This window comes from Aythya ferina (genome assembly GCF_964211825.1).
Source record: "Aythya ferina genome assembly, chromosome: 3".
NCBI lineage: Eukaryota > Metazoa > Chordata > Aves > Anseriformes > Anatidae > Aythya > Aythya ferina.
In genome coordinates, this window is record NC_140298.1 from 108,167,525 (window position 1) to 108,228,472 (window position 60,948).

The 60,948-nt window shown below is 35.6% G+C and overlaps 1 protein-coding gene across 1 annotated transcript; it reads right to left on the reverse strand.

Annotated features, from left to right (window-relative positions):
* Positions 1-31,183: 31,183 nt before the first annotated feature.
* RAD51AP2 (RAD51 associated protein 2) lies at positions 31,184-39,097 on the reverse strand (the record flags this gene model as incomplete). The annotated part of the gene is made up of 6 exons (XM_084512180.1): positions 31,184-31,483; positions 34,045-34,131; positions 35,998-36,138; positions 36,220-37,214; positions 37,632-37,690; positions 38,438-39,097. 6 exons carry the CDS (start codon positions 39,095-39,097, stop codon positions 31,365-31,367), a joined length of 2,061 nt encoding a protein of 686 aa, XP_084368306.1. The 3' UTR covers positions 31,184-31,364.
* Between the last annotated feature and the right edge of the window lie 21,851 nt (positions 39,098-60,948).

A 60,948-nucleotide genomic window follows, 5' to 3' on the forward strand; every position in this document is an offset into this window, starting at 1 on the left:
TAATCTAGAAAATATACCATGTGTTGGTGTTAGATTATGTAAAGGGAAGTCTTTAACCTCTAGTATCCACAATATCCTCCTATTTCGTTTTATGCCAAATCTTTAGCTTTTGCTAGAATACAGAAGTGATTCAGTCCATCTTAATGAAATGATGAATGTCCCACTGTGCTACACTCATGTGTTTCACCATGTTCAGTCTCATCAGACAACACTGCCCTGACAATATACAAAGTTAGTTTGCCTTGTTGCATAGCACAGGCTCTTACACAGGCCAATCTCCACCAATAAATGAGAAAGGTCAGGGTCATTGGCATGGCAATCATCTGTACTGTTAAATTGTTAGGCTGCTCCTTGACCTTTTTGGCCCAGGTTGCTTATTCCTCCTGAACAGTTCCCGGGCACTGCTCGGAAGATAATAGTGGCCAGGTAGCATTTCCAGGCACCCTTATTCCAGGCACGCATATGAGATATTCCATGAAGCAGAGTGGCCTCACACTTAATTTCCCAGTACAGATGTAGCCACACAACACCTGCCTCTGTCTTTCTCCTCCACCACTAACTAGCTAGTTATTTCTCTTTCTTTTATAAACCTTCCTTTTAAAGCCTCTTCTTAAAGTTGTCAGAATGTACCTTACCTGTTTAAAACATCCTTGAGAGCTGGACTTATGACACTGCAGTGACATTTTTTTTAAAACAAGATAACGAATTTGAACCCGAATATAAAGAAATTTGAGTTCAACTTCTATCTTCACTACTGATATTGCTTGAAACATTGAGAAAATTATTTAGATTCTGGGTAAACCTTGTGTTGAAAAAAGTAAATCTGAAAGTAGATTATATTATTCATACATATCTATTTAATAAAATAAATCATATTGTCATGCATTGTCAGCATTAATAATATAGATGGGCTTCTGTATTCTGGTATTAAGCATTCCCTATTTTTATTTTATTTTATTTTTTTTTTATGATTTTGTGTGTGTGTGTGAGTAATTGTTTACTGGGCATTAGGAAAAAAAAAAAAAAAAAAAAAAAAAAACACCTTCTTCCACTTTTGTAACAGTTTAAATTGGAGTATGAGAATCTCATAAAACAAATAGGGTAAAGATTACCACATAAGAGAAGCAACAGGATCTAAGCTTTATTAGGCTTTTAAATCCTTCAAAAATATATATATATAAATATATTGGCAGTGAGAGAAGATCTAAGACATAGCAAATGGTCCTAGTTGTGATTTACAGATAACCTCTACTCCTCTATTAAAAAAATGCATATATTATTCCAAGTCTGAATTTCTCCAACTTAAACTTCAGTGATGAAGGAGGGTATTTTTGTTTGGTTGTTTGTTTGTTTGTTTTTTTTTCTTGTTTGGTTGGTTGGTTGTTTTTTTTTAATCCTAATTTTTTGTATATTCCACACAATACATTTACAATATTTAAGTAACTAAATCAAAACATAGTTGTACAGTTTCTGAGATGTATATTCAGACTAAATAGATATCCAGCTGTGTGGATTTTGATACTAACAAGGCCATTGACACAAACAAGACCTACACCTTCAACCCAGAGTTGAGATAAAGTTTTGTGACAAAATAAAACAATTTGTTTTTATTTTTAAAACACTGCTTACACCCTTAGGGGCAGACTATATACTATATAGACTATATATATCACTCAGTTGTCCATTTTATTTCTGATTTCTCATACAAGAGTTTTGTTCACACATACAAACAGAAGTACAAGACAAGCAGGTTTTGTGTTATCCTTGTATTTTCAGAGTGATGCAAAACTGTAGAATGGTGGTTAATCCACTCCAAAATGTATTATTTTGTCAATGTGCTGCAAAGATACCCTGCAATATTGACTCAGACTACCTTCACATTAATCAAGCAAGTTTGAGCCAGACTAGTAATATAATAATAATAAATACAATAAAAAGGCATATTTGGACTCAGCTCAGGCACATAGCAGGAACATGACAGTAATTACTCACCAGCACTTTCACCTGCAACTATATGCACAAGAATTTGTGTTTTTATTAGGTGGAGCAGGCCTTCCAGGAAAGAGGTGAAGTACTTTGACAGCCAGTGCACTGGGCAAGCACTGCACATCCAATGGATGAACCAAAGACTTCATTTTCTGCTGTCTGTCAATCTCAAGACTTCCACAAACACAGACATTGCTTTTAAGGAGAAAACACTGAATTATTTAAATGGGAGAAAATGTCTGCCACCTATGGACATTAGTTGCATATCAATAACAATTTAATTTTAATATGTTTACAGTGGATGACTGGCAGTTACCTTACCATCAGTTCTACTGTCTATTAATTCTCTGTGAGGCTTCTTCTGCAATTACAGATTTGCTGGGTGAACTGATCAGAAACTGAAAGCTCAACAGTTATGGTGAGATTCATGAGGAATTCTCATGTGTTAATAATATCAGGAAATAATCCAGAAGAACAGGTTCTTACAGTAAATGTGACTTTGTGTGTGTGTGTGCATGTACTAATTTACTAGAAATAAAAATTTGAGTATATTAATGTTGGAAGTTGATTAGGACCTAAGTAGAGATAAAAATCTCAGTATTGGTTGAATCTCTGAAAAGCAAAATGATAGACAGAAAATAAATTTTGGTAACCAGATAGAAGTTTTCTGCAGTTTCTTTCTCTGAAATTTGAAAATCTTTGAAATACTAAGTAAAGAGCTTCTTATTATGATCTACTGCAATAACATTTTGCAAAAATTCATGGATAAATAATGACTGTTTCAAATATATATATATATATAAGGAATGCACTATTATCTCTTGCATTTCTAATTCTAATAAGTGAAATAAAATAAAATAAAATAAAATAAAATAAAATAAAATAAAATAAAATAAAATAAAATAAAATAGACAATGTTTTTATCTTCTTATAATAGATTCCAGAACGTTTTAAGATTGGAAGGCTCTTTAAAGGTCATCTAGTTCCACTCCTCCTGCCATGGGCACGGACACCCCTTTCAGTTTAAAGCCACTGGCCCCTTGCCCTATCACTACACCTACTGAAAAAGTCCCTCCCCAGCTTTCTTATTTTCTTATTTTTTTCCTTTAGGCACTGGAAGGCCACTGGAAGGTCTGGTAGAGCTTTTTCTTCCCCAAGGTGACAACAGCAACTTCCTCAACCTTTCTTCATAGGAGAGGTGCTCCAGCACCCTGCTCACTTTTGTGGCCCACCTCTAGACTCACTTCAACAGATCCATGTCCTCTTCTTTTACAGGCCTCAGAGCTGAACCTGGGGCTTCAGGTGAGATCTCATAAGAGCAGAGGAGGAGAATCACCTCCCTCGACCTGCTGGCCATACTTGATGCAGCCCAGGACATCATTGGCTTTTTGGGCTGCAAGCATACATTGCTGGCTTATGTTGTGCTTCTTATCAACCAACACCCCCAGGTCCTTCTCCTTAAAGCTGCTCTCAATCCATGCTCTGCCCAGTCTGTATTTGTGCTTGGGATTACCCTCACCCACTTGCAGGACCCTGCACTCAGCCTCGTTGAACTTCATGAGGATTGCACAGGCCCACTCTGCATGGGTCCACCTTTGTCAAGCTTCCCCTATATAGCATTGACCACACCACTCATCTTGGTGTCATCAGCAAACTCGCTGAGAGTGCGCTCAGTCATACTGTCCATGAGGAAAATGATGTTAAATAGAACCGGTCCCAACACCAACCCCTGAGGAACACCACTCCTCACTGATCTCCACTCGGACATAGAGCCATTGACCACAATACTCTCAGTGTGACCATCCAGACAGCACCACTGAGTGGTCCATCCATTCGCATCTCCCCAGTTTAGAGGCAAAGATGTTGTGCAGAGCAGTGCCAAATGCTTTGTACAAGTCCAAGTGTCCTTCAGTAAATAAAGAAAATTCATCAGTTGATGACTTTTAACATTCTTAGTGCTTTCCCTGCCTTTAAACTGAAGGACTTCTTGCAAATGTGTATTTGATGAGGCACAAACAGCATGTCCTTTTTTGGCTTTACATCGTAGTTGAGGAATAATTTTTTTTAATTCTAAATTTATTTTTTAATGTTAAATGATCAATACATCATCTCTGGGTGAAGTTTAATGTAAATGCGTAAACGTAAATGTACAGCGAATGAGGACTGAGGTACTAGGGCATGAAACCACTGCTTACTGCAAAACTCTGAGCTTCCTCTATTGGAGTGAAGTACTCCAAAAGTGTCACTGTGGAGTAACGCCACAGAAGTTAACAATGCATATAAAACAACATTTTTAAAGTCTGACTGATTTGACATCTTTTCATGTTAATTTAGGAGGAGAGAGTTCAAGAATTGTAAGCAGTAGTGGAACTTAAGATAGAAATCCCTCATGAAGAAAACATTACTTGTAATTAAAATACATCTTTTCAAATTTTATCTCAATTTACTTTTTCTCTGATTAAAAAATAATAGGAAAAAAAAAAGGGGGGGGGGGACTTTTAAGAATTAGTAAATACTTTAAATACTTTATATTTTAACAAAACCAAGTTCTTAGTGTTGGTTCCCTGTACATAGCTTGTCTGAATGCATCAGCACCATTTATTTATCTAAATCAATCTTTCTCCACTCACTCTTACCAGACAGCAAACTCCCAAGAACAGGGATCATGGTTTCAGATCCTCAGTCGCTTTTGCAAAAACAGAATAATAATGTCTGCCCATGTAGTTCTATTACTGTTTCCTCTTTGTAGAGGTTCACCAAGGTTTTCTTTCCCACTGTCACTGCTCATACACTAGCAATAGTTTCTTGATGTCTAGAAGGTGATTTCTGGGTTTAAGTGGAGTAACAGAAAAGTCAGACTCATTAAATCCTATAAACTTTAAGTGAGTCATTTCTTACACACCAAGACAGTTCCTTCCAGTGTTATAAGATAAATTCTAAATGCCATGTGTAACAGTTTATTTTTGTGTGAACTATTATATTTCAGGAGATGGAAAGGATCAAATTAAAGTCTGCTCTAATTTAAATGATTTCACCAAAAGCTCAGCAAAGTTCGTTTGGCTTTTGATCTTCAAACACTGAAGGAGATTGGTGTGATTACATGGACCCACATCATGGAAAAAATGCATCTCAAAGTGCGTAAGTAAATTATGTGGTTATTCTTGCATTTTAAATTTAAAACTGAATTGCAAAGCAATTTTTAAAAGCTTTCTTTTTTTATTTTTTTTTCAGAAAATAGTGCTTTATTGAAACTGAAGCTTTCTAGTAGTGTGTAGTCTTTTTTCCAATCCTCTCATTAGGACAATTTTCACAAAGAAAAAATGTAATTACAGCTCACAACATAAAAATTGATCCATCATTGATATTTTTATGTTTAGAATACTTTTTGGAGATGTAAGAAAATTCACCTGAAGTTCTACTGATATTACAACTATAAAAAATAAAAATATTTTTTTTTTTTAAAAAAAAGCTTTTTCTCTCTCTCTCTTTTTCAGAGTTGGAACCATGATGGAATCACAGTTCAGAACGGGACTTAGGACTTTTATTTTTATTTTTCAAATTCCAAGTTTACAAGACTATTTTCCACTGAGAACAAAAAAATATGATAATGTTTATGGCACTTTGAAAACACACATATCAATATGGCAAATATATATATTACAGGAAGATAAATTTCACGTTTCTTTCATCCATGCAGTAAGTGTTTATATAGACGATAGTAAGCTAAATGGGAACATATTACTCTTGTTGACTCCACAGGTACTTTCCCTTTGTAATGAAGGCTTAAAATGTATGATGGTGACAAAACTTTTAGTCTTGGAGCTCATATTCTACTTATATTCAGAGTAAAAAGGAGAACGTTGTTTATTTTCTGCATTAGACAGACACATGCTGAAAAGATATTTTCTTTAGCTTTGTGGAAGAGATTTCTAAAAGTCCAACAAGGATATTGGAATAGGACTGTAGTTTCAGAATTTCAGTACCTATCAGATTGTTATAAATGCTTGCAAAATCTCTTCACACGACTATTATTATTTTATTTTTATGTTTTGGAAAATAAATTGATTATCTAGATAAACAACTGAATAACTATTTGACCAACTTTTTATGCAATTGTGCTGTTGCACAATACAAGACATGTATAGATATCAGCTGACATGATTTTATTTTGGCTTAAGTTTTCATCCTAACAACATAAGTATATATGTTTTCTGTGAATTTTATTTTGGCCACTGAGGTATCGCAATGGACGTACATTTGTCTTGTATGTATTACTAGACCATACAAAAAATATATTCCCCAGTACTAATGCCTCCATCCAGAGCATTGTTAGATTTTGTTTTTATAGATGTTACTTCTGGGTCCAAATTGTTCTTAAGATCTCTGTTGCTGGTGAAAATAAAATCTCAGTGTATGACTGATACATGCCCATTTGTTCTCTGTGACAGTTACTATCAGTTGTCTTTGCAGCATTTCTCCTACAAAACACTGGTCTTGGAGCAGAAACCAGGAGAGAAAACAGACAAATAACTTCTGATACCTAAACGCATATTAACCTTCTTGCCACTTTTGCCTGACTTTCTGACATGAGACATGTCTTTTTTTTATATTCTAGAATAGAAGGATCCTTTTTGAGAAGGATCAAAAAATTCTTGGAAACAGATGTTTAACAGAAGTACTGTGTTTTGTTTTTTTTTGTGTGTGTGTGTCTGTCCTTTAAGGAGCTCATTAAATGCCCACCTCATCATATTACACTGCATGTTAGTGTGTTGTGTCCTTTCTTTCAGATAAATTGATATTTTTACCATTTATACTTAATTACATAGAAACAAGTTGTTCTTGCTTCTCAGAGAAGAGATGGGCATAAACTAGAACACAGGATACTTCATCTAAACATCAGGAAGCACTTTTCAGCTGTACCACTGGCACAGATTGCTCAGAGAGGCTGTGAATTCTCCCTCTTTGGAGATCTTCAAAAGCCACATGGATGTGGTTCTGGGTAACTTGCTCTAGGTAACTTGAACAGTGGGTTTGGACCAGATGACCTCCAGAAGTCCCTTCCAATCTCAACCATTCTGTGATTCTGTGATTCAAAATTTAAAATAAAAAGTAAAATAAATAAATCTACCTACCTAGATTATTTACTGCTTTGCACCATCTTCACAAATTATCTGATCAAAAGAACAGGATATGATAGATGTGTCTTTCACCTTTTTGACAAAGTAATATTCATTTATTCCTTTGCAATTTTCCTCCTGTCCCAAGAGTACAGTACAAAAAAAATGAAGGATAGAAACATGAATCACAGATAACGTAATCTGAAAAAGACAGCCGTGCATACTTAGGAATTTTCCTTTTGTTTCAAGCCTTTGAACTTTATTCACAAGTACAAGAAGATGGAATTACCTCTTCCCTTCATTTCCAAGGACAAAGGCAAGGACTTCCTTTAGAAAGAGGTTTATAGTGATAATCCCCACCTAGTATGTATGCTTTTTAATGAAATTAAATTTTGAATCCTGTCCAGCCAGAAAATTCTGTGCTGTGCATTCCCTAACTGGACATTTTTTCTTTTTTTTTTTCCCCTCCTCCGTTTTTGTTTTTTTCCTGCTGAGGTACCAGAGCTTGTCTAGGAAGACAGGACTGCCATATCACCATTTCTTTGGTGATTATTTGGATGTTTTTCCATCTCAGTTTTAATTTACTATTCCAGAACATTACTTTAGAAACAAAAGCAAGCTTTTGTGCTTGAAACCACAGCATTCAAAAGTAAAAAGGTGTTCAGTTCTCAAAGGGAAAAATAATTAATTATCTAGACAAGAGTGATCTTTTGAAGTAATTCATTTAATATCCATGATATCTTGTTTAGTACCAATTTCAAGATACGTATAGATTTTAAATGTATCATACAAAATCAGAGGGCTCAATTTTTTATAACTTATTGAAGGATCATAAGGTGAAGAGACAAATTTTACAATTAGAAAGTGACTCACTTTCCATTTCAGCATTCAGACATTTACCACCCTTAAAAATAATCCTTTGACCTATTTGCTATAATCCTTCTCTCTAACATCTTCAACTTCATTTAGCATCCTATTGCATCTCCTGCCTTTCTGTACAGAACTTCTCTTGATCTTTTCTCTCTGACTCTCCAGCTAATGCCAGTAGCCCTGCAGCTTTTATTTTCTTCTTACCTCTTTTGCCCCTGACTTCTTCCATGCTCTGCTCTGTTCCTGGAATAATGTTCAGTAGCAGCAACACAAGCTCTCCAGCCATTATAACAAGGTTTCTTCTATGACAAATCTTGCCAAAGCCTAGTTTGTAAACATCACCTTATTGCTCACAAAGTTTACAATAAAACCCTGCAAATCTCCTCCCTTAGAGCTCGTCTAGTATCTGATATAGGCCATGAATCTATGTGTGTCCCATTGTGTTATATAGTGCCCTGCCATTGCCTAAGAAATTCAGCTAACTATAACACGTATCAGTATTCATTTCAGTTGGCTGTAGGTACTTGAAGTGTTTCAGTTAGGAGTTAGAGTCCTCAAGTCAACAGGAATGGTGGACATCTCTGGAAGCAACCAATCCAACTACTGTTTAAATTATTTTCTAGAAATACGCTTCTGATTTAATGTCTAAGTAGAATGGATCTGGATTTATGAGACTGCTTGATATCCTAACTGGCAAGTTTTTGCTGAAATAATTCAAAGATTAGAGTTCATATATTTTGGTTCTAGAACTGCCTTACTGTTTCTGAATGGGATGAGTAAGCCCTCTGAGTCAGTTCTAGTGTCCCAATAGAAACTGACTAGCCAAGTAGCACAATTATGAAAAATAAATAAATAAATAAATAAAAATTAACAACTAATTGTTATAACAAATAACCTGTAAGAACATAACAATCATTGATTTTTTATATAAACAATAGAGCTATATGATTTCTCTGTTTTCCTTAATGGCATTACAAGGCAAACTTGAAGGACTGCTAGTTCCAGAGACAGAAGTAGTTTTTATGCCTACATTAATCAATGGTGGAATAATATACATGTATCTCTATTTTGCATTTAAAAATATACATACTTGTTTAAAATACCGTATCAAACTTCATCAGCTGCAGCCTATCCCAAACACAGAAAACAACAATAAAAACATACAAAACATCTCCCTTTTTATTACTTATAGTTCCTCTTCTGCAGATATCCTCTGTAACAGTACTCTAAGTACTGTTTATCATTATGATGTTGCTTAGAGCATATCTTACACATACAACACTTACAGTCTCATAAAATATGTGTTTGGTTAGCTAAGAAAACAAAATCCAGAGAAAAACTTAGTTTGTCTTTTCTATAATATCATTGCACCCGGAGCACACAGGCAAGGTATAGGAGGTTTAGGCTCAGTTGCCATATCATTTTGAAGGAATTCAAAGTCCTACCTCCTGGAAATATAACATTCTCATACAGCTCAGGCTGTACTCATTTCTAAACTCAAGAATATGAGACCACAAAGCTCAGACCAAAAAGAGCTTGCATAAGCAGCAAGATCTCAGCACTCATAAAACAAAGTAGGGTTTGGTTCTGAGCCCAAATTAGGATACATTTCTCAAGTGAGCTCCTATTTTCCCAGCTGAAGCTAGGTTGTGTGGGTTTTTGTTGTTGTTGTTGTTGTTGTTTTTGTTTGTTTGTTTGTTTTGTTTTTCCTGCTCTGTTAAAGTGCAATTAGTTTAATTTAAAACCACAGTGGTTTCAGCAGAGAAGCCACAACAATAGTTGCCCTTCCCACCAGAGTTATTGCTGCAAATATGACTTTGTTCTAGTGGCGGAAAGACAAACAGGCTTCAGCTGCAGAAAAGAGAAAATGAGAAGCACAGCTACAGGGAGGTCTCTCCCAAGAGGCAAGAGGACTTATCTCTGTTGCCACTGCCCAGATGATACAGGTATCTGGCAGCATGCTTTTCTTCCTCTGCTCAAGCTCAAGTTAAAAAAAATAAAAATAAAATATATATTAAAAAATAGTATAAACCAGCTATTTGGCACCATAATAAAAACAGAAACACAGCACTGATTCCAACTGGAACTCATTATGATTTCAACACCCTACCTATAAAGGGACACCATTTAACAAGCTTAGGATGCTATCTGACAAGTCATGTCACAGCGCTTGAACCCAGGGAAATGTACAGCATGATTGTCCCTTGGGACCACAGGTAGCAGCAAGAAGGTTATGTTGTATGCTCAGAAAGCATATATATAGTTTATACACATGTCAATAGAAAGATAAATTGTCCCGAGGCAACAAAACTCTGTGTTGGTTCTGTCCCAGGTGTTATCTATTGTAAAGACACTTACAAATTCCAGCAGAGGATGATGACAAGATTGAATTCAGACCAGAGAGTTTAACGGATAAAATTGCAGTTTGAAATCACAGCTTCCCTAATGTGGAAGAACTGAGCACACTTGAGAGCAATTAATCCTTCAAAGCCTACTTTAATTTAATGTCACAATGAATGCATACCTTGATATTTACAATGCCAAGATTTAAACAGATCCCAGGTGGCAAGATAGCATTTCTAGTCATCATAAAATGAAGTTTAATGATTCTAAATACTTTCAAGAAGTTGGCTAGGTCAGCTAACAAATTGAATCTACCTGTGATACATATCACTGTAAGATCTTACTGTATTTTTATGAGCCTTCTATAAAGAAAACAATAAAAGAAAAAAAAAAGTTTTCCCCTTGCTATTAAGGAGGAGAGTTACTGACAGCTTTTTCTCCTTTTTCACAAGTCCATTAATCTTCTGATGTAATTTCCTGTATGAAAAAAAAAAATCTATGTTTTTGTTTGTTTGTTTTGCTTGGGTGGGTGGGGGGAAACTACTACCTTAATCATGTGCTTGTGTATATAAAGTATTATGGTCCAGCTCACAGAGCAGAGCCAACTGAAATAACACTGATGATATAAGTTAAAGACACCCTGTAGAGTGAAAATACTGAAGAAAATCAATACTCATGTACAGCAGATTCCCTGACTTACTGTTTTCCCTGTGTCTTAGAGAAACTGCCTCAAAACTAGCACCCATTGAAATATTTTTTGAAACTTGACCTTTGCATAGGGACAAAGTCCCTAGGTGTTGCGGTGGCTTTGGGTCCATTTGCTATATATTTGGGAAGGCAGAGTCTCTTTTTTCTTCTGTCCAATTTATGCCTCTACTAAATTCCTGCCTCTAACTACTAAAATCTTTCTCTGGTGACTTCCACCTGGTTGGAATTTGACATGTGCTAACAGCTTCCTTTTTAACCAGACAATGAGATGTGCAGCTTTCTGGAGAACTGAACAAAAACATCCTGTACATGCAGCCTGGCAAGAGAGATGCTCTAACTCCTTTCTGGATCAAGCAGCCTGCCTACAGAGAGGTGCACCTATCCCACCCTGAGCATTTCTTTCAGATTCACCTAGAGAAATACTTCAAACAAAAGCAAAGGAGCTGCAGCCACTGTTTATACAAAAGCTCAGTGGATTTAGTAGTGATCCTAGTTAACCTTTAGGTGACCTGCAAGATAGGTATAGAGGGACGCTTTGTTAGGGAGTGTACTAGACAAGAGGTAATGGTGTTAAACTAAAGGGTAAATTTAGTTTAGATATAAAGAATAAATTCTCCGCTGTGAGAGTGGTGAGTCACTGGAACAGGTTGCTCAGAGAAGCTGAGGCTGCCCCATCCCTGGAAATGTTTAAGGACAGGTTGGATTGGGCTTTGAGCAACCTGGTCTGGTGGGAGGTGTCCTCATCCATGGCAGGGGGGCTGGAGCTGGTCCTTAAGGGACCCTTCCAACTCAAGTCATTCTATGATTCTATGATTTACAATGGGCTTACAATATATTTTTTAAAGGGCCTTATGGATCACTGATTAAACATAGACAAACTGGAGATTATTGCCTGTGGTATTTGCAGTAGTCTTGAAATCTAATGCCAAGCATCTCCAGTCTAACAGTTAAATAACAATATGTGTACCTCTAAATTTATAGAGGATGCCAAATCACTTGTGATCTTCAGCATTAGCACAGTATTATTTTCTACTAATAAAGTAGCACTTTCCATACATGGAGCTGAAAGCAACATCTCCAAAATGCCCACCTCAGTCAGATTATTAATTACAAAATCAATCTGAAGTTTTACAGGTTAGGTATACAGGATCTATGAATTTGCAGAAACAACCACTTATCAAAATGGGAGTAGTTACCTTTTCAATGTTCAATTTTCAGTTCACATGTGGGCAGAAAAATTTTTGTATGCTTGTCATCAGATAGAGGCAATCAGAATTGCCTTACATTTCCATAAAGGTATTTGCATTTGTTCTTGGCTTAGATTTGAAGTCAGAATCAAACTTCATATAAATGTCCTAGCTCCTGGAAAGACTGGAAATATTCAGTTAAACAGTCTGCACTAAACTTAATTTTGCTACTGCACGTTTGTCTCTCTCATTAATTTGGGACATAATCAAAAACTGTAAGAATGGAAATCATTTTAGGGGAGGAAAGCAGTCTAACTCACGTGTGATCTTACAACTTAAAGTATGAGAGATCCTAGGAAATCTGCAGTGAAATAACAAGTAACAAGGAGGCTTAGATGTTTTGATAGATATGAAGATATTATTTGTCTGGCCTGAAGAGTAAACTTTCTGACTAATTTAGAGGTAACTAACAAAATTTAAATTCCTTAATCTTCAGAATTAAGATTACATATCTGAAGAATCATTCTGAATGTTGGTAGTTCCTAGCTTCATCTAGAGCCTTCCAGCTTACTAATAATCACTGAAAGCCTCAAAAACATGTAAGGGTACAAAGATTTTGCTTGGAAGAGAGTAAGAGTTATCACTTGTAGCTCACATGTCAGGAATGGTAGATCAAGGCATTGCTCTGAATTTTAATTTATTCTCCTTTCAGATTTGTTTTTTATCCGAATTATGTTATATAAGATCATTTTATCTGATTTCTATCACATATAGGCAACCCAGACACTCCAATGCAACCTACATCTAATTTTCTTTGCCATAGTATTACCTGGAACCTTCTTGGACGCTGGTTCCATCTCTGTATGTCAGTTTCTGGGAATTTAATACCTGTGCTAAACACAACACACTTAATAGTGGCACTGTTAGGTGCTAGGTCTATATCAGAAGTGCATTAATTCAGCCTCTTTTTTGATGCCAGGAATAATGTAATTATAAGTCTGCAAATCCCATAAAAAAATAAAACTCTTACATTTCATACATCATAAATTTAATTAATGTTTTCCAAATGCATTTAGGATGATTTAAATACTAACCACTTTACCATCTCAAAGTATGTAAAGGTTGCTCTTGGAGTTCTCAGATCAATTAAAATTAACTATGTTTGGTGCTGCTTTGGCCCAGAAGCTTTGAGACATTATGTTCATTAAAAAAAGGAAGTCTTTGTTTTACTGAAATTGTTGTATCTTACTAATTTAATTTGCCTATCGGCTTTTCACCAAGCTTTTAACTTTCCAGAGCAAACAAATACATCAGTGAGATTAACTCCGTTTTGGCAACTTAAAATGGACAGATTAAAAACCAGGCTCATATGGAAATAATTTGAAACGCTAATTCTAGAGAATGTATCACTACAGTGTCCTCTAGGCAAAAGATTTTGTGTTATGTCAGTATGGACGTTACTAAATCTTTGGATTTTAGTTCACAGAAGGTACTCCTTCTCACTGCAGTTATAAGCCCTGAGACAATTGTGAGTTTACTATATGTTTCATTTTTAAATTTCCCCAGCAGCAACAATGTGGCATGGATAAAATATTTTTATTGATTTTTTTTTTTTTTTGATTCCTGCCTCATATTCATGTAAGATTGACCTCAAGGACATCACTTGGGCCTCTGTAAACACTCATCTGATGGACTCCTCAGAGCTGAGATAAATAGCTTTGAAGAATTTTGTTAGGATTGTCTTCTTTAAGATTTAGGAGAAATAAAAAAATCCTCTGTCTTAGAGCAGAAGCTCATTCTTCTGGTACCTTTGCATAAAATAATTCTTGAACTTTCCAGAAATCTGTGAGAAAGAGAACCAAATTGCTGCAAATTCTCCATAAGATAATGCACGGAAACAAAAAACTGTTGGATATGCTGCATATTTCTGTGCTCTGGAGAAAAATGTTCCCCATTAATGAGTCTTTCAGTGTGATTTGTAGAGTGGGATCTTCGTTTTGAATGACCCTTTGTGGCAAGGGTTTGGTAGCAGGGGGGTACTCTGTGAGCAGAGCCCAGCATCTGCCCTGTGTCACATCAGAGCCAGCTCCAGCTGGCTCCAACAAGACCGGCTGCTGGCCAGAGCCGCCAGGAAGCAACACTGGTTGGACCTTTGGGAGAGCAGATTGAAGAAAATGGAAAAACAACAACAACAAAATTGCCATGTAACTGCAGCTGAGAGAGAGGAGTGAGAAAATGTGAGAGAAGCAGCCCTGCAGACCTCCAGATCGGTGAAGCAGGAGGTGTCACAGGCATGCAGCAGCAGTTCCCCTGGTGGAGCAGGCTGTCCCCCTGCAGCCCATGAGTCCCACATGGAGCAGATCTCCATGCTGCAGCCCGTGGAGGAGACTCGGTGGAGCAGGTGGATGTGGCCTGGAGGAGGCTGCAGCCTATGGAGTGCCCCCGCAGGAGCAGGCCCTGGGCCAGAGCTGCAGCCCATGGAGAGGAGCCCATGCAGGAGCAGGGAGTCTAGGGGGAGCTGCTGCCTGTGGGGGACCCGTGCTGGAGCAGTTTGCTCCTGGGGGATGGACCCCGTGGTATGGAGCCATGTGGGAGCAGTTCTTGAAGAGCTGCTGCCTGTGGGCAGCCCTCACAGGATCAGTTCAGTATGGACAGCATCCCATGGGAGCGACCCCACATGGAGCAGGGGCAGAGAGTGACTGTGAAGGAGTGGTGGAAATGAAGTGTTAGGGACTGACTGAAGACCCCATTCCCTGTTCCCCTATGCTGCTAGGGGGGTGGGTGGGCATAAAGTGTTTTTAGTTTGCTTTTAGTTTTCACTGCTCTAGACTGTTAGCAATAGGCAATAGTTTACATCAACCTCCCTTATGCTGAGTCTGTTTCACCCATGACAGTAATTGGTGAATGATCTCCCTGTCTGTATCACAGCCCTTGAGCCCTTTTCCATTGTATTTTCTCTCCCATTTCTTTTCAGGAGGGGGAGTAAGAGAGCAATTGTGGTAGAGTTTAGCTGTCCATCAAGGTGTAACCACCACACCCCTTAATGCATTAACTGCAAAAGAAACAAGATAACTTGATGACTTCATGCAGAAGTACTTGTTACTGTCCAGAGGGTGTCTAATAGCAGCTTATTCTTCTGTCACTGTTGTTCCCATAAGGACACTTGGGTCACTGATATCTGCTGCAAGTTAAAAAAGCATTTTAGGACAGCTTTAGTCTGTGTGAGATTTTGTGTTTTGTTTGCTTTTGATATTTTGTTTTTGTTTTTAAATCTGCATTTAGGCATCTGTATATAATGTTCTTTACAGGCAGATTGTTCACATTCCTCTGTTTTTCTGACTGTCTTTAAATGCCTATCCCTGTATCCTCTGCATTGCAGACAGTTGCTGTGGATTGTATTGATTTTAACTGATGCTGGTGGATTTGCTGTCCTTTTCTTCCAGTATAAATTACAGAAATGTCATCCATGCTCTGTCAAATATTTGGCATAACATTTCTACATATATAGATACAGGAAGAACAGGTTTTGTAAGAGCAGTAGTATCAGAAAATGTATTTTTATTCTTCTTCGTTGTATTTATTATAGTTGCCTCAATTTCCAGCTTCCTTCTCTAGTTTAAAGTGAAACAGATTCTTAATATGATAAGCCATATCTACTGATGATAGAGTCTGCATTTTAATAGGTTTGTTGTTTAAAACTGTAACACCTTCAGCCTTCTGGAACAATTGGCCTAGTTCTAGTAATTTTCTTGGTGTATTCTGAATCTGGTCATATTTTCTATAATGGAAACTATTAGTAGCAGTAATAGCAAAGTATCTTTTAAAAAGAACAGTGAAATTCCTTTTTAAGGTAAAGGTATTATATATGCCTTTACTGGACACTTGTTTTACCTTGAATTAATGTTGAAAAGAACAGTTTCATTTATTCACAATGCTCATTTTAGATACTGTTTATCCTTGAAGAAATGAGTAACATGGGAAAGGTGATATGTCTCAATATGTGAGACCAAATCAGACCTATCAGCCTAATTTTATAATTCTTTCCTTGAGAGCAGACACATACATTTTAATTTTCTGTTCCAGTAGACCATGATGAATGCATTATTTTTCTTCAGATACATGTAACTCTTTAGACTGCAAAATCTCTGCCACATTCAATGTGAGTCATACCTGGCTCATGTCAGACATGTGGGGCAGAATGTAGGTTTCAAAATCTACTTTAAGCAGCTAGCTAAACTTAATCGCCCTATCTGTTTGTTTTTTTTTTTTTCTTTTTTTCTTTTTTTTTAAATCCTGAAGTGATGAAAAAGTACTTCTGTCTATGTAAAACCTCCATGCTGTGAGTAGGGGGATATCAGCTGGGGCCCTATGTGCCAGGTGCCAGAATGTACAGACTTCTCACTGAGGTGCCTGTGGGATTTGGTCTACAGTTTCTCAGACCATATCTGATGTTGACAGGAGCAGACACCCTGCAGGACACGTTTGTGACAGCAGTATCCACCTTTCACCCTGTTATTTCTGTGCAAAGTGGTATGAATTCTCTTTTCAGCCTTACGAGGTGACATGTCCGTCTCCTAACCACAGTAGATAGCTATTCTGGAAGGCAGAACGAGGATGGAGGAACGACATCCTCTTCCTCACCACTGAAACTGTCTCACCACAATAAACTAGTTCAAATCTCTTAAGAGCACAACATGCAGTATCAACAGCATTCAGTGAAATGGTGATTAGGGGATTCACTTGGGAGCAGCAAGCTGTGTCCAGGCCCACTTCCAGAATACTGTTTGTACATTTTCTAATTAAATATAAAAACAATATTAGGATTAAGAGCTAGACCCAGAACCACCGGTCTCTTTTAGCTAAGTGTCTACTCGTCAAATTACTAAAATAATATCTATATAAACCTTTCCATTACGGCTTGATAAGCTGTGTGAGGGACCTGTCTTCTCACTTGTAAAATTGGCCTCCTCAGGAACTGAAAATCCATCACTTTGTATTTTCAAAGTGATGTGAGAAAGGTTTATTTAAATCTTAAACAAAGCAACAAATTGAAATATTCTAATTATCTGAGTTCTGTGTTTATGGAGGGGTATATGTGCAAATGTATGTATATGTATGTATCTGTGGCAGAATTGCTCCCAATGCTGCCTTTCTCTCTCTGTGCTCCAGAGTTTTTTCCCTTCTATGAATGCCCATTTCCTCCTCAAGAAGGAGCAATCTCACCTCTGCCTTGGGGGCTCCTTCCAGGGGAAATAGCCAGAAACATACGTTGGAGCCTTCCCTGCTGACCTGGAGCCCCTGTTTGATGCCAGACTGGATCATAAACCACCATTAGAATAAAAGGCCAAAAAAGTGAAATACATTCTCTTGGGTTGAAAACATGGTGATACACCAGCTTAAGTTAGAAGCATAAATTCAATCTGCAGTTGTCACCTAAGGTTAAGTTTGAAGTTTCAAGGTATTTACAATAATTATACAGTGCTGACATGCCCTTTATGTTCAGAGTTTGTTTTATGTTTTGGCTGAAATGCTAAGCCAGCACACTTATATTCCTTAATGTTTTTCGATTCCTTAACATTCATTCATTAAGTCCTTAATGCTCAAGTACTACTGCTTTAAAAGTAAGGGTTTTGCTGCAGTGTCCTGGCCAAACACCAATTTGGCACTTGGACAATTTTGCTTAACTAAACAAGAGTTTCTCCTTGATACGATGCAATTATTTGCTGTCTTAAACTGCTGTGTGGTGCTCTTCATTGCACTTCAAAACTAGCTGTTTTTCAGTGTTGCTGGTAATTAGTTCTTCAAATTAGTGTAAATTCACAGCACTTTACAGAATGTGTATGTGTGAGCGTGTGTGTCTCTGGTAGACACAAAATCTAAAGTTGTCTTGGAATAAGAGAGAGCTGATAGAGAAAGCCCATAAGTCCTTTTTTCAAATTAGTTTTTCCAAAGAAGAAGAAAAAAACACTTGTTTTTAAATGTACTGAAAGTTGAAAGGGATGGTATTCAGTCCTTCTCACACAGTTATCTTTCAGCTGACGTTTGCTAGATTTCAGTGAATGAATATTAACGATTCTCCAGAACAAAACTAATGTAATAAGAAAAACTTAACACAGTATTTTGGCCAGTAGAAAGCTACTTCCTGCTTGCCTAATAAACCTATTTGCTAAATTTTAGAGTAAAAACATAAATGTAAATTTAATGTTAACCTACTATAACGTGATTTTTGTTACAGATCACGCTAAATTAGGAGCTTCAAGTTGAGACTTGCCTATTTTAGGAGAGATTCAAATTATTTCACTCAAACAACAATTAGATTTCTTTTCTCTCTATAACAGTTGTTACCTGTAATCATCATAGTTTTTAATTAGTTTCATTTTCTCACAAAATAAAAATCATGGTGCATTTTACCCTCAAATCTTTATTAGATAGTTCAACATTAGTGTTATTTAAGTAGGAAATACCATTAATACTCTTGTCATGTTTTCAGTATTTTGTCTTTATATTTATATTTCTAAATATATTTATATTCATATTTGTCTTTAATTTAAAGAGCTAACATTTTACAGTTTATTCCTGGCTAATGCTTGTTTCTCCTTGTTACAAAATCAGTGGCAGTGAAGAGCAGCCAACAAGAAAACGTCAGTTATTCTGATTACAAGTCAGTCCTGATCCGAAGTACACAAACTAAATTATTGATGCTCTCTTGTCTTCAAAAGGCTTGGAATCAGACCCTTTGAAGTCAATCAATAGCATCAATCACAACTGGGAATGAATAGCCAAATCAGTCGGTTAATCAATAAATAGAATTTAAAATTTGTTTTGATGGTCACAGAAAATTGAAAAATGTCAAGGAATACTGTAAATTAACATTTTGATGAGTTACATTCTTGTACTGAAAAATCCATTCTGATTGTTTTATTTTGTTAATTTTAGGGAAAAGAAAGAATGAAATGAAAGTTAGCTTGCCTATGGCATGTAGAGGAAGTGTGGGATTTAGAAGTGTTTGTACATGAAATGTGTTGAAATTGCTGTGCATTTAAAAGCAACAGAAACATTGGAGTCACTGGATGGGTGAGAAAATAAAAATCAACATTGACTGTAATGTCATCTTTTTTAACATCTTTTTAATTTTTATTTTTTTTTTTTGTATCCTCATCTCCTCTTGCAACAATTTTGAGGTTCTCAATTTTCATAGTTTTTTATAGAACCAAAACCAAATGTATTTATAGCAAATAAATTGGTATTAGAGTATTGTAATTGGAAAGAAAACCAGTCTTTTAATCTTCTGTAAGATAACATAAAGGTATATGAAATTTAAAAAAGATACTTTAATTGCACTTTAAATTCGAAAACAATTCATTACAGCTGACAGGTGCTACATCTGAGGTGAAACAACTTAGAGGAGATAAACTGCTGGTTGATACCAGTTACCTTCATCTGCTGAACGTTGCTGTTATAAACATTTAGGTTCATGTGGTTGAATTTTGTGGATTTATGAACATATTATGAATATTGATGAGATTTATGAACAGATGAACAATAACAGAATATTTCTCTGTTTTACTGGCTCTCAATGTAATGCAAAAAAAGGTTCCAAGCAGAGTAAGCAATATTACATCAGCCCCACACTCATGAAGCATAGTCTTCTGGGTTGAAAGCATGAACAAAATGCATCACAGCTCTCTTTGTCCAAATAATAACTTTTTTAAAAGTACATATTTTGCAGAACTTTGTGCACATCTTTTGAGTTTTATACTTGAGGGAAGATTAATATGAGGCAGTCTTCTGAAATTTTATTTCCCTGATAATTATTTTGACCCTTTTACTTTTTTTCAGATTATGTATTTCCTAGATCTACATCATATAAACTTATCATCTCATTGCTCATAATTTTTGCACATTATTATTCACAGCAACAATCCTGTAGCTGATGTGAGCTACAGCTAAGAGCACAGGGAATTCAGCAGCTTACATAAACACATTTTAGAGTTAATTTTCTGAAAGTTCACTTTGGTGTAGGTTCATGAGATAACATTAAATAAAGGTTACCAATGAAAAGTAAGGTTTCAAATCATATTTGCTTATGCTTTTCTTTAAGGAAGAATGATAATCATCCAGAATGAGGCCTCAGAGTGCTGCCAATGGACGTGGAGGAGCATTCTCTGTCTCAATTGGCTTCAGTGAGAGAGATTGAGAACACCATTGTAGATATCTGTTGCCAGTAACTTGGTCTTTCATAGACAAAAAAGTTTTTTGAATTGTCTTAGATTTTACCCAGAGAAATGATCAGGAAAAGTATTGATGTTATATGCTTTGCATGACAAATGCATGAGAAAATAAATAAGGCAGTGCATCTCCTTCACTTTCTAAGTTCCAATAGAGTCCAGACTCTGAAAGTGCTGATATAGGCACAGAAGAGTGGCTAGGAAGTGCTGGAGAAACTGCAGCTGTTGCTTTCACTGTGATTGAAATCTGGCAGTTATCCTAGAACTGGCTAACTAAGTTGAGAACATGATAGAGAAGGTTACTAATGGTTGATAAAATTGACAGTGGGGAACTTGACAATCAAATCCATTTAATCACAACCTCCATAATAAAGAGAATGGTCTGAAGTATGATGTTCTGTCTGATAAGAAGCAAGTTAGAATACCTTTGACATTTTCCACAAGACCAGTACAAATTCACCACAACATTCAACAAAGAAACTGTGGATACAAAAGCACTGGATACAGATGCAGGAATAAAAATAAATAAATAAATAAATAAATAAATAAATAAAAAACCTTGCCATAAAAGCAAATTGAGAAATAACATCCTTGTGGACAAATATGATAATGTGAGGCAGGAAATACAAGGACAAGAGAAAAGAAGTTGAAGCTATTTCTCTAAATCAATTATATATGAATGCAGTGTAGGGAGAGAGCTTCTAACAGACTCAATTCTTATGGTTTCATAGAGAGACACAATATGAAATGGTGCAATTTTTCACCTGATTAAATATGTTGATACAAAGGACCTTATCTAGAAAGGACCTCTTCTAGATTCATGAGAGGTCCAGCAAAAAGGAGAGTTGCACTTTTGCTTCAAAACTCTCATTTACTAGAGGACTTGCATTTCAGCTCTGAGTTTTTCTTGTCTCTGTGAGACAAGAAAATGCTTCAGAATGGGATTTATTCAACAGTCATTTTATTCACTCTGAACAGATTAGATGGCCAGATGGTGCTGGAAGAAATCTGTGCTATGAGCAGTGAACTATTGTTGGCCTTGCCAATGGGTCAGGCCCAGATGTATCCTACAGCCAGGGTTGACAAGAGTAACAATATGTACATATGACTGCAAAGCAGCAAGATCTTAGCATCATGACAACTAGCAGAGATATCCCCAGAAGACCATTTCCAGATCAGTTATACCTAAACTTAACAGCTTCTATTCCTTGTTGTACTATCAGACTGAAACAGGGAGACATTTATGGAGAATCTCTGCTGGATGAGGATCTATTGCCAGCTTTTCCAAATGCAACGTACCATTCTTTCACCAGAATGAACTCTTTGCTAAACACAAGTACTTGGATTAGATTTCTCAATGGAGTGGATTTCAATGGAACTGAGGCTGAGAAGTTTCTAAGTTTAGTTTGATATATTTAAACATTTACACTGGTCTAGGAACTGAAGTGATGAAACAGTCAATAAGAATTAAATTTCTGCAAGAATCACAACTCATTACTAATGTCATCATCACAGAAACTATTCCTCCTTCAAAGAGCTGACACTAACCTGAGACTGAGACAGAGAACAAACTGCCTTGCTACATGCATAGCTCCTGCTCCAAGAATCACTGACCCCTCCACAGAGTTCAGAGCTCTCACTGACATGTCAATATGAAATCTTGTTTATACACAAATAAAAACATTTGCAGTTGTGTTCAGTGATGCCACACAGAGATAACAATTACTATGGTGTTCATTTAGTAACTGGGAGCTCAGAACACTATGACCACTGCAGTGATAGTCCTACGTTCTAGCATTAGTTGTTCTCATTTCTTCTTCTGAAGTTCTTCAATGTTTTATAAATACTTAAATATTCATGAGAGAGATCAGAGTGATATAACAGGTTAAACACTCACGTACTTCTTCAGAAGGTAGGACAAGCAGCTGTCAGTTCTTGTTAACAACAATTATACAAAGTAAGCTGTCTACAGTTGAATGTCTGAGTTCACTCATACAGTAAGACACCTAAAACATTTACCAAGCAGGCAGAAGTGAAGAAGTGATGTTTCTCAGGGCAGGACTTGAACAAAAGCCTCCCACATCAACATTGTCTAAGTGTCCTGACTCCTCACCAAGGGCAATGCTCCTGGCTGGTGGTGTAACTGGTGCCTGAAGTTTACTGCGGTATTTCTGTTGTTTACTTTTGTTAGAAATATCTACACTAAAAACAAAATATTATGTTTAAGATTGAAGTAAATGTTTTCTTGATCCAGAATAAATATTTTTCAGCCTTTCATTCCTATGAGGAAAAAAAAATCTACTCCAATACAGGCATTACTTTTTCATGTTTGTCTCAATCACCAAACAGAAAACCATCTATTGCACAGCCTTAAGAGATCACCCTACTGATAAAGAAACAACATGACATAAATTGTCAGTAATTCACAGAAGCACAGTAAGAACTGCCAAAGTACAGCGTGGGACAAGGATGGCAACAAGAGCCCCAGCATCCTGCCACAGATATGTAGTCACAATAGACAGCCTAGCAATGTCAACAGTTTGTGGCAGGGTCGACTTGAAAAGCCATTGGCAGACAAGCCAATGATAGATGAATGAGCAAAAGCAAAAAAAAAAAAAAAAAAGTTTTCTGAACTTAAAAAACAAATAGAACAGAACAGCCAGGAGACAGAGTTGCATGGCAAAATGGGATATTTGTAAGTTCATCACTCCCTGAAATTTCAAGTGTCTCAGTGCCAACAAAACAGTGTCAATTGTTACCAAATTGGGAAGCTCAATATCCCCTCCTTGAAACATAAGAATGTCAAAAACTGATTGAATTTGCTAGCCAAGAATTACTGATGAAAGAAATCTCTGATTATAACAAGCAATCATCTTCAAACTGTCCCAAAGGAGGTAATATTTCTGGCTGGCTTCTACCACAGAGTTGCCCAACATTGTTCATTAGCTGTTCTAGGGACTGTCCTGAACTTGTTGATTAAAAAAAAAAAAAAAAAAAAAAAAAGCCTGTCAAGAGCAAGGCTGTAAATGACTGAATGTATAGGTATTAGGTGCAAAGACTGACAAACTCTGATTATTCCAGTTTTTGATTGCCCAGGAGTGTTTCATACCTCACTATCTTGCAGACTAGTATCTCAAGAAGTCCTTAAGAACTGCACCTAGAAATCAGGCTGATTTTGATTTTGAATATCTTCCAATATTTTCTTTGTAGGGAAAAAAAAAAAAAAAAAAAAAAAAAAAACTAAGTTTATTAAAAAAATACTACTAGTGATGGCCATAAGAAAATCTGGCAATAGTCAAGCAACTTTTTTAGCAATAAAAAAGGACATAGAAAGAGGAGTTATTTTTCTGTCTTTTTTTTTTCTGTCTCTCTCTTACCTTGGAAACTTCAGAAAAAAAAAAATAAAAATATCAGCCTTAATAGAATATGTGGGACTGCATGAAATATCACTGTACCTTTGATTATTTTGTGCCATTAATGACATGGTTCATACAGGTAAAGATTCATTTTAGAAATAAAAGCAATTACAAATACAATTCTATGTTCAATACTATTAGTTCAGCATTTTAGAAAACATTAAGATTCCCATAATGAGTCCTAACATTGAACCATTTTTATTTCTTATAAAATCTAATTTCATTAATTTATTTGGGAAATGCAAGAAATCTATTATTCCTTTGTGAATGTGAAAAAACATTCAATAGTGTGCAGCTGAAAACTTGTCTGTACATATTCCTGAGGCAAAATGAAATGTAGGTGGAGAACGAGTATAATGAAAGACTTGATACACGCTTGGACTGTTGATTTTTTTAGTGGAAATTTTTTTAATAGAAGAGCACAAACATGTATTTTTAAAAGCTGGATGAACAAATAAGAATAGCTCTGGGCAGATCTAATCTGCACAGCTAGCACTTACAGTATGCATTAAAGAATTCAAGCTGACATTGACCTTGGCAGCACTTACAAAGGAAGAATTTTCACAAGGATGAACACATCCTACACTGTGTCTTTGGGTTTTTGAGCAGTCTTGTATATTTTTCCAGTATTAACTATACTTATTTTTCATACCTCCATTCTTTGTACCCTATAATTATTTTCAAGCAGTAACATACTAAGTACATGGGATAAAAAGAACAGTAATATGCAATCATAATTCAAGCCTCCCTCATCTTTTTTAAATGATCCTCTTCTGAAAATGGCAAAACATTTTTTTCTACAGCTTTCTCCCATCCTAAAAGCTATTTTACAGATCTATTGCTAATGACAGTGGGGTTTTTTGTTTTGTTTTGTTTTGTTTTGTTTTAAACAAGTAATAAAATATACATGTAAAATAGAAAGATATATGAAAAATGAGCATGGGACTATGCACAAAACTTATTTCCTAGGGAGCAAAAGAAGTTATGGCACATTCTTATTACAAAGCCAGACAACTTAGAGCAACCAGTGTTAACACAGGTATACATGAAAGTGGTCAAAGAGGCATACTGCGACAATTCAGCATTACCAACGGACCTCTTGCAGTGTGAATATAGAAGACCAGACCAAGGGGAAAGTTATAATATACTTCTGAAACATGAGCATATAACAGATGAACTTTGGCATGCCTGAGCAGGTAAGCCTTGCTATAATTAGGCTAAGAAAGGTCAGCTCTATTTGCTTCCTACCATGCCAGAACCTCAGCAAGTTCAGGCATGAAAGCAACTCTAGAGCTGGAAGAAAGTGAGGCAAAAAGAAGAATGTAATGGTACCTGGGATAAGGGGCACAAGTTGCTGGCTTCATTGACACAGAATACATTACAGTTTTTCTCAAGTAAAAGTCTTCTCCAGAAAGGTTGGAGGTGTTAGGAACAGATGAGAACAAACCCAAAGATCTGTTTTCAGATATTTATGAGACTTTACCTTTCCCATGGTCAGCTCCTACCTGGTGCATACATATAGCACCTCCCTCCATTTACGTATCTCTGGACATGCTCCTCCAATACACTAAATAATTTTAAATTTGAGAATATCTCTTTGTCTACAGTGTAGATGTGGACTATCCCCAAGTATTTCTTTTCCTAAGGAAGGAAAGAGGTTTGCTTTCTATGAACAGGTCCTTGCTTTGTAATTTTGCCTGTAATAAATATCTTAGCAATAAGGAATAAATAAAATAAGGGTACACAGGGAAACTAAAAACATAAACTATAAGATCTTTGGGACACAAACCATACCTTTATTCAAGATTTACAAGCAGTGAGTTTGTGACCAGATATCCTGGATAGTGTAGGAATATAAACCTTTGAATGCTAGAATTTCTGTGCCAGAAACCATTTTAAGCAGCTATTTTATCGTTAGCTACAAATAAGAAACAATAAAAAAATTCCTACTCGTGCCATCAGCTGGCATATGATTCCCCTAACTTTTCTCATTAGTTAATGGAGACATGCATATGAAAAGGCAGTTCAAGACCCATTAGAGCCTTGTAATGACTGGGATTTCCCAAGTCAAATCAATCTGTTTCCCACCTATCCACAAATAGCCATAAACTGTATTCAAAGTCATGAAATATATCATTGCCAATATATTGTATTAGAGGCTCCAAAATTCCATTTTTAATAGGAATACATTCTGATTATACTTTAAAACAAGGTAGGTTTAAATAGATAGATAGATAGATAGATAGATAGATAGATAGATAGATATCAGTGTTGGAGCATTTATTTTACAAGTTTCTTTGGCAAGCTTTGTGCATTTTTGCACATTTAAGATTTGACAGAAAGTATTTTAACAAAGAATAGGTCTAGGCATCTTAGTGCATATACTGAATAATCACTTGTATTGAATTTTCATTATGACTCCTGGCTAAAAATACATTTTTTAATCCAAAGGGTCTTGTGGAGGAAAGATGTTAAATTGCAAAATGGACCAGACACTTCTTTTAAGTTATCAACAAAGTCTCTTCTATCACAGCATTGACTCAGATCAAATATAAAATGGTAGCATATATTTTATAAAATGTCTGACTGTTTACTTTGGTTATTTTATAAAATCACGTTGAACTCATTTTGCTGAAGAAATTAATCATTACTTGTAAATGTTAATTTGCTGCATTTCATATAAACAGCTGTCACGCTTCCATTTATCACCTGGACCAACAACAGACAAATGTTGAAAACAGTATGGAAACCTGTCCTTATTCAGACTTAACAGAAATAATATTGAACAAAATAACTTTTAGTTTGCCCAGGTAGTTTTAAATTGTATTTTGAGTTTATCTAACACAGTCTAGAAATGGTTTGGCAAGGAACATAGTAGGTAAAGAATGTGGCCACGTATGTTCTCTAATGGTATGTGGAAATGACGTGTTGTGATGTCCATGTTGGGAGCAGAGTGTTAAGATCAAAACTGGATGTGAATTTTAAGAGCAGGAGTTGAGCTTATTCTTAACCACATGAAGCTTCTAAGTAATGAATATTCACAATGTAAACCATGTTGCTTGGTGGAGAACCTTTTAGTAAATGTAGTCACTCCAGCCCTTTCTCCAATTCTGTCAGAAGTCTGTTATATATTCTTTTTCAGAAACTGTCTTGCCAACAATGGGAGAAGGAGCAGGGCTTCATCATGGGTCTCAATTCAATTTCCTGAAAGAGACAGTAGTTATACTAATATACAGCTGTTGTTACAAAGCTGGATTTTAAGTATTGCATTTGTTCACCTACTAATCACCCGCATTTGTCCAAAACAGCTTGAGAAAAGCAGTGTGAGCTTTTCATCCACTAATTCGGAGGTAGACAAAAAAAGAGACATTCAATTACTATTTATTTAAAAATCACATTATTGGTATATATGACAGAATTCAAATTCATTAGGCTTTAATTGAATCCTTTTTGTATTAAATAAGCCATAGATACATTAATTGTTATAGCAGCTGATAAAAAAAAAAAAAAATCAAAAATTATATTTAGGCTTTTGTGCATTATTATTAAAATATAAAGGCACTTCAACACCTGCATTTCTGTCAGAGTCAGCATTATTAACTGAGCTTAATTAATTCAAAGAATATCACCAGACACTGTTTCTGCAATGAAAAAAAAAAAAAAAAATCAAAATCTATACACATTGCGTTAATAAAATATGCAAAGACATATGGCAGGATCTTCACTTGGCATTTATCTGCACAGCTTCAGTGAAGTCAATGGAACAAGGCCAATTCATATAGCTGATTTACACAGCTGAACACTTGCATCCTTCTATCCACAAGGTACCTGAGCTTTTTCCAGTTGATGGTGAATAGGGAAGCTAAAGCTGGCAGAAGGCCAGTCTGGCATTCCCAGTGCCAACCCTTCCTCTGTTATTTAAGATGAGGGCATGCTCCTAGCAGCTATCTCCAGCTGAACGATCAGTGAAGCATAAAGATTACATAATGTCTCAGCTGGACTAGTCTTTTCAATTGTCTGCATGGTCCAATTTTTGTCCTTTTCCTTGGTTGATTAGTGGTTTTGTTGGTTGGTTGGTTGGTCTTTAAGTTTGAGAATGCATTTTTGTATTTCCAGTACATTTTCCAGTATACTTTGGAACATTCGCACTAAAACTTTACACTGTTAAATGCAACAAAGTTTGCTGCTGAGCATAAATTCAGTGAATTAGGATTTTGTCTCTTGCTCTGAAATAAGTGTCTCTCTTCTACACACAAGAGAATTCTGGTATTTTCATATGAAAACATCGAGTAAAGAGATAGCTTACAAAAAACAATGCAAGATTCATTGATTTAAAAGTATGCATGTTTCTGACTTCTAAATATTGTGTATAATAAAGATAGAAGTATACAATTATTATTGGTATTATATTTATATTATTGGTATAATAATTATATTGTATATAATACTACCTAACATTTGGATATTTTAATATTTTAAGGTATTTATAACTTGTATCAGGCTTTTTCTATCTTTTTACAAGATAATAGAGTTCTTTAGTGCAAGCGTGAGGTGTAGGGTGGGTAACAACAAAGACAGAAGCTTTTCCAAAAAGGTCAGAGAATAGATATGTAAATACATGACATGTAAATACAAAAATATCACTCACAAATTGCAAGAAATCCTCCTATTGTCAACATCTACCTTTATGAATCCAGGGTAGAAGCCATTGGTAAAAAGTCATTCCTCAAAGCTAATTCATGTTGGAAAACACTCAAGGGACTGCTTGCCCGACTGTGAGGACAAAACTCCATTCAGATACCTATGGACCCACTATCAAGCCAGATATATAGTAAAAAAAAAAAAAAAAAGTTAGCTACAGAATTTTCTTCTGTCACTACTTTCTTGTATCCAGTGAAACTTAAGCTGGTACTTCTTAGCTGATTAATTACAGGCTTATTTGCACATTCCTCAAGGGAGCTGATTAACCTCCCTGCCTTAGAAGCTGCTTGGAGTAGATGTGGAGCCCACCGTGGCAAGAGCAAGGTATCAGTGGTTTTCCCACCCAAGATCTTGATAGAGTTGATAGGTGAGCTCCTGCTGTTTGTTCAGCATTCCCTGAGGAATGCTGGATCTTGGCTGACACAGGGAGCTTCCTACTGTGTGGTGTCCTCATGGAGGAGCTCCTGCAGACAGCTGTCTTTCAACCTGTGTAAAATTAGCACAGGATTTTCAACAGCATTATGAAAATCCTGTGTGTTCTCTGTGGCTTGATCCAACAGCAACAAGAAACACCAACAATAACCTAAATTCTTCACTTCAACTGAATTTTGTAGAATAAGTAAAAGACAAAATCATGCATTTACAAAGGTGGATCTCAGGTCATCATTGGCTATGATACGTTTGACTGAGCATGAGTTTTGGCTGTATGGTTCAATACCTACAAGCAGTCAATAAATGCAGAGTCACGTCATATGAGTACGGCTATTTCTAAGCTTTTCTGACACTTTAGGGTGCAAAAATTAAGCTTTGGTCCATGGTTGGTTGCTATGATTACCTCTTAATATATTACCTTCACAGCCCATAAATTTGGGTTTGTCAGTATTATATTTAATTTGTTTTTTAATTGCTGTTTTGCTTAGCTCTTTAAACTTTTGCACAGTTTAAGACTACTGCTAAAAGAAGAACTTTTTTTTTCTTTTTTCTTTACACTTGTGAACTCCAGAAATATGCTTTGCATTAGTATGGAAAGCCTTAGACCTCCATCATCAAATTTTTAATATTTTTTAAATTTAACTGGCTTAAGACCCAGTTACAGCCAGCTTGAAAAGGATCCCCCAGTGGAGCTGGTGGATGTGGCCTGGCCCTGGAGCCCATGGAGAGCCCCTGCAGGAGCAGGCCCTGGGCTGGAGCTGCAGCCCATGGAGAGGAGCTCACACAGGAGCAGGAGGTCTGTGGGGAACTGCCGCCTGTGGGGGACCTGTGCTAGAGCAGTTTGCTCCTGTGGGATGGACCCCGTGGTATGGAGCCATGTGGGAGCAGTTTTTGAAGAGCTGCTGCCTGTGGGTAGCCCCCACAGGATCAGTTCAGGAAGGATGGCATCCCGTGGGAGGGACCACACTTGGAGCAAGGGTAGAGAGGGACTGTGAAAGAACAGTGGAGACGAAGTGTTAGGGACTGACCCCAACCCCTCATCCCTGTTTTCCTGAGCTACTTGGGGAAAGGAGATAGAAGAGGGTGGATGGAGGGAAGCTGGTTTTAGTTTGCTTTTAGTTCTCACTACTCTAGTCTGATATTGGTAGGCAATAGATTACATTAATCTCCCTTATGCTGAGTCTGTTTTGCTCTTGATGGTACTTGTTGAGTGATCTCCTTGTCCTTATCTCAGTCCATGAGTCTTTTTTCACCATATTTTCTCCCCCTGTTCCTTTGAGGACGGGGAGTATGAGAGCAGCATGATGGAGCAGCATGATTTCACAGGTAGCCACAGGTATGAAATCACTACAGTAAATTTTACTGTATAAAATTATTTTTTAGAGCAGGTAAACAGCACTTACTATGTCTTTTGGACAACTTGTGGTCCACAGATAGCAATTTAGAATCCCTTGTTTTAGATACATCTCTTCCCAGAAACAAATGTTTATCTGATATTTTTACTATTTCATAGGAGAATAACAGAAATATAAACTGAATTATAAAATTTTCTTAAAAGTTATTACCTCATTAATTTCTCTCAACATTGTGTACTAAATTTCTTTTTCTTATTTAGGTCCCTATGAGATCAGCATCCTGATATATTTACTGTAAGACATATTCTGAGGTTTCGTCTAATTAGATTCAACCATGTAGTGATTTATTCTTTGCAATATTGTTGTAAATTCCATAGACCCAATAGAATTCTACAGATTCTATAGGATAATTGATAGGATTTATGGATGTGTTTCCCTATCAATTCAGCTTGCTCAGCTTTCTTCATGTCAGATGCTACAAAGCATTAATATGTGCTGGGGTTTATCATCATTGCAATCACTGCAGTTGAAGTTTTCTTTGTCTAATGGGACAAGTGCATGGTCCTGAAAATAAGTCAGAGGAAACAAAGCCTAAAACATAACCTTCCTGTTTAGTAATCTAAATGTATCTTCCTGGAATTTTCCCCTACACCTCTGTAAATATTTGTAACATTTCCCTTTAAAAATACTCATTGAGTTTTAAAACTATATAATCATACCTATATAAACATTCCAATAGATGATGAATACGTCACTTTTTATTAATATCACATAAACTTTAAAACGTTCCCGTCTTTCCATTAACATTTCTACTAGTAAACATTAATCATAAATCCCTTTGCTATTAAATACTCACAGAAGAATTCCTAAATAAATCATGAACAAGTACTTGATATTAATACCTTAAAAAAACATAAGGCACAAAGATCAAACTATCAACATGGCAACTTAGCATAAAAACATTTCATCAGCTTTCAGGCAGAGTGTTTCCATGTGAAGACTGGTAAGAGAACCCAGTAAGTCATTTCAGATAAGGATGAAGCTTCTGGGGTCTAGCTTTTCTTGACAGACCAATCCTGATGGGGCCCTTGCATGTTTTAAGAGGCTGTACTCTTGCAACTTCATGTGACAGAAAGTATCCTATAAAAAAAAAAAAAAAAAAAAAAAAAAAAAGAGAGAGAGAGAGAGAGAAATAAAACCAGAATTCCATATGATATTCACCAGAAATGCATACGGACAAGACATGTAAATTACATGAATTACATAAATGAACATCTCATTCCTTTCAAATCTCCATTTTATTCAACTGTAGTGTCTAACATATTCTTTTTGCTTGAAGTTGAAATCGTAATAGCTGGGTCATGCTCACATTCTTTTTAATTAGAAGTATCCTCAATCTAACATTGAAAAGAAACTTTCCTAATATACTAGCAGGTCACATAGCAATTAGCATTGTGGGAGAGGGGTGATATACCAAGAGGACAATGCTTGGATACTTACTACAAGTCTGAGGGGTTTAGATATGCAATTCCAAATTACCATGGGAGTTATTACTCCACTGGTGATACTAATCATAATGACTCTTCTTGTGTCACTTTTTTTTTTTTTTTTTTTTCCACCAAGTAGGATAGAAGGATGTTGATTTTCTGTTTCACAGTTTATTAGGTAAGGTATACACCATGTGGTAACCTGGAGCATGATTTAGTCATGCTTTAGAAGATATTCTGGTTTGCATACAACAGTACATTCCGTGCAGGAGAATGAAAGACCATGACCTTGTAAATTAAAGATTAGGACAATAAGGCATCTAGAAGAAGTAACAATCATGCAAGAAGGAAGGTGTCAAATTTCAGGACTTTTTCCAGTTTTATTTCCATGCTTCTATGAACAGAGGAAGCAGTGAGCAGTTAGCTAGTATATCAAATAGTGAGTCCATCAGAGCCTTAGGCAAGCACCAAAATTTTAAATGATGGGATGAGGAAAAAAAAAAAAAAGTCAATGATGAGATAGTACTGCCAATGTATCTTTTATAAGACTCGTAAGAGTCAGGTGGAAGAGGAACTGCATGCACTAAAAGTCAATCAAGTACTATGGGCTTATATGCAGCCAATAAAGCATGGTAGTTCTGAAACCATGAAGAATTGTAAAACTGCTGATGTGTAAATCTTCTTGTCCCACTCAGGTATCTCCTTTCGCAAATAGTCACAGTTTTGAAGGCAATGGTCACTTCATGTGACCAAACAGTGGGGTGTAAAACAAAGAACTTACTGCTGCCAGAAAGCATCAAACCTGTACTTCCTAACTTCTTTCTTCTAAGTGCAGGAACAATATGCTGGGTTATACCACAGAGCTTTGCCAACTGAACTTTATAAATTAAGAGGCTTAATAGCATAGCAGAAAAAAAAAGAGTTCTCACACCCAAAATACATAAACAATTCAAATCATGTAGGAAGATACTCAAACATTCCATACTGTCTATTGACTGAGAATGATGAAGACGTGAACATGAAATTTTTTTCAGCTCCTTCCACTGGAAGTTTATTAGGTTTCTGTTGATTCTGACAGGTACTGGAAATAAGGTATAGTGGTTTAGAAATGTGCTACTGTCCTAGAAATCCAGCCAATTACTGTTAAGGTTTGTTTCCAAACCTTTCTAGAGATGGGAACTTAAAAAAGACTAGGAAGTGATGTAGAGGAAGTAATTGCTAGTAATAGCAAGACAGAAATTGTATGTTTTTCTCTTCCTCTGGCCTTTTGACCCAAAGTAACAGGGGAAGAAGAGAAGACAATCCAGTTGTAGTCATCTTCTGATCTTTTGCAGAAGTAAGCAAGCTTCAACACCATCTGAAAAAAGCTTTTAAGAAGATTAAAAAAAATACAGCCATATTCTTTGTAACATTTTGAATTCAGCATATGAAATAATATCACATGATACCTTCAGTTAAAAAAAAAAAAAGTGGGAACAAAAAAAAAAAAAAACACAAAACATCAGAGGTGATCTGTAAACATTCAAGATTATTGGTCTCATTATTTCACAGAATGGCCTGAAAGAAGGAAACAACTTTCTGAATTCTGAGAACAGCAAAGTGTGCATCAGTTTAAGAGTTTAAGATATGAAATAAAGGTGAAAATATCTATACATAATTTGCCTTAGTGAAATAAGTGCTATCTATAGCATTGTCCTACAAAGTTTTGACATTTAATTTCAAAATAAACTGATAGTCTTGTTTTACTGAATGTTTCCAAGCATTAGAAAAACTGTAAAAACAGGCTTTTTGAAATTCTAATAGAAACATTGCCTATATCTTTTCGGATTTTCTTTCATGAGCTGTCCAACACCACATCTCTTCCTAGAAAAGTATAGCAAATCATATTCTTATTTGTTTTAGCTGTATCAAAACAACTGAAGCTTGAAGATGCTTGTTCCAAATAGTTTAAAAAAAAAAAAAAAAAGGCAAAGGAAACCCCACATTTTTTGATTTTTTCTCTTTACCCATAGCATAAAATGGCTTATCTGCATGACTTGCTCTGTGACCAAAGCCAAAGATAAGACAGCTTTCTAGTAGCTTGTAAGTTAAAGGGAGAGTGAAAGAGAGAGAAAGAGAAGAGAAAGCTAAATAGGGAAGAAACAAATAGTATTTCAGAAATGAGTTTATTAGCACTGCTATTTGTGGTATAAATAACTGAAAAAATATTCTTACCTCCCTCTTTCTGTAAATTATAATTTTGTTCCCTCGAAAGCACGCAGGACAAAAAAGCAGGGTCCCATGTGTACGGCATTTTATAAGCTGAATCAAAGTAGCATTAAAGTAAAAGCATGAATACAACATTGAAGATTTTTAACTAAATTTAAAAACAAAAAATTAATTTTGTTTCAACTATTTGTTAATGTGTGGTTCTTGAGGATGTAAGTAAAAAAAATATGTACATGTCATGGGAAATATTAATAAAGCTGCAAAGTCTCACTCTCAGAGGCCTGTCAAAAGCTATCTGTACACCTCATTAACTCTTTGTATAGATACAATGATGCAGTCTTTAATCCTGTGATTATACGTGTTCTCCACTTGGATGCTCTTAATCCAGACTCAGACAGAGGAGTGATCACCTTGTGAACAATTAATCTGGTATCTCTTTAGGTTTTCATTCTCTGGGACAAGGCATGCAGCTGTAACTTGCAGCACATTATACTGTTGAAACCCCACTGAACAGAATTTCCTCCCGGGGTTTTCAGTGACACTCTTCTATTGTTTCGTTCTAATTACCTTCACAAAACCCCTGTGATCTTTGCTTTATAAATTTAGAGCTGAGTCCCTGGGAAATTGATTTCAGATGCTAAATCTGAAATGGCCATGTTTTTATCTGTGAATTTACCAAATTATGTCCAAAGTTTAGCTGTCATTGATTTAATTTGCAGCTGTGAGAACTCATCAATTCTTCATCCTGAATTTCAAAACCAAAATCTTATAAGCATGTTGTTTGAAAACTGAATAATTTACCTATCATATGGGAGCTATTTGGAGCTATAAGGTACTGTATTCAACTGACTTTCTTCTTGGTTTCCAGAATCATAAATGAGGTGCATATGCTTCCTTCATTCTGGATGGGAAAAGGTCTTTCAAAATAGTTTGCTATACAAGGAATGAAGTAGGCAAGGAAGTGCTTATGGAAATGCCTTTAGAAAGATTAAATGCAGAATATGTTTAGAAAACATCTTCAGTGCTTCAAAATGCCTCCACCAACACAGCCCAGAATTAACTGTTCAGGACAAATAGCTTAGAGAAATGTGTTATGAGAAGTAAGCAAGGATCACCCATGACAAGTAGTGCCTATGGCTCATGAGCATACTCAAATATATCTTTATTGATTTTACCTCAGTTAAACTGCCTATCTTCCCAAAGTATTTTGTTGTTCAGTAAATTGAACCTATTCAATTGAACATCAATGACAGATGCCACACATGTAAATGTTGCAAGACTAGCTTTTATGTGTTTCTCAGTCTGAAACAAAACCGAGAGATTTAACAAGTGACTGCCACCACTGATCACCTAACTCCAAACAATATTTTCCTGAATATTCCTCTCCTTTATTTTGTGAGCATTCTACTCTTCCATGTTCTCAGAGAAAACAGACTTCTGAATATTATGTAAAATTCATTTTGAAAAGGTGAAGTTGATTTCCATAACAGTAAAAAACATTTCAGTAGAACACATTGGTTGTAAGGGAACAGTCATCTCCTTTATGCATATTGTTTTTATCTATCATGTACTAATTGAGCCTGTTCTCTCTATAAATGTGCATCTTACGGAGTCCATGACATTTTTGGGGATTTTAAGGATTATTATGATGAAGTTTAAGACAAAAGAGATAATCTATAATAGAATATGCATTAAGGCAAGTTTGAGATTGGCTGGCTGAATTCCAAACTACAACTGCTACTACACAGTGTGCAGCAGCAGTACCAGTGTGGTTGTTTTGCATTTGACTGGTTATTCATAGGGGACCTTTGGTCCCACAAACATTGTACAATTCAATGAAAACTCAGCTGTTGTTACAGATTTTTTTTTTCAGCTAGGAAATGTAGTGTTAGAGAAATACAAATATCTGCCTAAAAATGTATATTTGTTTATTGACAGCTAGTAATTCCATGTGCTTACCTTCTGCAATAGGTGAATGTAGCAATTCTTCACTTAGCAGTCTTGAAATGCAGTACTCCTTAGGTGCATCTTGGTCTTCATTTTCATGTGATATTTTTTCATTAAATGAACTTTCATCACTGTCAGTTATGTTTTGCCCTTCTATAGTACCACAGACAGGAGAAGAAACACAGGTTTTCTTTTGATTTTTTTCATTTTTTTCTTTTCTTTTCATTTCATTTTCATTTTCATTTTCATCTATCCCCTCAGAATTACTTAATGCACAATAATTGTTATGTGCGTTTGTTTCCACACTAGATAAATTGTTTTCGTTTCCCTTGCTAATTTCATGAAACATATGTAGCTCTTCTAGCACTAAATCAAATTTCCTCTTCAGTTCAAATTCATATGTGATTTTATTTTCTGAAGGTAAATACTCATCTTTTACGTCTTCAAGACACCCATTGTTCATTACAGATAAATGCATTTTTAATTTCTCTTCTGCAGCAATGAATGTTTTAGATTCATCTTCTGAATATGACATAATCAAGTCATTCATTACACTCTCACATTGACTTTCATTAGTTACATACATTTGTTCATCACTTATCTCTTCCTGTTCTTTTACATATTCAAGATGTTTCAAAGTTGTTGCCTCTAAACTGACAGCATTATTTGTCTGAATATGTCCTTGTAAAGAAAAATACACTGTTTCTTTAGCCTGTAATTGGAAGTATATATCTGTTACAGTAGGACTTCCTGTGGATAGATCGTGCATAGTGGCATGATTTTTTTCATATTGGTTTTGTTTGTCTGCGCTTAAGGAACTCCTGAAATGTCCATTGTCACTTACTACTCCATCTTTACTGATAAAAGTGCTGCTATACACTGGTGAAGTGATAGACTGGTAACCACTTAAGGGACTAACAAATATATTTCCAGAACTTAAATAAGCATTTGGAAAGTATACAATTTTTTTTTCATTGGCTAAATGTAAGCTGTATGCATCTATTTCTTTGCAATACTCAGGTTTGTTTGTTTGACTGTCTTGTAACACGAGAGAGCTATATTTTTCCATGGTTCTATTTGACTGTTCATGTAAAGCTAAAACATCTTTTGATTTATCAGACAAATTATCAATGTTTTCTGACCTACTGATAGTGTTTTCTTCAGTAGTCATTCTTTTGACAGAATTATATTGATTTACAAGCAGGAGCTGGTCAAAGTCTTCAAAATCACTATTAAGAGGAATTTTTTTGTATGTGTCAAAAATTGGAAGAGTTTTTTTAGAAAGAAAATTATGTGAACTTATTTGCAACTTTGGGGATTTAAAATATTTCTGGCTATCAGCCTTTACGTAATTAAAAGTACCCAAGTATTTATTCATCTTATATATAACTCCGTTTGTAGACTTTATGCAATTTCTAAATCCAGTTGTTTCATGTTTTTTATTGTCATTTAAAACAAAAGGCAAAGCTGTAAGTCTTTCTCTATGAAAAGAGCTGTAGAACATTTTCTTCAATATGTTCTTTGCTTGTTTTATTGTAGTTACTAATATTTGCTGATTTGAACATTTATTATTTACCTTTTCATATTTAAGTTGTGAATAGGCAGGAAGGTAACTCAAAAATCTAAGATTTGCTCTTATCAGATACTGTGTTTTTGTGATTTTGCAGCAAAATATCTTCTCTGGTGAAGAACAATCACAATTGCCCTGCAGCAAAATAAGGGACTTAGAAACTAAAATTTGCTTTTTCATATCCTTTTTGTGACCAACAGACACTAAATAGATGCTAAGAAATCTTTCATTCACTCTGGACAAGAGGTGGTCCTTTCTAAGACATCTTCCCCTAAGTAATCCCCTTTTTTGGTCATGAAAGAGTATCCCTCTGTTTAGGAAAGTGGATGTTTCATCATCTGAAGTTCTAGAAAAATGTCTTCTCTGGTATTCATTATGCAATTCAAAACTAATGGTATTCTCAAATTTAGATTTTACAATGCCTGGGTAAGTTTCATATTTTTTATAAAAGTCTGTGTTTTGCCTCAGATTACTATCTGTGCATGAATTTAGCTGAACTTGCTTTCTGCCACATGAAGGATGTTTCTCCACTCTCATGAACTTCCCTTCAGTTGGTAATAAAGCCTTTTTCTTATTGAAAAAGGAAGCAAGAATTGTCTTTCGTAGTTTCAGCTTCAGATGCTTTGAAACAATTGCCAGCAAACAAATGCGTGTTTTATTGTTGTGGCTCCTACTGATATTGCTCTTTACTAGCTCTTGAATATAACACTGGTCGTTTAATGTTTCACAGGAATGAAAGCAATGTAGAATACCATCAGCCTGACACTTGGGTATATCTTTATGTAAAGATTCAGTCCATGTCCTGAATGCTCCAAATAACAAGTTTTGAAATGAAAACCTTAATTTAAACCATTTCTTTCCCCTCACTATATTAAAACTCACTTTTTTATCTGGAAAATTCTGCACAATAATGGTTGTAAAATTACTTTCAAATATGATGTTTTTAGTTAAATATCTTTTGAAATCAAGTATTTCTTTTGTAGATAGTTTTGATGCTGCTTCATGCAATCTAATAGCAGCATTGGAATTATGCGGACCATAGTGAATGTCTAACTTATTTTTCTCTAATGCCTCTCTTGCTGTGAGAATGCTTTTTTCTATATTAAATGTTATCCTGTTATGACTGTTCTTCTTCCCCAATCCCTTCAAAATATCCATACTGCTGCTAACTTTCTTGTTCTGAACTTTTTTAGCACTAATGTAAATGTGGATCCTTGACTCCTGGTCATCTTCACTATCTGATTTCTCCAGCATCTTATCTTTAAAATCACTTTCAGCAAATATTTGATTACATTCAATATCTGTGCTGATACCTCTGAAATAATTTGCAGATGCTTTGTCTTCTTCTGCCCAAGCACTGTACTCTTGTTCGCTAACCAACTGGTAATTCTTTTCTTTACATTCAGAACCAACAGACAATGCTTTTCCAATGCTTTCATCGTTTTCCAGATTTTGGTTTCCTATCTCAGATATTTTTTGCACACCATTTATCTGTTTAGATGGCATCAAAGATGGTTGGTCGTTAGGAGTCTTCCCATCCATCTCCTCCTGTCTAGTTGATGGCATTTTATTATTTATTTTATTTGAAATACTAGGAAAATGAAATTTGTTTTCTTTCATTAAAAAATTGGGAATTTCCAGTGGCTGTATACTTTTAAAAATTTTTGATGTTGGAATTACATATGAATTGTATTTTTCTTTATTATCTCTTTCTGTAGTAGTTTGATGACCATTACTGTAATAATCTTTGTTTTCTGTACTGCATACTTTTTCCAGAAAAATATTTTTCTCACGTTCTATCTGTGAAAGCGCAGAACTGGTACCACATAAAAATGGAACTTGCAGAAGTTGATATTGTCTCCACCTTTTATCAGAGACAGACCTATGACTTAACATTTCCATCTGAAATAAATCCCTGCTTAAAGGTGTAACTGAACAGTTTTGTTTAAGCTCATTATCATCTTTTATTTTATTTTGTTCTATATTGTTGTCCTGAAGCACTTGGGTGGGATTTAGTGCCTGTAAATTTTTGCATGTGTTAGTAGCACTCCACACACTGCAAAACTCTGTTTCAAGAGGCTGTTTATACACATTCAAAGAAATGCTATCTTGTACAATATCTTCATCTTCATTTTCAGGACTCTGTCTTTTGGTGGACAGTTTATTTTCTAATACTCTACATCTTTTACTATTACAAGTTTGAAAATGGGAAAATTCTCTCACACAATTTTTTCTTGCTCTATCACAACTTTCCTTTTCTAATGCCCAGCTGTTTTGTCTTTCTGATAAATATGCAGGCTCATTTGGTGGTGTCTGATACCTGTTAACACAGCAGATGCTTTGTTCTAACTTTTGCTGCTCCTCTTCCTCTATGTTTTTTTGATTACTTTCTGTTTTATCACACTTTGGATGTAAGTAGTATTCAGTTTCATTTTGTGATACAGATAAAAATGTTTGAGTACATGTGTTTTCCATGCTCAGAAAAATTAGCTGTATACTTGTGGAGACAGTCCTGCAAATTAAAGAAATATTGGAGCGTTAGGCATGCATGATCTTTTAATGATTTCCAAAATGTACAGAATATAAATTAGTAATTCTATTATACATACATGTTACCATGCTGATATTTGTTCTGTATGCATGACAGAAATAAAGACAGGATCACTGGAAATAATTTAAAAACAAGACCTAAAATTTAATAGAGATTATTTAACAAAGCTGCAGATGCATACAAAATTAAAATGGGTGGTGATGATTTCACTGTGTCAACAAGTTAAAGAACATTTTTCATGTATTTGTCACACTGCAATTTGAGTAAAATTGCAAAATGAGTACTGAGAACAAATTTGAAGAAAATAATGCTCACTGATGAACTCTTCAGAATCTGGGGAGGGGGTCCTTTAAAGTTGTTAAAAGCTGACATGAATAGCTAGCTTTGTCTTCATTGTTGGATAATTTGTAATGTGGAGCTGTAACTATGTTTTTCAAAAATACTCAGGTATGTCAAAACACTGTATGTGTCTTCATGTACAAAGAAACAGTGTTGTAGAAGGTACCTATCCAGATCATTACATATACTAGCATACATGATGTTTAGCTCCATGCCCCTTCAAAATAAAAGCACACAGACGATATATTTACAAACTGGTATTCTAGGTACTGTGTGGAACATAATTTGAACAAAGTGACATTTCATGTATTGATAGAGGGAATTTATTATTTCTTGAAATGCAAATAACTATCAATAAACTATAGGTTTAAAAACATGTAAGATAAATGCATATGCTTCTATATTATATACAAAATAATATATTAAACATATTATATATTTTAATATATTAACTACAATTAAGTTCTCCAAATGTCAGGAACTTTTTTAGGGTGGTTATCTAGGTAAGCAGCAAACACAATTAACAGACTGATTCTGTTACCTCTGAGCAACCCAGTCACCGTGCAGACCTGACCTCCAAGAGCCAACGCGAAGGAGCTCATAATGTTTCATTAAGTATATAATTGAGAAAACTTTATTTATTTTTCTTAACCCAGAGTGCATGATTGAAAAGATCAAGCAGCATTCCTAATCAGTCAGGTTTACGTATTTAATGGCACACGTAGAGTAAATAAATAGATAAATAAATAAATAAAGTGAGGATACTCCTGTGAAATGCAGAGGAACCAAACGCCCAGGCAACTTGTGGCTTTCCATCCGAGGCTCTCCCCCTCCCTGAGGAGGGTTCCCCTTGCTGCAGGCGACGGGTTCCCTCGTCCTGCCCCCTCCGTCCCTGCCTCTCCCCCCTGCTTTCGTTTATCCTCTGACAAACCTTTTTATATATTTATTTTTAAGTCTTTCACGGAGACCGCCTCCAGGAGCGGTCTCGCTCCTGTCCCGCAGCCCCGGTCCCTCGACGCTCCCGCCCCGCGCACCCCTCAGCGCCCACAGGAACCCACAGGAACCCACCGCGGCGGCACCCCTCGGCCGCCCTCTTCCTCCCCGGGCTCTGAGCGCCCCGCACCGGGGCTGCCCTCGGGGCAGGGGGCACTTCGAGCTGGGAACCTGGCCAAGCGACCCCGGGACAACGACAACGACCCGCTCGGTCCGTGGCGGCCCCACCGCCCGCCCCGTCGCCTCAGGGCGGCCAGAGCCTCTGAAGGCGGGAAGAATCCCTCCGCCCGACAGAATCGTTTCACACCCGTTCTCCTCAGAATCCGAGTCTCCCTCCGCCCGGAGGAAAAAGTCCGGTGGCAGCCTCAGGTTCCCAGCCGCTGTGAGGAGGGATGGCCACAAGTACAAGTTTTGGTGCCTGAGCAAGGCGATGGTGCTGATCGAACAGCACCCAGGCAGTTATTTCTACAAGCTTTCTTCTAACTTGCGTAATTCCAAAAGCAAGAGGCTCTGTGTATGCGAACCCTCACATCCAAAGCTTTTCTTCACAATTCTTCTCTTGATATATGGAGAGCAGAAAAGACACTGTTTCCTTTATCTCTTTTCCCACAGTAGCAAGCATTGATTAAGGCAACAACCTTATTCCAAAAATACCAGATATTCATACAGCTTTCTACTTCTGAATTAGGCATCTTCTATTCTCCTGCTGAAATTCCTTTAAGAATGGTTATTTTTTTTTTAAGTGCACTCTAAACCAGCTGGTTGCTTTGACACCATTAAGGACTGACAGTAAAAATATTAATATCTTCAGGGCCTTTTGCCAAAAAAATATTTTTGTTAAAGTTTATTTCCATGCCACAGTGACCAGGTCCTCTGAAGCCCACCAGATCCAGTGCACCTGGCAGTAGACATTGCACTTAGGAACTGTACGAAACTGAGCCTTAAAATAGCTTTCTTTTCAGTATTCCTCCTTTTGTAAATAAATCTGGCTTATATCTGCTTTCTAATATTCAAGAAATAATATTAATTGAATCAATCTTTAGTTAATAAGATATGGTTACTGTCTGTGTTTAAGTAACAAATAATCTCACTGAAATCAATTAAATTACACTCATATTTTAAAGTACTTACAACACCATATGGAATGAAGTTCATGATATGAACTAGAAATAAGATTTTAAGGCATGCAAGAGAACAGCAGGATCACCACAGCACTTGTGTGTGCTATTCCCTTGCATTAGAGAAGCATCAAGGTGGCATTCCTGGAAGACAAATTATTGTATTTTTCTGAAGCAGAAAAGTTATCGTGTTCACAGTGCTTTCTCACATCTTCTGAGTGGAATAGCTCCTCGCTTGCCTGCTGATGTGAATTCCCTCAGCATGCTTGGTGGGTTGCAGGTAGATAGGAGTTGGTTTAAAATTGTTCATCGTCTCTGAACAGTGAAAACAACAAGGATTACATGAAAAATAGAGAAGACTGCTTTTCCTTGCAACTACACCACGATAAATCAAGATTGATTATTAAAGTCTTTTCTTTTGTTTCACACCTGTGGCTTATTTTGTTGTATACAACTTAGATAGCTATCATAAACTGACAGACTTCCATTGAAGCGTATTTTGCACTCTTCAATTTTCAAATTATGACAAAAAATATCCATACTACTTGATTACTGATATTACAAACTGGATACAGCGTATTTCTACAGATGGAGCAGGAAAAAGACATAATGATTTTCCTCACTACCAACTTCAGTAATATGTTAATATTATATATTTATATGTATATTTATATGTAAACACCACTTCACAATTTAGTTCTAGAATCTTTATAATTTCAAAAATTTTACTTTCTGTTGAATGATTATATCTCCATATGTCTCTCATATAACCTTTATTGTACTATGTTTGGAAGTTGACTAATTGGGTTCAACAAAGAAGTTTCTGATGCAGTGACCAACTTCAGAGATACTCCTCTACTTCAAACTAGTGTTTAAAACATTGGCTTTGTAGCACACTCACCCTCTCTCAAAATAGAAAAGCAAACTATTATAAAATTATAAAAGCAAACATGGCAAATTATTATAAAATAAAGGTCAGGAACAAATAAAAGTCAGGAATAAATACTATGAGATTAAGTCAAATATAAACAGACAGTAACAAAATATAATGATACTAGTCTATGTGATCTGTAAGACACTAAAATTTGACAATTGAATTGCCAAGTGAAACAGCATAATGTTGCTTAACTCCTTTTTCTCAGTTTGGCTGTGCTAGCTTAATGACCGCCCTTGTAATTAAACTGCATTTTAAGAATGAACTTCAAGTCTGTTGTAATCTTTTGTATTTCTGTTATGAATTGTAATGCAAAAAAATCCACTGAAACTAGTTCACCTTGTAACACTGGTTCATTAGGGTTAATAATTAAGATTCCAAAAGTAATATTATTCTTCAGTAGCAAATTATTTTATTACCATATTCCACCTTTTTCAACATTAAAAAGTTGCATTTGACACTCATGAACATGAAAATTAGCATTCTTAGAATATGTATTTTACAAATTAACTTTTTTCAATATTTTACTGTCACACATGTAACACAAGCACCTCATCATTAAAAGTATCCATGAAAAGAGTTGCTGTGTGAAAATACTTCATATGCTTTCTATTTCAACTGCTGCTGTGCACCTCTAACTCACTTATTTCCTATATATCCATGTCATTTTGTAATTGTTTAAATAAAGACTTCCACTGTTCCCCATGTTCCTGATTAATCCATATTCTCTCCAATAGTTAATGCTTAGCTGTTAAGCTTTTTCTCCTAAATGTTCCTTGGTAGAATAAAGATAGAACTTCAACTACCCCCAGTGTACTTGCAATCATACGGAATACCACATTTCATCATATACCTTAAATCCATATTCTCAGCAGTGCTCATATTCACAAATAAACAAAAAAAAACACATCATATAGGATCATATAAACAAAAACCATCATATTACACTAAGTTTCTATCAGCTTCCACATGTATGCAACAGTTCTTTGAGAAGAGAGTAATTCAGCATCTGCTTGTCCCTCAGAGCTGGACCTGGAATAAAAGTGTCTCCAAAATCACAAATTTCATGAACTTATTTAGTGAATATTTACTAAATGCTTGGTAGCATTTCTTGAGACATTATTATTTTTATATTCCAGTAATACTCAAATTTTGATTTTCCTCTTTTTTCTACCATTCTAAATGGTGACAACTATTTTGCAAACAACACTATCTAGCCCTCTTTAAAAAATGAAGCTGCTCCAAAAGGAAATTGTTTTCCCTTTCAGCCTCATAAAGAGATAAATTAAAATAAAAATACTGTTGTAAAGCAAGGGGGTTACAAAGGACCCACTCTTCAACCCTTTGAAAAGAGTTACACACATTGTCTTCCCCCTGCCCTGGTCTAGCAAAGCTCCACAGTGATGACTTGAATTCTTTGAAGATGGTTTGGTGCTCTGCTTTCCACTGATAATAGACTCATCTGTTGTTTTCAAATGGAGCTTTGGGGAATATGAGAAGGACATGCTTAAGATGCATTTAAGAGCTTAAGCCATCCCTATGTAACTGTAGGGTGAATCATCCCCTGTGTTACCCGTTTCTTTTGTCCACTGCAATGAAGTCACTGCTTGACTGCCTCATATCGTATACATTTGACAGCTGTCACTTTGAATAAAAACTGTTGTTCATTGGACTTGATATATTGGACACATTCTCTTCCTATCACCTGATGCACTGTTTGATCATACCGCTCTGTGGCTGTGATCATATCATTCTCTATTATATTAACTCCCTCTACATTCCCAAAGACATTCTCATTTTCCAGCTGAAGTAACTTGTTTGCAGCTTGATTCCAAAACAGAAGCAGCAAAAATATATTTTGTACACAGAGCACTAGGCACAGAGATACAAAGGATCTTCATCCAATTTTACCTGCCACTATCCATCTTATCCACAAAGGAAAACAAAGAAAATAGTTATGCCTGCCAGATAGTTCAAAACTCTTTGTTATAAGTCTACAGTGTTGCTGAATTCAGGTCATACATATCCAAAGGCACTCAGAATGCAGAACCCTTCCTTTCATGCTAGCAAGACAATTAACTCAGTCCATATGATCCCTAAGCCTAACTTATTTTTGTTCAAGATACTGTACACAACATATGTTCGTCTTCACAGAACCATAGAAAAAATTAGGTTGGAAGGGGCTTCTGGAAATCGTCTGGACCAATCTGCTCAGAGCGGAGCCAAGCTTCAAGTTGCATCTAACTTCAATCTTTGATCAAGCTGCTCAGGGCTTTTCCAGTCAAGCTCTGAAAACCTCTAAGGATGGAGATTCCCCAATGCCTCTCAGCTGCTTGATTCAAAAAGCTAGTCATACCACTTTTTTAAAATTTTTATTTTATTTTTAAACAAACCATCTTCATTTTTTCATTGTTGCTATCTTATTTCAGTCTTTATGCTTATCATGCACAGACTAACTAAATTATGTGTGATGCATGAGTAACACACAGTGATTCATTTAGTCTTATAGTAGTATCTATTTCTGATAAAAAGGTAGCTAAGAATAACATTACATACAAAAAAACAACTCTTCAACAAAGCACATGGTGAAGATACACAATATCTACACTTCTGTTTTCCTCTTGAACTCTGTTTACAGTTAAGAAGTTATGTTTCAGAGCTACACTGTAAAGCCACGAGTTAGTCACAGCTACTTATCAGTAGATTTCTATGTCCTTGAAAGTGAGCCTGGTTAACCACAAACACAGCAACCCTTCTGCCATTACCAAAGGAGTATACTGTACAAGTTGCAGGGATTAACTGCTCAGACAGTATCTAAGACAAGTGGAGCCACTTTGGAGGTCATAAAGTATCACAGAAATTCACAGAAAGTGCAGCTTATGTTCGGAAGATGACAGTGTACTATCTGAGTGTGAGCTGTACACCCATAACATTCTGCAAAAGCACATAATCAGCATGCAAAATATCCTTGGGACAACTGAAAAGTTTTGTAGGATAGTTTTCCCTATATTGTTTGCACCTCAATTCCCACATAGGCAAAAGAAAAAGACAACTAAAATAAGTACTGTAGTATCTTAAGGCAATAAAAGCAGTGCAGCCTACTCAGTTTGGTTCCTGAATTCTCACATAAAGGTACTTGTCCAAATGCTTGATGTATCATGGCTTGATAATTTGGGGGTGTTCAGGAGGCAGAAAAATAATGAACTTCTCTCATCAGGGAAATCAGGAAATTTCTGAAGTCTGCTCAGCCACTTCCCATCTACCTTCTTAAGATTTTTGAGATTTTGTTGCTTTTTTCATCAGCAAGAACAGATGACAATTAAGCGTGCAAGATGAAAGTACCTTTTGAAGTGAAAAATCAAAAACTGAAATGCACCTTTGAGTATTGTGCGTTTAGTCTCTACCTAAGGCCATCAAACCTCATATGAAACCAAACTGACGGGCTTGACAGGGCCTTTATTTGTTTTCTCTTTATTTCTGAACAACCTGTGCTGGGAACTATGATGTTCAACATATTCATGAATTATCTGAAAAAGTATGTAAAGCAGATCACAGTTATTAGAGGTAGTCAGTTAGAGCTGATTGTGAAGAATGACAGCACATCCTAAGTGACTACATGATAAAACTCTAGATATTATTACTGATAAATGAGAACTAATATGTAGAAGAAGAAAAAGTAAATTAGCTATATATATTTAGGATACATTTACTAGCTGTTAATACTCAGGAAAAAAAAAAGAAAAAAGATCTGGGGGAACTGGAAGACAATCTCTGAAAACAATAATTCAACATTATCCATCAGTCAGAAAAAGGAAAAAAAATAAAAAGGAAAAAGAAATTATTGGGAAAACATTGCCATACGTTTTTATAACATATGTATAAATCTAAAGATAGTAGTCATCCTATCTGAAAACTAAACTAATATAAACTAAACTAAAATGGTACAATAAGAGTGCTGAATGTAGAAAAAGCAATAGTGATGACCAACAATGCTAAACAACATTCAGATAAGAAAAATAAATAAATATAATAGGACTTCTAACTGAAGAAGGAAAATGATTAAGGAAAACAAGATAGAAGTCTATAAAGTCATTAGTTTTAAAAAGTATCAAGCAGGTAAAAAGAAATGTTTCACTGAAATTTAGAAGTGTTATACTGAGCTATACTCAGGTCAGTCCAGCCTAGCACCCTATCTGATAACAACAAAGAGCTCAGACACTCTGTGAAGACAATAAGAATGGGCTAAAACACGTGCATCTGCTAAGAACAGTCTGCAAACATTTCTAGTTTGGTCCCTGTCTAAGTATTCAGGATTTCCATGGATTTCTTCTCTATATTCAATAGATTTCTCTCCAATCTCCTTTTAAATCCACATACACTTTTAGCACCCATGAAAATCAGGAACAAGGAATTTCACAACTTAAACTTAATGATTTTTAGAGCAATCCCTTTTGTTTATTTGGAAACCTCCCTTTCTCATGTCAAAAGACAGCAAATATTCAGTCCTCACGCACCCCCCTCCCCTTGCCATGCTATTCAATCACGGTTTTTTAAGAACTCTATCATATCCAGCTCAGGGATCTATTTTCCAGATTGAAGAAGGGTCTTATTTGGTTGATCTTAGTACAGAAGCAATTTAAGTACCTTTGATCATCCTTGGTCCCTTCTCCGAGCCTTTTTCAGTTCTACTATATCCATGTATATAAGATGTGGATCACCAGTGTATATAGTGGTCAAGTTAGAGGTGCTTCACATATTTATGCAGTGGCATACTTGTATTCTCTTATTTTCTGGTTTGGTTTTCAGTCCTTTCCTAACAATTTTCAACATTCAGCTTGGTGTGATTTTTGTTATGCTTTGTTTTATACTGTTTTTGTGGCTTTTTTTTTCTTTTTTTTTTTTTTTTTTCTTTTGGCTGCTGCTGAACACTGACATTTTCATTGAACCATCTATCATAAATTGAAGAGCTGGCTTCTGTGCAATAATGGTCATTTCAAAGCCCATAATTTTAAATGTGAAGCTAGGACTATTTTTCCCCCTCTTCAGCAGTTTACATTTCTCCAAATTGAATTTTAAGTGCCAGGTTATTGCTCAATCTCACAAGGCCCTTCTATAGTTCTTCACATGTGGTTCTCATTTTTACTGCCCTAAACAAGTCAATATCATCAGTGAACTTTATCACCTTGTTATGCATTCCTCTTTCCAGACTTTTTTTGTTTTGTTGTTTTTTGTTTTGTTTTTCAAATAAACTATGAGAAATTCCTTGCAGGACGACAACTGAGATATATCACTAAAATTAGTATTTTAGAAGCATGGCACAAACAAAACATAACACTTTTCTTATGTAATTAAAATGTGGAACTCCTGGTAACATGTAGTGATGAGGCTCAAAAGCATAAGTGTTTCCAACACTAATAATTGAGGAAAGATATATCCATCCAGAATGCCTTGGCTGCAAACTAAGATTCATAAAATAACAAAATGTTGATTGTCAGAAGCTAGAGGTTACTATGTGAAGGTTAATTTTGTATTTGTATTACTTCTTATACACTTTCCCTAAGCATCAGGTACTGGACACTGTTGGAGACAAGACACTGTGCCATCTTACACAGACCAGATATATAAGTATATCTGCCAGTATAGACATTTTTACTTTTTTTTTTTTTTTTTTTTAAGATTTGTATTACAAATTGTTATTTAAAAATATGCTGTATGCTCACAAAATTTACAAGAAGAATACATTTACATTTACTTTGAAATGTGCCACTAATGAGAAGTTGTCAAACCCAATACTCATGAAATCATAACTTACTGGCCTTCCAAACTCAGTGCCCAATAAATATGCAGGTTGAATGCACATCCCTCTTTAAATCTATTAAGATTTTTGAATGAGTTGTCCCTCTTTTTCTAGATTATTCCTGTCTGAATTACTTCCAAAAAGTAATTCAGTGATAAAAAAGAAGGTATGTTGATCCTTCAGTAAACAAAATAGCGTAGGAGTATATTTTGTTCTAATAACAGAAGATTTTGACTATGAGAGAATTACTCAACAATGTTTCAGAGGGTGCTTTCATTACACATTCATATTTCATAAGTTCTTCATAATTAAAACATCAGATTTGGACGTCAGAAACATTTGCTCTAAAGGAATCACAACTGAGGACTTAACTTATTTCTTAGCCAAAGACTTACTCACAGTTTTTCACTTCAGCAGTCTATGACTCTGAAGGTTTCCTCCAGACACATGCTCCTTCTTATATACCAGCCGTGATAAATATTTTCTGAATTCTTTAATTTAGTGTGATTAAGATATATCTGCCAATCATGAAGCAAGATTTAAACATCAAGAAATAAGGTGCATTTTTTTACATTGTAAGGGAATAAGCTCAATGTAACCTATATATACATTATTTTTGTGTGTTTTTATTACTGTTCCCCATGTGATCCTACTCTAATAAAAAGTATTATCTGTGAGAAGTAAATGTGCGCATAAAACACATTTTTTGTTTAGGTGTCAAAATGTGGTTCTCAAGGGTAGGCACACAAAACTAATGAGAGGTAGCTTAAGTGTCACAGAGCACACGGACAACTTACGTGTTCCTTGTTAGTTCTTTAAAGTCTCCAGATGTTGTGGCAGTAAATACGCATATTGTGGTTTACAAAAAATTGGAAAAGATTAAGCTTCTGAAGTACAGGAAAAAAAAAAAAAAAAAAAGAAACAAAAAAGAAACTGTTCTTGTAAGTTTCAAATGTCATTCCAAAATATAATTCCTATCATATACAAAAGTGAAAACACAAATGATGCCCTTTTTTTTTGTTGAAAAACATCTAACAGGCACAGGTAGGTCATCCAGTGCATCAAAACATCTGGAAATGTGCTGATTTAATGGACAGAAGCCACAGTTTTTACAATGCAGTTTGTATAACTGGGCATTTTTAAAACTGTTTTTCATGCATTTAACATGGAATCATTAGGAGTTGATTATGACTTACTGTGAATAAATCAACTACTATATATAAAATGATGACTAAAAAATGAATGATGTAAATAATGTTGACAAGGCTGAAACTCAACAGAATTACAAAAGCAAGAATACTTGCTAGTATTTGAGGAAACTGTAGCTTATAATGACTCTACATTGCTGATAATCAAAGTGTAAATATTTTTCCCTGTGGAAACACAACTCACAATTACCTGCTGAATTTGGAGTAATCAGTAACAACAGTTAGACATCCTATGTAGTATTTGTAAGGTGAAACCAAGTGAACCTAAAATGTTTTATCCAAGTTATTGTAAAGAGAATGGATGGCAATTTCCTCTTCATAACTTTTAAAGTTATCTTAGTTTAAATGAGACTAAATATAAAAGAAAGGTTAAGTGTAAGGTACTGTAAATACTGATGCATCCTTTAATTTGTTAGTATGTAAAACTGCAAAGAACAGGAAAAAGGAAAAATATCTTTAAACATGGAAATCATGATGAAAAAATATTATGCCCACATTAATATGAGCAGGCTTCTTCTTGTTAAATAAGCAAATAATTAAAAATAGAGAAAATCTATTTCTGTTATTTTTTATTTTAAGGAAGGGAATGGAGTAGAATGCCACTGCTAGGTAACAATTCTATGACATGAAAAGCAATAAAAAAGCAATAAAGTCAATAAAGTTTTCTTCTTCTTTTTTTTAAAGCTTCAACAATCAGACAATAGATTATAGTAACAAACACTGGCTTTTTCTCTCTTGAAAAAAATAACATTCTTTTGTTCATAAAGTTGGATGCATAAGATGGTTTCTGACATAAACTACATAAACACTGTAGCATAGCTACAGTGTTAACTTATATGTATTTGCAAAAACCTTCCTCTCCACAGACACAGAAAAATCCCTAAAGAAATGAAAAATAAAAAGTAGACAAGCACAGAGATAAAACTTCCATTCATCAGCACTCAGTTCTGCCCATCCTGTTTGTTGAGCTGGATGGGAGCATATATTCCTGTGATCCCAAGCTTTCCTGACACTGCTGCAAATTGCAAGAGCATTGTATGTGTCTTCAGCAAGCCCCAGGAATCAGACATAGCGTACAGGTAGGTAGGCTCTTCCTCTCCACTATTGCACAGCATGTAGTGATTTCATATAGCTGAAGGTCAACACTATAAATGAGACATCCTAGCAACTGGTAAATGGTTTCTGTACTGACTGCTTCCTAAAACAACTGCAAGACTATGTTGATTTAATAAGCATTTTGCTTTTAAATTCAGTTATTATTCTTTATAATCTATTTTCATATACTCAGGTGTTGCTAGTTTGACAGAAAAATGGAATTTTAGTAATACTCCTGGTATGAATAAAGATCAGTTAATCATCTTGATCAAAATCTCCCTTTTAAGTGTTTTTCATAGTCAGAAAAAAAAAATGGAAATTGTGGGGGAGGAAAAAGAAACTGAACAAGGACTAGTGCGTTCATAAATCCAGGAAGAATTTAAAGTTCTTTTTTCAAGAATATGCATCAGACATTTGTGTTCAACAAAAGCCTTAGGGGAAAAAATCTTTAAGAACATGGAGATTTTTCTTGAGTTTCATGCTGCACAGCAGTAAAGTTAGATGGCTTCCATCTCCTGCTTGGTCAAAATTAAACCTGGCAAACTATCAACCTTGGAGAGATCACAAGCCTTTCTTTTTTACAAAGCATCATGTAAACTGATCAACATCATTCTCACATAAAAGATATACCAGTTATACACATATAAAGATACAGATATATACATAGGTATAGATACATTATTGTAGATCATAATTATGTACTGGAATACAATTTTATATAAAATACATTATTATGTGTACAAAAACACATATAAAGAAAAAATAGGATGTAGATCTTCACAAGCCCCCTATTTATTTATTTATTTTCTGTGCCTGTGTATGTATTTTAAATTGTGTATAGGGAATTAAAATATACTCAAGATGAGGAAAGAAAACTGATAAATTGTCCACAAATCAAGTGTCCTGTTAAATATCAGATAACTTGTTGAACATCAACAAATTGTTAAAAGGGACCATCCTATAGAGAGGCTTAAAAAAGTCATACCCAGCACCCTGATAAGCAACTAAACGTCCAGTAAGTAATAGACTACAAAATTTATAAACCAAATTTTTCAAAGACAATAAATCATTTAGAAAAATCCGTAAACAGGAGGAGTAATACATGAGATTGGGCAGTAAATACTGTAGATTTAATGTTGTGTATATTTGTCTGTGCGTGTGGAGTTGTCTACACCCACAAATTTTGCATATACTCACACACATCTAAACAACTCTGATAGACCGTAAGATACATCTCTTTATTATTCAAAATTAAATTAAATTAGGTGGGACAAAACACTTATTAGAGTATCACAGGGTTTGAAATGACATCAGAGAAAAGGATCAGGAATTACTATCTGTTTTGCAAAGATGAGGAATCTAGAACACAATAGGACTTTAAACTTAAACCCCAGCTCTCTTAGCATATGATGCCTAAAAGGGATCTTCCTGGTAATAAATAAATGAGCTCTGAACTGTTGGCCTTTTCAGTATGTAGCTAATTATCACCTACAACTATCATTTAAAAGTTAAATGTCCAGGGTGAGAGACTCTCAGCCAGATGGTTACTCACCTAAGTCTCTAAGAGAAACAAGATGTGTTGCCATGTGGTGGTATCACAGCCAGCTGCAGAGAGTGCAAAATGGCTTACACTAATGATTTCTTTATTATAAATTTATTCAGGTACAATTATTTCCACTACACTGCTGAAAAATCAACATGTTTTAGGTCCAAGACATAAATCTACAATTGACCTATTACCCATTTTTACCAAACTTATCTAAAAGATAAGATTGAAAACAGAGTACTGATTAACTGATTATAAGACTCAAATGACGGTTCATGGACTGGATCCTCTGTTTTAGAAAATACATTATGTCTGCAGAAGAGGAAATATAATCTAAATCAATGCAAATTCAGCAGTGAAGCAGCTGGGCCAGTGGTGTAGATCCCACAGATTTGAGCACCAGGACTGCCATTTATACAATTAGAGATATTTCTTATCAGTCTGAAAACTACAGGGTGCTTTTCATGTAACTTAATTTAGGACATCTGCATTTGAGCTGACCACTCAAAGTTCCTTTTAGAGACAATGGAAAAAATAGGCACTTCTGGGCTGATGTTAAATCTCAAGTATTTTAGATGTTTAGGAGGAGATAAACCTTTAAAGTGCCTATTTCTTCCAACTGACTATACTGGCAGCACAGTGTGGCTAACTCAAATCATAGAATTATAGAATTATAGAATTATAGAATTATAGAATTATAGAATTATAGAATCATAGAATGGCTTGAGTTGGAAGGGATCTTAAAGATCATCTAATTCCAGCCCCCCTGCCATAGGCAGGGATGCCACCCACTAGATCAGATATGCCAAAGTCCCATCCAGCCTGGCCTTGAACACCTCCAGGGATGGGGTATCCACAGCTTCTCTTGGCAACTTGTTCCAGTGCCTCACTACCCCAGTGAAGAATTTCCTCCTAATGTCTACTCTAAATCTATCCTTTTAGTTTAAGACCATTCCCTCTTGTCCTATCATTATCTACCCAAGTAAAAAGCCCCTTTCCTTCCTTTTTATAAGACCTCCTTAAATATTCAAAAGCTACAATGTGGTATCCCCAGTACCTTCTCTTCTCCAGGCTGAACATCCCCAGATCTCTCAGCCTTTCTTCATAGCAGAGGTGCTCCAGCCCTCTGATCATCCTCATGGCCCTTCTCTTGACTTACTCTAACAGCTCCATATCTTTCTTGTGCTGGGGGCCCCAGACTTGGACACAGTGCTCCAAGTGGGGCCTCACAGGGGCAGAGTAGAGGGGGACAATCACCTCCCTCCACCTGCTGGCCAGTCCTCTGTTGATGCAGCCCAGGATGCAGTTGGCCTTCTGGGCTGCAAGCACACTGCTGGTTTGTGTCAAGCTTTTTGTCCACCAGAATCCCAAAGTCCTCTGCAGGGCTGCTCTCAATGAGTTCTTCTCTCAGTGCGTCCTCATGTCCAGGATTGCCCCAAGCCCAGGTGCAACACCTTGCACTTGGACTTGTTCAACCTCATGTGGTTCACATGGGCCAGCTTTTCCAGCCTGTCCAGGTTCCTTCAAATGGCACCATCTGTTCCTTCTTTGGTATCAACTGCACCACTCAGCTTAGTGTCATCTGCAAACTTGCTGAGGGTGCGCTCAGTCCCATTGTCTATGTCATTGATGAAGATATTGAAAAGCACTGGTCCCAAGACAGACCCCTGAGGGAGACCACTTACTATTCCAATGTCTAAATTTGGTCAAGGGAATGTTAGCCTACATTTGCACTGAGATGTCAGTGATTTGAGAAGGTAATACAATACGGCTTCAGAAAAGGATGGAGAAAAATTAAAGTGAGAAAAGACTGTGCAATGAACCGCACTGCAGAATACAGTGCCATGAACTCTAAACAATTTTTGCATACAGCAAGCCGTTGCAAAAGGAGGTAAATAAATCTATCCTCTGGAAAGCATTAGCATGACTGGAATATTGCTGGAATCTAAGTGAACTCATTCAGATATCTCTATCTGGCAAAGCATTATGAAGCACAGACACATTTTATAATCAACACTATTATTTTATCTTTAACCTTTGTTAAGCTGTCACTTTTCCACTGGGCAAACTCAGCAGGATTAGAGGAGGGAAATATCTTCACTGAGACTAGTGTTTGCAAGAAACCTTTAGGCTGAGGCATCCGGACTGCCCTTCAGTTGCTAGATTGAACACGACGGTAGAGTTGCACTATTCAGAAAAGAGAGAGTGGAACATACATTGCTTTTAGTCCCTGGGCAGATTTTCAGAAGAAAAGGAATGAGGAGCTGTCTCCCTCCTCAGGCTTGTCGCTTAGGAAGGCAATTGGCTAAGAGGACAGGAATCATATGCTGCAGTCAGCTTCTGGAAAGTTCATAGTTAAGGCATTGAAGAAATATGAAGAGTGGATCTATCTTACTGCTTCATCCTAGTGTATGAGCACAGGGTGTAATGAATCTTTGTCTAATGATGAATGCCAAAGTACAGTGCAATACAGGGAACAGGTCTGAATAGGTTTGCCATTTTCATAGACCTGCACCGTTCCAGTTTAGTTATTAGAAAATTATTTAAATGCATAGTTTTTAAACTGGGAATATATCTGCTCTTTTGGCTTACAACACTCTTCAGAGCAAACCACTTTGCCTGTAAACTGCTTTCAAAAATTTTTATCTAAGTCAATGGAGAGGTGTATTACAGAGACATTTTTAGCAACTTGTCTAAAACTTCTGATCCAGAGAGACAAATTCCTGATCAAAACCTCAGGACTGTTGGGTCACATAACATTACATGGAGTTAAATAAAATTGAAATTTCCTTAGACCTTGTTAAATCTGATGAAAAAGTATTATAAGTAATGGATAGTTAAAATATCTAGTCTAATGGCTCTATTAGTTTTTGGGTTTATTAAACCTCATCCAAGTCAGTACTGCTATCATTTCTTTGGTGTTATATTTCAGTACACCATCCAGTTAGCAGCAGCCTGCAGGGCTACAATAATGAGCTAGAGGCATAGTTGCTTTTTTTGTTTGTTTTGTTTTTCACAGTGAGTTGGTTTTAAATTAATTTCAACTTAGTCCATGATTTTTGGTTCACCTCCCAAATTATAGAAACCGACAGCCACATTATTGAAAAAAATAGCAGCTGGGAATGACTTGAAGTATGCCATCCAGTAGTTTAGATATCATATATACATATTATGTATATATGGTTACAAGAATCATGATCAGTAAAGAATTTGAAAATTGGAGGAAGATGAATTGTACAGTGTACACTACTGTATAACATGAAATGCTTTATCAAATTGTTAAGAATTAAAAATCTGTGTTAACAATGAAATAAGATTCTGTTCACATAACAAATATTCATTATTGCTATATTAAACCCAATTTTGATAAGCACAAAAATGCATGTAATAATGAATAAACATTTTCTGTTAATCTCCAGATACATAGATACTCAGGCAACCACAGTGTAATAAACATATCCAGAAATGCTGATAATGCTTCTAACAACAATTTTGCAAAGTTATCTGCTGCATTCATTTCAGGTGTTCCTGTTTCAAGTCTATACTGCAACATTGTCATTTGTTTTTGACAGCCATGTTACACTCTTCCCCCTTTTGCTTGGTTTACTTTTCTATCAGTACTAAGCAAATCACAGGAGTAAGTACAAATACTTAAATTCTCTTATATAATAAGCCACATTTGAATTTTAAAATATAATACATACACAGTAATTGTCCATTTTTATATATAGAATAATCCTCCCTTACACATATGTATGTGTGTGTCTATATATATATTACGCTATGTATTATATATATTAATTTTTGGTACAAACCTCCTTTGAGAGCAAACAGTCAATACCAGGCTTGTGTAACTGGTTACTCAATGGAGCAGAGGACACGGCAGACTCCAGAAATGAGGTGGTAAACAGATGAGGGATCTCTGGGGATCTGGCAAATAGGAAGAAAATGGATGGAAATGTAACTATATTGGCTATCTATTAGGCTTCTAAAGGGAGTGGAAGTTATTCAGGAAGGCAGAAACACTTGATAGTATCATCTGATGCAGGGCTAAACCATCTGTGATGGTTCTCACAGGTAAAGAGTTTTTGAGTTCTTAGGAGTCTTAGAAAGCAGGCTCCAAGAAAATCACCCTTCTTTGTTCCTCCCTCTTCATCCTCCCTCATCAAATATAATAATCTATCAGCACATGCTCAGGTGTTCCCTAAGGTCAGCAGCAAGTGTGTGTGGTGATGTGTTATGTTACAGAACACTTGTTTACAAGCTTAAAAAGTGTTTTACACGTTTACAGAAAAGCAGGACAGTTAGCTCAGTAGTAGTCATTTTAAATTTCATGCATATCTTTATATTATGCATTTTAATAAACATTCACAAATTTGTATTTTAATAGTTACTTTTGTTTTATATGCTGATATAGCACAATTTGTCTTCAGTGTGGCACTACATTTTCCAGCTGAGCATGCTGGATGTTATATTTTTGAAAAAGAGGCAACAGCATGATTTTGACAAATACAAATGTTGGCAATTAGAAAGGCAATTATTTAATGGGTTAACACATACAGAAAAAGATTACCTAGTATTACAGATGGAAAGATTTAATTGCAAATGAAATAGTGAAATATTTTTTCATTCTGTTGGTTAACTTCTTCTGGCTCTGATGAGCTCCTCTGTCTATTGGTTTTGCACACAGTATTTCCTGTAGCCTACCTTCTGGGATGCATCTCCACTCGTAGCAGTACATCCTGCTTTTCCAATTTTTGTTCAAAACCAAATTATATTAAAATGTATTAGATCTGAAATAAATTGTACTATGAGAAGTTACTGTGTTTTGCAATGCAGTTTAATTACAAAAAGACAACTTACTTTTATTTTTTAATTACAGAAAGTCCATGAAGTTCCAAGTATATTTTCTCCTTAAGCCAGTAAACAGTCCTGATGTTCTCTCCATCTACCCTCCCCTCAGTTTTAAGTAGAAAGTACATTCATGTTACAGGCTACAAGTGTATTAGTAATGCATAACTGTATGACAAACAGTAATAATAAAAATGACGACAAAAATGCAACTAAAGTGGTTCCATCCCCACTACCTTTCCCAAAAGGCTAGGTAGCAACTTGTTTTTTTTTTGGTATGCATTGGAAAAAATAGATATTTTATTATTAAGAAATTTGATAACCTCTCTAACATTTCTGCCTTTTCCTTTATTATTTACAGTAATTTCACAGCTGTGCTTCAGTTTTATTTCCTATATTTATTTTTATTTATTTATTTATTTATTTACACATGCCACAATTATATTATTTTAGCTAAGGACAATCACTTATGAATTAAATAAACATGCAATACCGTCTTCGAACATCTCAAGACTGCATGACCATTTTGACTTCATAGGAATTGTTTTGTATATGTAAGAGTTCTGCCTTGAGCTAAATGGCAGGGGAAAGCATGATGCTATGTTTAGGACATTTGTAGAAAATGAAATGCTTGTAAGTTTTGCCATTCCTTAGCTTCTAAACAACCATTTTTTACTGGAAGCTTACACTTCTCAGGTCCAGAATGTCAACTTTTTATTTCCACTTGAGCAAATGCTCACTTAAGAAGAGCAACAGGAACAGCTTCTGTAGGGAACACAGCTTACTGGTGTTAAGTCTGGGCTCATGCCATTTAGCTTTAGACAGTTTACTAAGTGCCTAAATTTAAATGTATTTTTTCTTGATTCTCAGTTGCCAGGTTTCTGGTCTGAATCACTCTTTCAATGCTTCTTTTTATTTCCATTGACACCAGAGGCAATGAAAGAAAAGAGAAAATTAACTTAGCTATCAGATTTAGGTATCTAAAGTTAGGCATTGCATGCACTTCTGAGTTGTGAGTGTATTATGTAACACCAGAGATGATGTTACATAAATAGTATTTTTTTTGCATTTCATTTCATGAGCCTGAGAAAATGAGGACTAACAAATAATCTCATTAATAAAAACAATGAGTTTTAAATTATTTGGTTTGGCACATAAAAAAGTGACCTGAACACATAAACTCTTTACATTTCATTAAAAAAAAAAAAAAAAAAAAAAAAAAAAAAAAGTAATATTAGTAAAATATATCTTGTTTTATCTATATTCTTAGGGGCATCACTTAAAAAAAATGAGTAAGACAGATGAATGTGAAAGAGGCACATAAAATGTAATTTTCATATAATTATATATGGCACATTAAAGAAGTAAGACAATCTACAGTCATTTTGAAACAGATAATCTCAGTCACACACGTTGTTTTCTGTTGAGTATCAAGGATCTCACCCTTTTCCAACTGCAGTGTGTTGCAGCAGCTCCATTTAATCATAAAGCCTTGAAGCAGCTCCCTTCTGCCAATCCTTGCAGCCGCATTGCTGCTTTCAGCTCCCTATGTAACAGACAAGTAAATTCCAGCATGCAGAAACTGCATGAAGGGGGCACATAAGGGAAAAAGAAAATACCTCCTTCAAATGGCCTGGCAGAACATGAAGTATATAGTTACAGATCTAGATATACGCTCAAATTATTTCTCGTTACATTTATTCTGCTGTTGATTCTTGTACAAAGCATGCGCATAGATGTCATTAATCACAGAATTGTAGAATGTACAGAATCATTAGCAAGTATATAATCATCAGCAAGTATTCTGCATAAAGGGAGAGAAAATACACCCACTGAAATGGTATTGTGCAATTAAAGTGGTGTCTGTAAATTAGGAAGTAATGAAAAAAAAAAAGAAAAAAGAAAAAAGAGACAGAGAGAGACAGAAAGAAAGAAAGACAGAAAGAGAGAAAGAGAGAAAGAAAAAAAAAGAAAGAAAGAAAAAAAGATATCTCATTACCAATAAGCCACCTGCTGTATAGTGACTCCTCTCAGAGACTACTGTGTCTTTTAATAGTGAAATCTCTACTCTGAAGCAAAGAAGGGAGAGAAAAAATGAGAGAAAGATCCTCGATTTCATTAGATTTTGAATTTCCCTCTGGAGATGCTTATCTCCCTTGGTCTATCTCTCTTCTCCCTAAGCAGAAGCTTAGGGCATCCTTTGGTTTCTTTCAAAGCCATAAGCAGAATGTTTAGGATTCAGTGTCCAAAGCTTAAAGGAAACCTGTGTAAGCCATCAGAGACTGTAAAAGGAACATATACCTAGACTTATGTGCTATTAATTTGCATGCTAAGAATTCTTATGCTTAGACTGTTCATTCTTATGCTAAAATAAACTCTGATACAAATTAAATAGAAAATTTTGGGTCAGATCCTGACTTTGTTTAAATTCCTGTGGCTCCATTATAAGCAATCTGTTATTTAGCTTCAAAAAACATTTAAAGTTGCTAACTGGCAACAATTAGCTCCATTTGCAATATCCAAAGAACCGAACAGCAAGAAAATGAAAAATCCTACAATTATCTATACGATAAACAAGCATGGAGAATCTATTTCTCCAGAGACTAAAATACAATATCATCATTTACATAGATTAAAAATGAATGTGAAGTGGCTGAAAATGCCAATGGTCTGAACTGGTAAAATTCCACACCCAGCTAACAAAAGCCTTCAGTAGTTGCATAAGGTATAAGACAGAACAATCTCAACTGTGGCATAATAGCACAATTGATGATAATATAATGATTTCCTTTTTAGTGATAACCCTGTGCATCATTTATTAGGCAACATTTATTAAACTTGTTGACTTACGGCAAAATGAAGCTTTTTCATGGGCATTTTTAGTCTGAGCAGTAACACAGAGAGTTTTCACTTTTACTTACTTTTCAAATAGGCTTTTGTACAGCATTGTTACTGTAATGC